Source organism: Rana temporaria, chromosome 2 (genome assembly GCF_905171775.1).
Source record: "Rana temporaria chromosome 2, aRanTem1.1, whole genome shotgun sequence".
Taxonomy (NCBI): Eukaryota; Metazoa; Chordata; class Amphibia; order Anura; family Ranidae; genus Rana; species Rana temporaria.
Window position 1 is genome coordinate 394,269,464 of NC_053490.1, and position 72,089 is coordinate 394,341,552.

General features: G+C 40.1%; 1 long non-coding RNA gene across 4 annotated transcripts; it reads left to right on the plus strand.

Moving 5' to 3' along the window:
- Window positions 1-8,989: 8,989 nt before the first annotated feature.
- Window positions 8,990-47,615, plus strand: LOC120927403. Of its 4 annotated transcripts, XR_005747076.1 has the most exons (5): window positions 8,990-9,249; window positions 18,429-18,500; window positions 43,374-43,443; window positions 43,629-43,788; window positions 47,500-47,615. It is a non-coding gene; the product is annotated as an uncharacterized LOC120927403 (long non-coding RNA). The 4 variants fall into 4 exon arrangements; XR_005747078.1 differs by lacking the exon at window positions 43,629-43,788; XR_005747077.1 differs by lacking the exons at window positions 43,374-43,443; window positions 43,629-43,788; window positions 47,500-47,615 and adding exons at window positions 12,234-12,349; window positions 34,218-35,081.
- Window positions 47,616-72,089: the final 24,474 nt, after the last annotated feature.

Here is a 72,089-nt window from a genome sequence, read left to right on the forward strand (position 1 = left end):
GGTGACCAGTGTCAAAACCTGCTTCCTGATTGGTCCAGGAGGAGGATCAGTGTTACAACAGCAAATATTAAATACCTGTTGTAACACACCTGGGTGGGCTGAGAATGCACTCTCTGTGACCCGAGCCCACCCTATATTGAAGCCTATTAGAGCTTCTGACTCTAATCGGTGCATCAAAAAAAATCCCCTCCCTGTTGGAATTCATGCGCCGGTGTCCTGAAAGGGGCTGGACACATGAATAGGGGAGGCGGCGATGGACATGGGGGACGGTGTCCATGCTCCCTTAATGGACGGGCCCTTAATGGACGTCCCTGCTTAAAGAGAACAAATTGACAGATGCATTTGACCTGCAGTTGATTTCCTTCTGACCTGCATATAACCTCCTTCAAATGGGTTTTTCCATAGCTCCCAACTGTCCCTGATTTGGAGCCTGTCCCTCTTTCATCCTCATTTGTCCCTAATTTTGCTGTGATCTAAATAGTTGTATATAAAATGCACTTTTTAAATTTCAAAAAGTGTTTTCCAGCGCTAAACCTTTCATCCATTTTCCAAATTGCTGCATTTGTAAATTTCAAAAGTCAAAATGAATAATAGCGGTAAAAAAAAGAACTTATGGGTTTCACAGATCATTTTTTTTGTACAATTCTCTGTTAAGGGGCGTGGCAGGGTGTGTGTTTTATGCCTACATACTTTTGCTAATAGGTAGCCCTCGTTCCCATTTAAAAACGTTGGGAGGTATGATTTTGCCTCCCCATTAACTTGCATATGAATGCAAAACATGTTTGGGGAAAACAAAAGCCTGTCAACACAGTTCATTACTCTGGTTAGTAATACTATATATCTGATGTAGATGTCCCTGCTATACTTGTAAGTTTATTTGGTTATTTACTGAATGACACTGTTGGATATTTATACTGTATTCTTAGCTAAAATGAATAATTTACTAACAGATTAGTTGCTCTTGATGGGCTTTTTTAATTGCTTTATCTTTATAGGCTAATATCCAATACAACTAATATATTGGCTGTACGTGTAGGCTAATATGCAATGTATTGTCTGTGTGAATACATTCTTTCTTTGTATCTGGTATAAATGGTGTCAAACAAGCAGAGCTGGTGCAAGGATTTTTAACATCCTAGGCGAAAGCTCATTTTGACGCCCTGCCCATGTATATCGTGGAGTTGACAGCACCTCTCCACCTATTTCTTCAGCCGTGGTCCGCAGGCCCACACCTGCGCCTCTGAACTCGGCCTGAAGACAAATAGTGATGACACTGGCTCGGTATATGGACAGGCTAGGATAGTATGCCTCCTCTGTCCCATTGTCCCAGTCTCTGTCTGCAGATAGATCTCTATGATGACCAGTGGATGGTACCTTTCATGCAAGTCTGTCTCCTTGATCCAGGGGTGATTTGGTCCTTCCAGCGGCTCCCTTGCAGCCTGTGCCTCCCGCCCGTCCTCTGGGGTGGGGTATTCTACGCCTGCTGCTTCTCACCTTTTCAGAAGGGGGAAGGGGGGCAAGGTCAAGGGGAAGGCAGGCCTATTTGCCCACTAAACACCCACTGTGTTGAGATGGATGCCTGGCCGCCCGCACCCTAAGGACACCGCTGTTTATTGCTGCCACCAAACCGAGACTCCCTGAACTCCTTGAACCCGCTTGTCCCCCCACACTATGCCACTGGCAACACCCCCGACTGATGTACACTCTAAGCCAGTGTCTACCTTACCTATAGGTAGCGCCGGCCCTGCAAACAAAACCTGTTTATATATTTGAGTTTCTTAGATAACGTTTGCAGATGTCACAGTATATAACTGAACAGTATTCATAACCACTGTATTGGAATTTCTGAATCTCATTATGTGGTCTGCTTGAAATGAGGACAATCCAATATTGTTTTTTCACAGGTGAGCAGAGGACTTCTTTAACATAAAATTGTCTTTCCATTTAATCTAAACATTTTACCAACCTGAAGTACTTGAGGTGATTGGAGTACTGCTTGGACCTTGAAGAAGGGGACACACCCAGGAAGCTCGCCCATGAATAATTAATTATATGTTAGTGCAAATAAAAAAAAGTATCACGGACAGTACTCAATTTTCTCCACCAACCTGAAGGAAAGTCAGGTTATGTCTCTCCTTCTGACTTGAGAGAGTCAGGATGTAATGCCAATACATGACTTGTCCCGTAGTTAGACTGCTGTTGAACCACCCCTGGCACAATGTGTCTATTGCCATATGCTGTAGGCGAGGAGTGTCCAGTGATGTCAGTCATCAGTATCCCCCTCTATCCTCGTCTTCAGCACTATTGTTCTATTTATAGAGAAAAATAGCTCCATAAATATGGGACATCAGCAAAAGCCACCAACCATAGTAAGTAATCTCCACCCCCACCCCTGAGTGGAGTATAAAACTATAAATAGTGGTCATATGACCGCTTATAAAAAAAAACAAAAACATTTTAGAATTTCTTCTTTTCATCATTTTTATTAATATGGTGTGCCTAATATTGGTATCTTAAAGTATATGGTTTAAAACTTTTTTTTTTTTTTTTTCAAACAAAGGTTTTACATATACAGTACTTTAAAGGCTAAGTTAACCTTTAGGAGCATGTTACATGTTACACCCTTGTTTAGGGTGTAACATGTAACATACTTATATGCAACAACGTCACACTACCAGCGCTCTCTGCTTTGTGACAGCAGATGGGGGATCCTCTACTTGCAACTGCTGTCACAATTTGATAGCCATTGCGGCTAGCAGCTTGTAGTTCTTAATGACCAGTGAGCACTGTTGTAGTCAAACTCTATTCATGCCATTCAGTAACTGCATGCCTGTATCAGAGGTACGGGCAGACAATGTATTGTGTGTCCACAGGATCCTGTCATTGCACTGCTATAAGGGCTGAAATGTACAAAAATAATTCATGCACATTGTTTTACATGAAAAAAAGATTTGCATTTGTTTTCTTTTTTGTTTTTACAAAAGGTGAGCTTATCCTTTGGCCCTCTCACTGCCAGAGTCCTTTTTGAATTTTTTGCACACATGTTTAAAAAATTATTTTAGGCCTGAAGATTGCATAAACCCTCACAACATTATATATTTTCTGAAGGCAGACACCCTAGAGAATAAAATAGGGGTAGGTCCAACATTTCAGTAAAAAAACACACTAAAGTTAATTTTAGGGCACACAAACTTTATAAATTACCAATTTTTGGGGGTAAAATTGCACTGCATTACATTCTTTCCTGACCATGCTGGCTGGGAAAACTGACAGTGGGACTCAGAAGTGATGTTTTACATGTCTCTCCAGGGTCAGCAACAAGAAAAGGAGGAGAGAGGACACATATCCACTCAGCTCCTTCTCCTCTACCTAGTGGCACCCACTATGCCAGTCCTGGGCCCAGGATACATGGGGGGGGGGCATTTGTGCGAAGGGATGCCAGTTACCAAGGGGTGTGTAAGCAATCTGGTGCCGGTCTGCTTCCATTTGACAGCCAGAAGTCGGCTTGTCAGATAGAGACACAATCCCGATCCCTGCAGCTACCGGGTGTGTGCAAACTAGAGTGACCACGTGTCCCGGATTGCCCAGGACAGTGCCGCATTTTCATTTCAGGACAATACAGTGTCCCGGAATACAGTAGGGACCTGAGCTGTCACTGGAAATGGAAACTATTATTTCCCTACACAATACATGTAATTGACACAGAGCAACCCAGGACACGCCCTCCGCTCACACCCCCACTCCGGCCGTAGCAGAGTTGCCGCCGCGCTTTATGAGACCTCACAGCCCACCACTCTTGTCTACGGCTCGCCAAGCTCTGGTGCCCTCCACCCCGGTGTGTGTGTGTGTGTGTCGGTGCAGCACAGCCGAACCCTGTGTTTCCACGGGGCTTCCTGAAACGGGCAGAGTGGCCCCCAATTTGCTACTGGAAATAAAATGGTGTAGCTAAACAGACAGATGTCACTTCAGATGGCAACAGAATTTAGGCAGGAACAGAGAATTACTGAACATTTCAAAACCTCCATTTCAGGCAGAATAGTGACACTGGAACTTGACTGGGATGTGACCCCCCCCCAAAAGTGAAGGACTACATGCCCCAGAAAAACCTCAGAGCTAAAGATGTGAACCCCCCTTAACTAGTGAAGAACTACAGGTCCCAGCATGAACACCTCAGAGCTGAAGATGTGACCCCCCAACTAGTGAAGAACTACAGGTCCCAGCATGAACCTGTGAAATCTATGGGGTCACGCCCTTAGATCTCAGGGGTTCATGCTGGGACTTGTAGGCCTCCAGTTTTGGGGGGGAGTCACATCATCAGATCTCAGGGGTTCATGCTGGGACTTATAGCCCATCACTTTTGAAGGGGAGTCACATCCTTAAAAAAACTCTACTTTTGTGACGACCCAAAAAAGTGAAGGACTACAGGTCCCTGCATGAACCCCTCAGAGTTGATGATGTAACATTCCCTCCCCAAAAAAATGCAAAATAAGGTATCCAAAAATCATCCTTTTTTTTTTGTGTGTGTGTGGGGGGGGGGGCTCCTGAATGGCAGTTTGGAAATGTGGTCGCCCTAGTGTTACCCCCCCCCCCCCCCCTGCTGTCATATGGACCTGGTAGCAAAATCAGAGGATGCATCTAGAAAATATGGTCTTGTTTTTCAAGTTAAATCTACAATATAGGATGAAGAATTAAAAAAAAAAAAAATCACTAACAGAAAAAATATATCAATGTAGGTAGTTTTCCAGGCTTGATGAATTACCATTATTGCAGTTCTTTGCAGATGACAAACTTGAAAGATACGCAAACAAAAACAAACTACCCAAATAAAAATATATCACTGCAACACACTCATACAAGGGATGCTATTTAAAGTGGGGTTTAACTTGGAACATAAATTCTGTTCATTCAGTTTACTTACAATGACCCCTCACCTACATTATACATGAATCACTAGAATCTATTCATTGTCCAGGAATGCTGGATTCATGCTGCTATAGTAAGTCATTTCAAATAAACAAATGTGTTCTTTCATCTTATAATAATCAATGCTAATCACATATGACAAACCGGCCACAGGATGCATTCAATTAAAATCATAAGCTATGTATAAAAAATGTACTGCCAATTTTACTCATAGTTACACTTAAATTTATATGCATGCTCTGGAAAAAACGCGAAACACTCATCCCAATGCCCTTTAATAGGGATTATAGAGTAAAATGAATAACATTTGTTAGAAGTTGGCAAAGTGTCCCTTTATTTGCTCTTTTCTGTTAAATATAACATTGAAAGAATGAAGGAAAAGGTGCACCATTTAAAGCGCTCCCCTCATATGCAGGAATCAGGTGTTGGCTGGGAGTCCATTGTTCCTTAAAACATGGCTCAGTATAATCCAAAAGAAAAGCCATACATTGATGTCTTCACAGGCAAAACATTAATCAGCCGACAGCACGTGGTCCCAATTCCAGGACCCTCTGGGGCACTCTGACATGTTTTAAAAGATTTAAAGCCTAAATTTAGTCAAATGTTTGTTTTGTGTTTTTTAAACCAGCACAAGGGATCATACTAACATTCAAAGCTCTTGGCTGGTCCAGTTCAAATCTGATCCCCGTTCCGCTGTCACAGTGGAAGGGGTGAGGGCAGTGGTAGCCTGTCAATTAGGGACGCCCGAGCGCCGCCCACTCTTTCTTCGCCACCTCCTATATGCAGTGGATAGATGCACCAGGCGCATACATTACAGCAGCCAGGTTTTTCGTTTTTTCAAGCACCTGAGCCAGAACCTCTAATATATTATTTACTATAGCCTTTTTCCACACTGTGGGACGGATCGAACTCTGGGGGCACCCCTGTGAGACAGTTGCGTGGGATATCTTGACTGTATCCTATCCCCTCTGCTAATGCTTTATTGAATCCTAATATTTCATTCTTACTATGCATTTGGATTAAAGATTTTTTGCCCTATAGGTAAGTGACTTTGCCCAGTGGCATGTGTGCGATGTATTTTCATGTATGTATGTATATGCATCCCCCATTTGTTGTGACAAATTGTTTTTTGTACCGTTTTTTGTAAAAACGATAACCTCATTATACTATACTTGTTTCAAGTATGCTTATTGTACATTGAGCTTATGTATTGACTATTATCTCAATGTTTGATTTCTCATACATGATTATTCCTTTTCTCTTCTATAGTATGCCTTGTACTAGCTCCTGACGAAGCCTTGCTCAGGGCGAAACATGTTGGGCACTCCATGTATAGGTCATCAATGTGGCTCTCTGTAGTCACGCATATCCTCTCAGGATCAAAATGTGGTTGTTTTAGCTTCCATTTTTTAATTATGTATGTTTAAATCGAATACAATTTGTATTTTTCTACTTGATATATTTTCTTTATTGACACCGTTCAAAGTCCCTGGGTTTGTTACCCTTCCCCCCCTTCTTGATTTAATTAATATATGGGATGTGGTGTCCAGATTTGATCTCCTATGCCTCACTTTTGTCTTCAGAACCTCTAATAGGCTTCAAAATAGGGTGGGCTCTGGTCGCAGAGGATGTGACCGGAGCCCACCCAGATGTGTTGCAACAGCGAATGAATAGTTGTTGCAACACTGATCCTCCTCCTCCTCGGAGAATCGAGAAGCAGGTATGAAGCCTATTTCCCGATTGGCCAAAACATCAGGTGATCCTATTGGAGGCCTAGCGCCGGGAGGAGCAGAGAGGAGATGCACCGTGAAAGCTGCTACAGGAGGGGACACCAGAACAGCTTTCCCTGAGCCTGTCTTGCTGGAAGATGGGCGCATCAGCTCTGACTGCTGCCTCACCGCCAGCATCCAGGGTGAGGACAGTGAGTGGTTGGGGTTTTGCTGGGGGTGTTCTCGCTCTGTAACGAGTGATCGTGGGTGCCCGGCGGTGATAGCGCCCGCAGGGCACGCGCGTCGTCACCAGGGGCGAGCAGGGGGCGCGTGCCCCTAATGGCTGGAATGCGAAATTACGTATATCTACGTGATTTCGCGCAGCCGGGCTGACCTGCTGCCGCATAATATATAGGTTTATAGCTAGGCAAAGACACTAAACATGAATCTGATGTTTAGAAGCACTGTGAATTCTGAAAGTCCTATTTTACTTTGACAGGTGTGTATCTTATTGCTTTGCGAGCGCCATGACCTGTATACTGCATATACAGAATGCTGCCTTTTGGAACAATGGGCTATTGCACAAAAACTTCCAGCTCAATCTATAGACTTTTTTTTTTCCTCCAGAGCAGTAATTCAAGGATATCTAGCACTCTATAGATAGCCTTACCTCTTGAAACCACACACACTGAGTGCCTGGCATTTAATGTCCATGGATACTTTTATATCTGATTCTATTTACAGAGAAGGTGAACCGCGATTACCTATTTTACAGTATTATTCTTTTGAATTTTCTCTGAGCGTCTGAGGAGCGACAATTTATTTTTCCTTTTGTTAATGGCCTGAAATGCATAACCATACACAACCCTTTGATCAGTACTTTTATGATTACTTAATCTTAATAGAAGCTATTACTATTTTTTTTAACAAGGGATAATTGCACAGCCTTTTGGTCAAAAAAATTGATTTTCTATTCATTCAGAAACAGTTGATATTAAAATGAACACTTTATGACTCACAAATGAATGGTTTTCGTGAAAAGTTTCTTTTGCCCGCCTGCATGTGTGCACTCTGTTTTCTTTTAAGCTAAATTACAGCACTTGTTGAAAGCATGCATCATTAGTATTACAGAAATAAAGGGTGCAGGCCGCACCTGAGACTTTTTATTAGGAGTAGAAAAAAGGCAAGAAACTGCGCTATGAAAAAAGTTATAGACGTAAAAAAAAAATACAAAATTATTCCCCAAAATTTTGTCGGAAGCTGCAATTCTCCTATATAACACTAACACAGTAAAGGTATATTGGAAGAAAAATAGAATTGTGCTAAGGACGCCCACTAACACACAGCTCCTTTCTCTATCTGCCACATAGAGAGTGTCCTGACTCTCTTGTAGTCCAAGGGAGGGGGCGAGCACGATACTCCACACCAGGGAGAAAGCCTTGCATTACTGTGTGGAGTTACAGACAGAAGAACAGGAAGTGAGGATTTCTCAGAAGAAATAAGGACATTTAAAAGCAAAATCGAAGGATGAGGTAAGTGAAGGAGGACTGCACTAAGGTAAAGGAAGCTATTTAGGAAAAAAAAATTGTACCTTTACAACCCCTTTAAAAAATGATTATAGAATTTTAATAATGGAGGTTGCTAAAATAAAAATGTTATGCTCACAATTTTTTCTCTCCTGTTGTGGCCATTGCCACCATGATTGTGGGCATGTGAAGCCGAATCGATAACTCTTACTGGATAAGCTTGAGAGGTGCATGCTGGGTGACCAGCATGCATCGCTCGATCTCAGCCATGCGCGATTCACCAGCGGCTGTAGCGCCGGTTGTTTCTAAAACTGCCATAACAATGGGTGGCGATGGAGGAAGGTCCCGCCCCGTTTATCTATGGCAACATAGATAAACAAATCTCGCCGCTGTGATCCGCCTAAAAATGGGGCATTTCCTGTCAGGAAATAACGCAATTTTTGATCACAGTACAACCCCTTTAATTTAATAATTAATTATGCTCAGATCAATTAAAAAAAAAATGTGGTGAAACTTCACTTTAAACCATGTTATCTGCAGTAACATACATTTTTTTTTTCCTTTTATAGTGTTACAAACAGTGTATTTGTTTGTACCGCACAAACATTACCCAGGTACGTTCATTAATTTGACTTAAAAAAACACAACCTTTCATTTTTTTTTCTAAACAGTTTATTTGCAGCAAACATTACTATTTTGGGCTTTTGGTGGTTGAAATATTTTGAAAAATAATTTTGTGGATGAGCAATCATGTTAAATAGGGACTTTTCTTATGTTTTACTGTTCTGTCTCCTTCTTCCAATGACTCATTTATAGAGAAGATCTGTGACTCACGTCCTGCATTCAAAACACTATTGCTCCTATATTACATCAGGCGCTCTTAAGATTTATTGATTTATTTTAAAAAAAAACAAAAAAAAAACATTCAGGACTCGGGCATCAGTCCGTCCCAATCTGTATTTGAAATCTTCTTTAAGCACAGTTGACAGGACAAGAATGCCAAGGCGATGGGACTCATTCGAGAACGTTCACCAGCAGCTGCTGTGATTCCACTGCAGAAAAACAGGACTCAGTGGGAAGCTTTAAAAAACGTGAGTTTGTACAGCCAAAAATGCCTCTGTGGGAAGCATCAAAGCGATATACGCAAGCCGCAGGTCCGGAGCATAAAGGGAAACAAAGTCTGGAGAAGAATTTAGCAAAATATACTGTGTGACAGTGTGTAGAAAAAAATAAAAATGGGTTGCTAAAATCGACCAAAGGGCAGATGCTGCTGGCGGGATGAAAGAAAAGAACAAAAATAATAAACTGAGTCGTATGTATATGTTATTGTCAGTAAGCAAAGTGGTGATGGGGCAACTCAATGATATAAAGAATTGTAGCATTGTGTGAGTTACCAGAATATGTCATTGTAATTAGCAAAAATTATTATAAAAAGCAATTGGAATAGCAGATTATTATTCCTTGTACACGCGATCGGAATTTCCGATGAAAAAAGGCAGACAGAATGTTTTCATCGGATATTCCGACCGTGTGTGGGCACCATCAGACTTTTTTCCGCCGGAATTTAGAAATAGAAAATTTAGAACATTTGTATCCTTTAACCATTTCGTTTTGTAAACCGCTGCACAAACTGTTGGTGCTATGAAAATCACTTTTGAAATATTAATAATAATATTAATAATATAATAACAAAAAATATAAAACAAATTTTTAAAGTACTATTAAAGGAGTTGTAAAGGTTTGTTTTATATTTTCTAAATAGATTCCTTTAACCACTTCAGCCCCGGACCATTTTGCGGGCCACTTTTTGCGATTCTGCACTGCGTCGCTTTAACTGACAATTGCGCGGTCGTGCGGCGTGGCTCCCAAACAAAATTGGCGTCCTTTTTTTCCACAAATAGAGCTTTATTTTGGTGGTATTTGATCACCTCTTCAGTTTTTATTTTTTCCGCTATAAATAAAAATAGAGCGACAATTTTTTTCAGCTGCCCCTGAACTCTCCTCTATGATATCTTATCAGTACATGGACACGGGGTCGTTTATAGTGATTTCTAGGCAGTTGGAAAGCAAAAAAAAATGCATTCAGGACGGATGTTCAGAGGCATTTGAAACGCCTGTAACAGCTTGTAAACGTAGTAACTTGTGTTTAGCTGTGTTCCGTTTGTAAACGTAGTAACTTGCGTTTAGCTGTGTTCCGTTTGTAAATGTAGTAACTTGCGTTTAGCTGTATTCCGTTTGTAAATGTAGTAACTTGCGTTTAGCTGTGTTCCATTTGTAAATGTAGTAACTTGCGCTTAGCTGTGTTCCGTTTGTAAACGTAGTAACTTGCATTTAGCTGTGTTCAGTTTGTAAACGTCGTAACTTGCATTTAGCTGTGTTCCATTTGTAAACGTAGTAACTTGCGTCTAGCTGTGTTCCGTTTGTAAATGTAGTAACTTGCGTTTAGCTGTGTTCCGTTTGTAAATGTAGTAACTTGCGTTTAGCTGTGTTCCGTTTGTAAATGTAGTAACTTGCGTTTAGCTGTGTTCCGTTTGTAAATGTCGTAACTTGCGTTTAGCTGTGTTCCATTTGTAAACGTAGTAACTTGCGTTTAGCTGTGTTCCGTTTGTAAACGGAGAAACTTGCGTTTAGCTGTGTTCCGTTTGTAAACGTAGTAACTTGCGTTTAGCTGTGTTCCGTTTGTAAACGTAGTAACTTGTGTTTAGCTGTGTTCTGTTTGTAAACGTAGTAACTTGCGTTTAGCTGTGTTCCATTTGTAAACGTCGTAACTTGCGCTTAGCTGTGTTCCGTTTGTAAACGTAGTAATTTGCGTTTAGCTGTGTTCCGTTTGTAAACGTAGTAACTTGCGTTTAGCTGTGTTCTGTTTGTAAACGTAATAACTTGCGTTTAGCTGTGTTCCGTTTGTAAACGTAGTAACTTGCGTTTAGCTGTGTTTCGTTTGTAAACGTAGTAACTTGCGTTTATCTGTGTTCCGTTTGTAAACGTAGTAACTTGCGTTTATCTGTGTTCCGTTTGTAAACGTAGTAACTTGCGTTTAGCTGTGTTCCGTTTGTAAACGTAGTAACTTGCGTTTATCTGTGTTCCGTTTGTAAACGTAGTAACTTGCGTTTAGCTGTGTTCCGTTTGTAAACGTAGTAACTTGCGTTTAGCTGTGTTCCGTTTGTAAACGTAGTAACTTGCGTTTAGCTGTGTTCCGTTTGTAAACGTAGTAACTTGCGTTTAGCTGTGTTCCGTTTACAGGAGTTTTTAATGGAGATCCATTTTTGACTGTTTGAAAAAAAAAAAAAAAAAAAAATGCTCCTAAACACAAACACGGCTAAATGCAGCATGTAAATGCGGGGAAACTGAAGATTTTAAACATCAGTTCAATAGTTCAGAAGAGGTTTCAAAACGTTCCGTGTATATTAACCTCCTTAGCGGTAATCCCGAAGGGGGAAGTTACTTACCTTGTCCCTGGATCCTGCGATGTGTCCCCGCTGTGTGTGCGGGCTCCTCCGCTGTGTCTCCTCGCTCGATTCACAGTGCCGCCGAGCTCCGTTCCCTGCGACGTTACGACGCACAGGGACGGAGTTCAGCGCCAAATTCAAAAAGCGAAAAACACAATACACATACAGTATACTGTAATCTTACAGATTACAGTACTGTATGAAATAAATACACCCCCCCCCCCCTTTGTCCCTAGTGGTCTGTCCAATGTTCTGCATGCAGTTTTATATAATAAGCAACCATAGCAACCAAAAAGTGTCCCTTTATGTCAAAAGTACTTTTAGAGCAGCTAGAAAACAGCGATAATAAATTAGAATCACTTGCAGAATTGAGCGATAGTGATTTGTGGGGAAATTCAGCATCAAACAATAAAAGTAATGACAGCGACAATTCTGCAACTGAGCAAATTTCAGTGTCTTTGATTTGATTACATTATTGAATAATTTTTATTATAATTACATTATTATTTGTTATAATTATTTATAGCTATTTATTATATTATAGTTTATGATTTTGTGTTTGTCAAATTAACACTACAAGAGACTGACAATGCTGCTGTCTATTGTGTCCCCTGTGCTCATTCATTCAGATTGAGAGAACCCTAATACAGGCGGTGTGTTATTGGGCAGATCACCAGGTGAAGACATAGGGGGATAAAAGAACCTAAAGATAGAAAACAAATGCAGCAACCGCATCTAATGTTTGGTAAGATGCAGCATATTACATTTTTGGTTTTAAGTTTAATATCGCTTTAATATTTTTTTTTTTCTCATTTTGAATAGTGTAGGGAATTAGAATGCCTGTCAGGTTTTTGGAGAGATTCCTGTCTGGTAAAAAGGTTGTCCCCAAGACTGGAATTAAGGGGAATATTTTTATAGTTAAGTAGTGACTTGCTAATACCTCTCTAGCAGAAATGCCTGAAACTTTCCCCATTGTATCCTGTTCACACCACATGCAGTCCAGTGCATTTTTTTCTCTGCATCAAAAGCTCATGGAAAGTAGGTTAAATGGTTTCCAATGGCATAGTACACACCAGTGTGGTCAGTTCCAAGGCTTTTCAGTTCCAGAAAAAAAAAGTAGAAAATGCTGAATTTTTCCTGTACTGGAATGCAGTAAAACGGATTTAAAACGCACTGGAATGCACTGGAACGCACCAAAAACACACTGAAAAAAAAACAGGAAAAAAAGCACCTGGAATACATCTGGAAACACATCAAAAACACACCCGAATGTGCCAAAAACTACCGTAGTTAAAAACTTGCATGCAGAAACATATCCGGAACAGGTCTGGAGTGCGTTTTTGTAGTGTGAACCAGCCCTAAAACTAAAAAAAGCCTTCGGTAGAGATACACTTAAAGTGACACTAATACACATCCACTACTTATTGACGCTGTAATCTATTTTTCATGAAAGTGTTTCTTACTGTGTTTTTCTGCCTCCTCTGTGAGCTCATACACCTCTCCCTTTCCCCCCTCACTACTATTAGTTTAAAATGAGCAACGCACGTTAATTGTACAGCTCTGAGCATGCAACGCATCCCATAATCCATAATCCATAGTCCATCTCAGGGGCGAGAAAAAGAGGGTTGCTATGCTCCTAATTACAGTGCGACCATGGAGAACGTATGTAGCCGCCCTCTAATAAAGAGTCAGATCACAGCAAAAAAAAAAAAAAAAAAACGTTCCTGGATTTGCACGAGGCTGAGAGCAATAGAAAGTATTTTTTTTCGCTTCATTTTTTTTAAAACCAAAGTTTAGTGTCAATTTAATTACTGTATATACAATATATATATATATATATATATATATATATATATATATATATATGAATATATATATATATATATATACACACATGTATATTTATATCTATCTATATATATATATATATATATATATAATATATATGCACATGTATATTTATATAGTTAGAAAGATAGATAGAAAGATAGATAGATAGATAGATAGATAGATAGATAGATAGATAGATAGATAGATAGATAGATAGATTTATATTAATAGATATATCGATCTATATATATATATAGATATATATAGATATATATAGATATATATATATATAGATATATATTTGAACTAATGCAAAAATATTACCACTGTAAAAACATTGGGCCAGATTCACGTAGAATCGCGGCGGCGTAACGTATCGTATATACGTTACACCGCCGCAAGTTTTCATCGCAAGTGCCTGATTCACCAAGCACTTGCGTGAAAACGTACGCCGGCGTAAGCCCGCGTAATTCAAAGGGGCGTGTGCCATTGAAATTAGGCGCGCTCCCGCGCCGGACCTACTGCGCATGCTCTGTTTTGAAATTCCCGCCGTCCTTTGCGCGAAGTGACATCATTTTTTCGAACGGCGACGTGCGTAGCGTACTTTCGTATTCCCGGACGTCTTACGCAAGAAAAAAAAAATTGAAATTCGATGCGGGAACGACGGCCATACTTTAACATGGGCTGTGTAAACTTAGGGCAGGTAAAACGACGACTAACTTTGCGACGGGAAACTAGACTAACAACGACGTAACGAACGCGAAAAAACGTTGTGGATCGCCGTAACTATTAATTTGCATACCCGACGCTGGTTTACGACGCAAACTCCCCCCAGCGGCGGCCGAAGTATTGCATCCTAAGATCCGACGGTGTAATTCAATTACACCTGTCGGATCTTAGGGCTATCTATGCGTAACTGATTCTATGAATCAGTCGCATAGTTAGGACGACCCTAAAACAGAGATACGACGGCGTATCAGGAGATACGCCGTCGTATCTCTTTTGTGAATCTGGCCCTTTATATCTATAGTTGTTATTCATAAATGTAAATTAAAGCATACACTTTTAAAATAACATATAACAATAAGTTAACAATAACAATAACAATAACTTCATTTTCAGGGTTGCATTTTTTACAACTTGCTGCTTTGGGCATGGTGTGTCCTTGAGTGTGAGCTCTGCACCACGTGTCATGTTTTTTTTTAGTATGTAGGTAATACCTAGTACACTGCTTATGCAGGTCTGCTTTTAACTATAGAGACCATCAAATCAGAGCAGGGAAATACATTTTTTTCATGTTTCTTGAACAATACAAAGAATTCTGACTCCACTCAAAATTCCCTGAGCCCACACAGGTCCAAAGGTGGATAGAAAGAGAGAATGATACAGTAAAATAAAAATAAAGACAAAATCATTTTGATTTGGAAATGCTGAGGCTTAGCAATGCACCTTTTAATCCTGCTGCTCAAGGCACTCTTCCACAAGTGGCATTATTTTCTTTAGAGCCCTGCCTATAGATGGGAAGACCTTTCAAAGCTATTTTTCGTTGTTGTTTTATTCTGTAAAAATTGTGGGGTGGGGGGGGGGGTTATATGTGCTTTCACAATGATTAGTAATATATCTCTGACATGGTATTTAAACTATATAACATAAGACCTTGATGATTTCTGATACTTTATGAAAAGTCTTAAATTATTGCAAGTTCCCTTAGCTGAAGACAAGCAAATCCTGGAATACAGTTCAAGTAACACTGTACTTCTCAATGCAGTTCTCAAATAAGAGAAGTATACATTTCTTCCACTAGAAAGCACTGCAGGGGAAAGGCTCCAGTTTTTTTTTCCTTGCGGGCTCCATCTTGTACCTCCTACAATTGGGTGATTGTTGGGATAGAGTAGATGATAGTTTCTGTCCTCGCAGTCCTTATTTGACAGGTAAGAGTGAAAGTTTGTCAGACATTTTAGATTATCTTTTATAAACTTTCAATGATTCCTATCAATGGTCTCCACCAACACCACTTTTATTTTTTTCCTATAGTGTTGTCAGTATATTGTTTTATGGACACAATAAGGGGCAGATCCACAAAAGGATTACGCCGGTGTATCTATTTATACGCCGGCGTAATTTTAAATGTCCCGCGTCGTATCTTTGTTTTGTATCTACAAAACAAGATACGACGGCATCGGGGGTCGATCCGACAGGCGTACGCCTTAGTACGCCGTCGGATCTTGGATGCAATTTTTCAGCGGCCGCTAGGTGGCGTTTCCGTCTAATTCCGCGTCGAGTATGTAAATTAGCTAGTTACGGCGATCCACGAACGTACGTCCGGCCGGCGCATTTTTTTACGTCGTTTGCGTTCAGGTTTTTCCGGCGTATAGTTAAAGCTGCTGTTATGAGGCGTACTCAATGTTAAGTATGGCCGGCATTCCCGCGTACAATTTTGAATTTTTTACGTCGTTTGCGTAAGTCGTTCGCGAATAGGGATTTGAGTAGAATGACGTCACCGTCGTGAGCATTGGCTTGTTCCAGGTTCATTTCGAGCATGCGCACCGAGATACCCCCACGGACGGCGCATGCGCAGTTAAAAAAAAACGTTGTTTACGTCGAGTCACGACGGATTAACATAAAACACGCCCCCATCACATCCATTTGAATTCCGCGCCCTTATGCCACCAAAGATACACTATGCCGCCGTAACTTACGGCGCAAATTCTTGTGGATTTAAAATAAAAAAAATAAGTTGCGGCGTCGTAGTGTATCTTAAACACGCTGCGCCCGGCGGATTCTTACGCGCAGGTACGTGGATCTGCCCCTATATGTTTATACATTTTTTTAAACATATTAAACATACATGAGGTTTTGTACTTCACATATAATCGCAAACGTTTTTACAGTACAACATGTATACATTAGATTGGACAATTTAATGCAAAATTAACATTTAGTAATAAAAGTATATTAATATTAATATGTAGCCAATTGACCTTAAGAAATTATAATCATAAAATATAACCATTTAAGATATAGAAACTAAAAAAAAAAATTGAAAAAATAAAGATCTGAGTTAAAAAAATAATAAAATAATAAAGATAACAATAAGCAATTTAGTGAAAACTCATAAAGGAAGATTTAAATAAGGGTTCGGACATATCTAATTGAGTGTACCCCTAAGGCCCTGTACACACGATCAGTCCAAACTGATAAAAACGGACTGAAGGTCCGTTTCATCGGTCCAAACCGACCGTGTGTGGGCGCCATCGGTCAGTTATCCTTCGGTCAAAAAAAATAGAACTTGCTTTAAAATTTGACCGATGGACGCCTAACCGATCGGTCAAAACCGATGGTTAGTACGCAAAAGCATCGGTTCCAAACACGCGCATGCTCAGAATCAAGTCGACGCATGCTTGGAAGCATTGAACTTCATTTTTCTCTGCACGTCGTTGTGTTTTACGTCACCGCGTTGCACTCGATCGGTTTTTGAACTGATGATGTGTAGGCACATCAGACCATCAGTCAGCTTCATCGGTTAACCCATGAAATGGACCTTCAGTCCATTTTCATCAGTTTTGACTGATCGTGTGTACAGGGCCTAAGTTGTAACCTGAGCAAACTCTGGTGAATTTCTGAAAATAACCCATGGTGACTATATGTTAAATTTCTCTATTAATCCATTACACGTTGCTACTAATACTTCAATGTTGTAAAGCTCATCAATTGTATTAATTCAATCTTTAATTGATGGAAAGCAGGTATATTTCCAATATCGTGGTATTAGGATTTTAGCTGCTATTAATAGGTATCTTATTAAAGATTTTTAAATTTTTTCATAGAGCAGTCAGAAATAGGAAGTAAGCAACAGGCTGGTGTCAATTTAATATTAGTATCAGTAATACTTTTTATCAATGCACTAAAGTTCTGCCAAAATGGGGTTATTATAGGGCATTTGCACCAAATGTGCCACAGAGAACCCATCTCTTGATTATAACGTCAACACAAATTAGTATATTGTTTTTTCTTTTCCTCCTCACAGTAAAATGGTGAGACCATCATCTAGAGTTTGGACACATTTCCACAGTGGAATTTCTGCTGAGTGCAAAGCTGCAATTTGCAAATATCGTAAGAAGAAATATTATTTTCCAAATGCTACAGGGATGACAAAACACATCCCTAATGCCAGAGGTGCCCTAAGGACACTAAAAATACTTTCTGGAATAAAATTATGAGGACCAGAATGAAGGTGCAAGTTCTCCTCCCAGAAACACTCTTTCTGCTGCTTCTGGATCATCACAAAGTGTTTCTTCACCAGCAGCATCTTCAAGTAAGGAAGTGTTGCAAATCACTGCCTCCCAACAATACACAATACCTTAATTTATAGATAAAATTACTCCAGAAAATCAGGAGAAAGTTGATGGCGCTCTTGCAAGAGCAATATATGCTTCTGGATCCACATTGTCAAAAACTAAAAATACATATTGGCAGAAAGCTTATACATTTTTATGAGGAAAATGGGGGTGGTTACCTGTTTGTATGTATAGTTGAAATGTTCTTAACATATAGAGTCCTTGTTATTCCATTTGTTAATAAAAAATACATGTAAAAAGCAAATTTAGTTTATTTATTGATTAAGCTGTACTTTTATTTCAAGCATAATACTTTTATATATATACTGCATTTCACCTTTCCAGTGCAATAAGATGACTTTCAGTTTATAAAACTACTCCACACTGTTTTTGTTTTCCACTAGTCGAAAAAATATATTTCCAGTAAAAAACATGGCTTTAAAATCTGTAAATTTGACATCTCTAACCCTTACTATAGTCAGTGATAGTAACATTGTTAGTAAGCTTACGTGGCTGATCTTAGCCTTTTTTTACACATATATATTTCTGCTAGTTGGCTGTCACTTCCTTTGCAATGTACTGTTAGTCAGATGGCTGGCAATGGATGCTTAAAACTTTCAGTAGTATATATAAAAAATATGTATCCTATTTTTCCAGGTTCAGATCGAAAAAAATGGTGGATTTTCTGACAGCCTGCCAATAAAAATGACACTTAGAAATCTGTACAAGGTAATCATCAAACTATAATACAACAAGTGCATATAATTGTAAATATTACATACAAATTATTAGGCAAATAGTAAAACGGCAACAAGAAGCACAACAAGAAAAACTAATTTACATCAAATATTATTTTTATATGTTTTCGGAAACTTTTACAGCAAGTGCACTTTATGTTACAGTGGAACCTCGGATTGCGAGTAACGCGGTTAACAAACGTTTCGCAAAACGAGCACTGTATTTTTAAAAATCGTAACTAGGTTTGCAAGTGTTGTCTCGCAAAACAAGCAGGATTCAGGCCAAAGCGGTGTGCAGTACCGCGTTTGGCCTGAGGTAGGGGAGCCGAACGTCGCTGATCGCAGCCGTTCGGCACCATTCGGAAATGCATGGAAAGGCCAGAGGACAGCACGGCTGACCTTGTCAAAACTCAGTCTTTCCGAGGTTTGCCGAGGTCAGCTGAAGTGTCCTTGGGCCTTTTCGTCCGTTTCCGAGGCTCTCCGGAGCCCCCCCCCCCCCCCCGCCTCTGGCCACAGGCGGTATTGCATGCCATTGAAGTCAATGCGGAACAATATATTTTCGTTTCTATTGACTTCAATGGGGAAACTCGCTTTGATATGCGAGTACTTTGGATTACCAGCATTCTCCTGGAACGGATTATGCTCGTAATCCAAGGTTCCACTCTACTGTAATAACTTTTTTCTTAAAGTGACACTAAATGATTTATATTTCTCTAAAAATAATCAATCCCTGGCCCTTTAATCTATTTTTCATGAAATAGTTTCTGTGTTTTTCTGCTTCCTTGTAATGTCCTCTGTGTGCTCCTGAACCTCTCCTTTCCCATTAGTTGCAGTCACGTGCACTGTTCTATGCATACTACAAATCTCAGAGTCCACCCTTCTGGGTTCTTCAGGGTGCCTTTAGAAATGCCCCAAATTGCCCAAAAATTGTCAACAAGCCAGAAAGTTGATCAAACCTGACTTTTTGTTCCACGAGATTTCATTGGGCAGCATTATAACCTTGGGCACTATGCGGACCAGCCATTAGCATCCTAACAACTGATCATGTCATTGGTTGATAAAGAGGGAGTCAGGCACCTGCATCCTTGTTAGCCCATCCCCTGCCTCTCTCCATCAGCACTGGGGTTACATTAGCAGAGTGAGGGAGAAAAACTGAGGGAGAAGAGAAATGCTGGAATACTGTTCAGTATTAGTGTGAAAAGGTGTGTATGCTTTGTAAGAATGAATCCCCTCTAACGTTGGGTGTTCTACATGTGTAGATGCCATTTTTAGTTTCATTGTTACATTTTAGAATGGGAGGAGATTGTGTAGAATATTAAAAAGTGCCTTGGCTAAAAAAGGGTTGAGAGACACTGCCATAGTCCATAGACCAAATAGTCCATAGTCAGGGCCGTCTTTAATGTTGATTGGACCCTGGGCAAAAAAAATCTTGGGGGGGGGCATGCAATTTTGCTCTCCACCTGCTCTGAGACATACAATAAATATCACCTAGACTTAAAATAATTTTACTGTATCAGATCAGGCAGTGATTGTGATTGGTTGCCAGAGGTTACAGCATATCCTTACCACTTACTGACTGGTTACGAGAGGTTACAGCTCACATTAAGGCTCACTGATTAGTTGCTAGAGGTTACAGCACATGATTTCTTCTTGTTGGTTGGTTGCTAGAGATTACTGTACAGTAATACTGCTCTCTGATTGGTTGCTAGAGGTTACAGCACATCATCTCTTCACTGCAGATGGGCATGATATGCATATGAATGCCGCCTTTATTTACATTTAAATGCAGCCGCCTCAGCTGTTTACATATGCATGCCGCCACTATTTACATATGAATGCTCCTATTATTTACATATGAATGACTGTTATTTACATATAAACACAGGGTCTGCAGGTGAGTCATCTGTATACAACAATAGGGCAGAGCTGGGCAACATTAGTAGCAGCACTTCACACTGAGTTATCAGGACACAGCAAAGGAGTAACACTTCCAGGGACAAGGAAATTTAAACTGGGATAGTTGGTAAGTATGAGGCAGCTGCTTTGGGCCCCACAACAATGACAGGGCCCAGGGTTAAAGAATATGTATGTTAACCCAACATTTCATATTCCTGGTTCGTGTCTGCGGTACCATGTAACTATATGAAAAAGGTGTTCACTTAGTATAGCTTCCTTTGTGTGAAATACCTGATGTTCCTCCTGTTATTAGCCTTCCTTCTATTTCAAACTGACCCGCTCAGGGTGGTTAGCCTTCTAGCTATACTGAGGTTCTCAGTGCTCCATATGCAGCTGAGAACAGAGGTACATGATCACATATAAAAAAGAACAAAAAAGGTATCTTTAATGTACATATACCTTATAATACCAAAAGTATTGTCGTTACACGCACATGAACACATGAACTTTAATGGCATCCCAGTCTTAGTCCATAGAGTTCAATATTGAGTTGGCCCACCCTTTGCGGCTATAACAGCTTCAACTCTTTTAGGAAGGCTGTCCACAAGGTTTAGGAATGTGTCTATGGGAATGTTTGAACATAATTCCAGAAGCGCATTTGTGAGGTCAGGCCACTCTGATTCATCCCAAAGGTGTTCTATCGGGTTGAGGTCAGGACCCTATGCAGGCCAGTCAATTCCCTCCCCCCCAAACTCGCTCATCCATGTCTCTATGGACCTTGTCTTAGGAGGGGGGATTAGGGTGTGGGGTTATTTTTCAGGTGTTGGGCTTGGCCCCTTAGTTCCAGTGAAGGAAACTCTTAGGCCTCGTACACATGACCGAACATGTCTGCCGAAACTGATCCGCGGACCAGTTTCCGCGGACATGTCCGACTGTGTGTACGGCCTAGCGGACCGGATTCCTGGGCTAGCGGACAGGTTTCCAGCGGACAAATGTTTTTTAGCATGCTAAGAAACATGTCTGCTGGAAGCCTGTCCGTCGGACATGTCCAATGGTCAGTATGACTCATCGGACATGTCCGCTGGCCCGAGAACCCACGCATGGCGTCGAAGTGATTAGACGCATGCGTGGAAGCATTGAACTTCCGTGTTCGCCCATTTCGCCGCATCATCGTCACCGCCACGTCGCCGCCACGTCACCGCGTTGTCACCGCGTATTCTGTCCGCAGGGATTTTGGTTTGATGGTGTGTACAACCATCAGACCAAAATCTGCTAGCAGACATGTCCGATGAAAACGGCTACACCGATGCTCCCCATCCAACCTGATAGAGCTTGTGAGGTCCAGCGAGGAAGAATGGGACGAACTTCCCAAAAATAGGTGTGCCAAGCTTGTAGCATCATACTCAAAAAGACTTGAGGCAGTGAATACTTATACACATGCATTTTTTTGTTTGTTTTACATTTTTAAGAAATTTGCAAAGATTTTAAACAAACTTCTTTCATGTTGTCATTATGGGGTATTGTTTGTAGAATTTTGAGGAAAATAATGAATTTATTCCATTTTGGAATAAGGCTGTAACAAAAAGTAAAAAAAGAAAAAAAGGGGTGTTGCCTGCGCGTATGTAAAGTAGGTATAAGGAAGGAAAAAAGTGAATAGCAGACTGCTGCCCCCCCTAAAACATGTTGTCCGAGGAAAACATAAAAAATATAAATACAAAAGATGGGGGTGGTGGCGCTGTCTGTTATAGTCCCCGTGTGACGAGGGTGTGAACCTGTGGACAATCCTACGCTAGATAGCGAGGGTCAGCAAAATAAACAAAGTAAATGACCAAACGAATTGCCTAGTAGTGTAGTAGTACTTTCTGTCCACTAGATGGCGGTATTAAAAATACCTAAATAAATGTGATGCCAAAAGTATTAAAATAAAAAATATATATATATAAGTGCAAGTGCACTCAAAGTGTGACCAGTTGGCTAGTGGCAAGCCGTAAGCAGTGGTGTATTAAGTGTATACATAAACCATTCAGTGAGGTAAAGATATGTTATACATAGTAAACATACTTCTATCATCCACACTGGTTGCAAACGTGTAATAAATCAATCAAATGTGCATAATCTGACATAAATTCAAATAAGGTAGGAAAAATAGTCCTTCCAACTTGCAGCTGTGAATTAATAAAAAGATATATATATATATATATAAAAATAAAATTAAAAATAGACGGTAGCAGGTATAAAGTTCATTCGGTGGGTGTCATCATGGTGACTTGCTGGGTGAACAGACAAATACTTTAGAGTGCAGTCGCTGTGGCTCCGGTGCTCCCCCTTATGTGTCCCCACTCACCAGAGTTGAACACCCCTGCAGGGGTAACAAGCGTGGGTAAGACTTTCCACCAGGCGCTCCTCAGCTTAGATCTCCAGGCACTCGATTATCCCAACGTTTTCTTTAAATTCCACAGCGGGGCAAACAGTAGAGTAGGCTGCTCTCCTTACACACCTTTTAAGTTGCATTAGTGAAATATTCAAATTTTTCGAGTATCACTTGTAAATCCTAAAGTAATTATTCGATTTTATCTGTAGTCTGACCAGTCTTTTGGTTTGGTAGGACACTTACTACCAAACCAAAAGACTGGTCAGACTACAGATAAAATCGAATAATTACTTTAGGATTTACAAGTGATACTCGAAAAATTTGAATATTTCACTAATGCAACTTAAAAGGTGTGTAAGGAGAGCAGCCTACTCTACTGTTTGCCCCGCTGTGGAATTTAAAGAAAACGTTGGGATAATCGAGTGCCTGGAGATCTAAGCTGAGGAGCGCCTGGTGGAAAGTCTTACCCACGCTTGTTACCCCTGCAGGGGTGTTCAACTCTGGTGAGTGGGGACACATAAGGGGGAGCACCGGAGCCACAGCGACTGCACTCTAAAGTATTTGTCTGTTCACCCAGCAAGTCACCATGATGACACCCACCGAATGAACTTTATACCTGCTACCGTCTATTTTTAATTTTATTTTTATATATATATATATATCTTTTTATTAATTCACAGCTGCAAGTTGGAAGGACTATTTTTCCTACCTTATTTGAATTTATGTCAGATTATGCACATTTGATTGATTTATTACACGTTTGCATCCAGTGTGGATGATAGAAGTATTTTTACTATGTATAACATATCTTTACCTCACTGAATGGTTTATGTATACACTTAATACACCACTGCTTACGGCTTGCCACTAGCCAACTGGTCACACTTTGAGTGCACTTGCACTTATATATATATATATTTTTTATTTTAATACTTTTGGCATCACATTTATTTAGGTATTTTTAATACCGCCATCTAGTGGACAGAAAGTACTACTACACTACTAGGCAATTCGTTTGGTCATTTACTTTGTTACCACGCAAACATCAGATTTTCTTCTGGTGAAAGGTTCTCAGCATACACTATGAAATGCTTCTGCCAGCAATGCCAAAATCAACAAAGCTGTATGGCCTGTTTTAAAAATGTAGCGCAGACTAGCATCCATAAATGCACCAGTCACAAGAGGGAATATGAATCATATATTCTTTATGTGCCAGTTGCGCTTACTGAGTGATAAGATTTAACCCATAAAGCCTAGGGCTGACAGAGCTACATTTTCAAGATTCAGTTAAAACTTTTTTTTGTCTCAATCACGAGACAATCCACACAGGTGTTGAGGGTTAAACATGCAGAGCATAAACTGTTTATTAAATACAAGACATACATTTTACACACAGTTAGGGACACTCCCCTTAGCTTTGTCATAGAGGGGAGAGGGTAGGGGACAAGGAACAACCAATGGGAACTGAACACTTGTACATTGAAACAGAAACTACAGATAAACATAAAGGGATTATGGTAAGCAGGCAACCTCTCAATACACATCCCCTGCGGAGAGATGTCTCCAGTCCAGACCATTGTCTATGTGCCATTTACCAACACAATTAGACACAGCAACAAGAGGGGGGGGGGGATGTAGCATTACATTACATTATCTCAATGCCAGCTTGTCCACAGGTCTCCAGTCTCTTCTGGGCCATAATCTGTGGGTAAGAGGCCAGCCCACAGTCCCTACCAAAACACACAGTGACAGTGGGTTCTGTCACAGAGATGTTTTAATGGTGGATCCTGGAGCGGAGTATATCTATTATCTGCCTGGTTTTAAAGCAAAAAAAAAAAAAATTGTTGTGTCTTTGAGAAAAAGTCAAAACAATACAAGTGGCAAATGTGCGTTTTACCACCTAATTGTTTGCTTCAAATATGTATACATCTATGGCAAGCTCATAATTATACTGTGTATCAAAAAATAATCATCTGTGACCATTTTAGTTAGTATGGTGTTATACCTCAAATGACCTTTAGACAGTATTATCTAATGTGCATCAGAGCAGTTTAAAGTTTGATATGGTATGATAGGGTTTGCTGTAAAAAAAGGAAAAAAACTAATTCACAAAACTGTTCACAAACTCAACCAAGGCAGCTTCACTTATCCCTAGTGTTACGTATGAACATAGTGTCATGTAAAATGGCAGAGATATGGTATAATTAAAGTGTATGTAAAGCTAAAACTTTTATTTTTTCAATTTTGGATAAAGTTGGGAAGGCTTGTAATAATAATAGTCAATTTTTAAAGTAGAACTAAAGGCAAAACTTTTTTTTTTCATTTTTGGTAGTTTTTAAGCCTACTACACACAATGAGATTATCGGACGAATGATCATCCTTTTTTTTTTTACATGTAAAGCCTCGTACACACGATAGGTTAACCAGAGGACAAGGGTCTGAAGGACCGTTGTCATAGGTTAACCAATGAAGCTGACTGATGGTCCGTCACGCCTACACACCATAGGTTAAATAAGTGATCGTGTCAGAACGTGGTGACGTAAAACACAACGACGTGCTGAAAAAAACAAAGTTCAATGCCTCCAAGCATGCGTCGACTTGATTCTGAGCATGCGTGGGTTTTTAACCGATGGTTGTGCCTACTAACGATCGGTTTTGACCTATCGGTTACCAATCCATCGGTTAAATTTTAAAGCAAGTTGGCTTTTTTTTAACCTATGGTTAAATAACCTATGGGGCCCACACACAATCGTTTTTGACCGATGAAAACGGTCCTTCAGACCGTTGTCCTCTGGTTAACCAATCGTGTGTACGAGGCCTTAGACTCCATATCGAAAACGAAGAGGTTACTAAAGTACGAAAATTCCTGTGATGTCTCTTGAAGTGATGTAATTTATTGTATTTTTGGCAGGGCTTTTTTAGGTAATTTTTTCAAGGCATTTTTTATCAGAGAATAGGTGTAGAAACCCCTCCTTTCTGAGTCACCCTTAACTTCGCCCCCTACCCACCTCCAAGCACTGTTCCTTGGTTCCACCTCCTACCCACCTCCCAGTATCACCCCTTTTAGAGAATACAGAACCAAGTATCATTTTATAGTGCTAAGTATTTTGTATTGAATTTGTTAATGATAACAAGAAAAGCAGTAAAAATGGATTTAGCAACAATGGATACCCCAGTGACAATACACTCCTCACAGCCAGCATCAATAGACCCTCCAGCAGCCAGCAATACTAGACCCCTCCCTCTAGCAATGATAGCTTCCTTTACCTTAGTGCAGTCCTCCTTCACTTACCTCATCCTTCGATTTTGCTTTTAAATGTCCTTATTTCATCTGAGAAATCCTCACTTCCTGTTCTTCTGTCCGTTACTCCACACAGTAATGCAAGGCTTTCTCCCTGGTGTGAAGAAAGCCTCTTGAGGGGGGAGGGGGTGAGCAGGCAACTCAAGACGCTCTCTACTTTGCAGATAGAGAAAGGAGCTGTGTGTTAGTGGGCGTCCTGACAATCCTGCTCGCCCCCTCCCCCCTCAAGAGGCTTTCTCCACACCAGGGAGAAAGCCTTGCATTACTGTGTGTAGTTACAGACAGAAGAACAGGAAGTGATAAGAAAGACGAAATAAGGACATTTAAAAGCAAAATCAAGGAATGAGGTAGGTAAAGGAAGCAATTTAGGGATTTTTTTTTTACCTTTACAACCCCTTTAACAGAGGGTTATAAACTCTGCCAGTTTTATTTTGACATCTGAACTTTATTGGGGAGATTTACTTTCACTTTCTCTCCCATAGCCAAAACAGGGAAGTAGGAGAAAATCTTTTCAAAGTGAGGGAATGTCTGGTTGTCACCAGGGTCACCAGAACTAGTGTCCCCATTGGAAGTGTTCCGCTCTATTATTGTTCTGGGGACAATCCAAAATTTCGGATTTGCTTTTACTTTAATTTTCAGTAAAAATGGTAAACATGAATGATGCTCATTACGAATAAATAAAAACATATTGTTTAAAAAAAAAAATATATATATATATATACTGTATATATATATATATATATATATATATATATATATATATATATATATATATATATATATATATATATATATATTAACATATGATAGCCCAGGATGGTGGCTAAGAAGTTCCTCTTGTAATATATTTTTCCCTCTTACCTTCAAGAACAAAAAAGAAAAAGAAAATAAACATGACAAATAGAGGGGATGATTCTCCCTAACGGCGACCCAGACAGCAATAATTCCTAATCTAAATAGATCTAATCGTTCTCCACTCGATCCAAAACGAATAAAATGTAGTCTGTGTCTCCTATGGGAAGATTGTCCTCTTTCTTAGTTCTGACAACCATTATCATTGAAACTGAAAGTGAAGGAAATCCAATACTTTGAGTTGTCATTGGATCAGCAATATAGGGTAAGTTTGCTAATGGGAACAGCTTTTTCCTTGACAAGTATCTAAAGTAAAATTTTCCTAATTTTACCCTAGGTTCACACTGACAGCCGGAATGAAAGTGTGGACAATTTCATTCCCACCTCAGTCCCAACTTCGGGGACGATTTCAGAGACATCTGTGCGGGTTTCCGCACAGATGTCTATTGAAATCGCTCCCCGAAGTCACCAAAAGTAGTACAGAAACTCTTTTGGGTTTCTAGACAGGGCCATTTCCGGCAATAGCCGCAGATTTGGAATGCGATTTGACATGTCAAACCGCATTCCAAATCACTGCAATGTGAACCAGGGCTTAGAGATATCTCCTCTCGCCTGTTGTGTCTGAGGACAGAAAGTCATAGAGAATATCTGCAATGGGAACTCGACAGACATTGTACTACTTTATAGAAAACAGAAAAATGGTTTTGCCTTTAGACCGCTTGCCAACCAGCCGCCACAGTTAAACTGTGGCAGGTTGGCTTGGCTGCGAATATTGCCGTAGGTGTACGTCCGTTGCTTTAATGGCTATTGCAGATGCGTGCACTGGAGCCGATGCCTGTGGCTGGTGGCCACCCGCAATAGCCCCACAGACAGCCAGAATGGGGATCCGTCAATGTAAAAAAATGGATCCACGTTCTGATAGGGGAGGAGAGAGAGAATATCTGTTCCTAGTAATTAGGAACAGCAATCTCTCTTCTCCTCCAGTTAGTACACCCCCCCATACAGTCAGAAACACCTTCCTAGTGAACACTTAACCTCTTGATCGCCCCCTAGTGTTAACCCCTTCCCTGCCACTGTCATTTATACAGTGATCAGTGACTATTTTTAGCTCGGATCACTGTAATAATGTCACTGGTCCAAAAAAAGTGTCAAAAGTGTCCAATCTGTCTGCCGCAATGTCGCAGTCCCGCTAAAAATCGCTGATCACCGTCATTACTAGTAAAAAAAATAAAAATAAAAATGACAAAACTATATCCTCTATTTTGTAGAGGCTATAACTTTTGCGCAAACCAATTAATTTACGCTTATTGCGATTTTGTTACCAAAAATATGTGTAAGAATACATATTGGCCTAAACTGATGAGGAAATTATTTCATTCAAATTTGTTGGGGTTATTTATTATAGCAAAAAGTAAAACATACTTTTTTTGTCTTTCTTCCACCAGAAAGCTCTATTTGTGAGAAAAAAAATAATGTCAATTTTGTTTGGGTACAGTGTTGCACACCCGCGCAATTGTCAGTTAAAGCGATGCAGTGCCGTATCGCAAAAAATTAAGTGGTTAAAGTTGAAGTTTAGGCAGATATAAAACATCAATTTAATTGCAGTTGCGTATTCCTTTTAAACATAATTAATTATATTTTTACATAGAACTAACATGAGTATTGGAGGCTGTCTTGAAGTTTGCTGTCATCCTTTGCACAGCCACATTCAGACTAGGACGGGAAAGGCAAAAGTAAAAGCTTGCCAGGTTCTGCAGTATACACATGTGTTGACAATGAATATGCTGACAGATGAAGAGAAGGGTAAGCAGGGGATGACTTCACTGGTGTGATGTGGCTGCTTCTTTTTCCAAATGGCCAAGCTGTGCTCTGTGTGAAGTATAGGTCCAGAATGTGGGTGTGGAGTATGATAGGACTCTCTGGATCACAAGATTTGTGCATAGAATCATAAATCCTTTGGTAGGTAAATTTTCTTTATCTGTAGTTCAACTGTATGTTTTTAGCTTCTTGTCTGGAGTTTCTTTCAAGCAGAACTAAAGTCCGTAGCTTTTATCTGCCCTTGCAATGTTTGCAAGCTCACTCGTCACCACTGAGGCCGCATACACACGGTCGATCCATCCGATGAGAATGGTCTGACGGACCGTTTTCATCGGTTCACCGCTGAAGTGGCCTGATGGTCTGATGTGCGTACACACCATCAGTTCAAAAACCGATCGGGTCAGAATGTGGTGACGTAAAACACACGACGTGCTGAAAAAAACGAAGTTCAATGCTTCCAAGCATGCGTCGACTTGATTCTGAGCATGCACGGGTTTTGAACCAATGCTTTTGTGTACTAACCATCGGTTTTAAAGCAAGTTCTATCATTTTTGTCCGAAGGACAACAGACCGATGGGCCGTACACACGGTCGGTTTGGACCGATGAAACTGGACTGGATCGACCGTGTGTACGCGGCCTCACATTTTCACCTGGTCTTCTTCCTGGCTCAGAGTCTTTGACCAACTTGATTGGCCAGCCTGAGATGACATAACTCCCACACGCACAGTTGCGCATGCACAGCTTTGTGTTAAAAAATGTTCCAGCAGGCAGGTAAGAAGGATTTATTGCAGAAGAGAAATATGGCTAGCCTTCCTAATAGCAATTTTTTTTTTGCCAATTGAGTTCAACTTTAAAGCTGAACGTTAAAAACAAAACAAAAAAATACCCTTGCAGTGGTGCACCCTCTACACTGGGTTAAAAGCTCAATTTGGCTAGGGGATACATACAAATAAATTAAAGAGTTCTGGCTACCAGGGAAGTGAATAATAACGTAAGTATCATTGCTTTTTCTTTTCACCTTAGACAAAACAAGCATTTAACCTTTTGCAGGGCAGGGTGCGGGTATGGGGGCTCATTGCAAGAGTGACTTTTTACATTTTTCCAGGCATTTAGCTTTAAGGCATAGTAAAAAAAATCTGCTGGATTTGTCAGTTTTGCTTGCTTATGTGAAAAGCAAGTGACACACTGGAAGTGGTTACCTCTTGATATTAAAGTACCATGAAGAAAGAGAATAAATGGCCACATACAAGCAAACCACAGTTTTTTTTTAAAAGTCAGCAGCTACTAACAGTGTAGCTGCTGACTTTTAATAAGGACACTTACCTGTCTCAGTCGCCCACGATGTCAATCCCCCAATGGCGATCGCTGGTGATTGCTAGGTCCTGGCGCCTCCATCCTTACTAAGCGAAACAGGAATTGAAGCCTTACGGCTTCACTGCCCGTTTCCCATTGCTCATGTGCGACTCGCACAACAATTTGTGAATGGGCGGCTGCCTCCAGTTCCCAGAAGGCAGCGCGTCTCATTAATAAGAAGACACAGTGACGTAGGAGGAGCCAGAAGATCCAGGCAGAAAAAGAGGCAGAAGAGCTACTTCCGCATAGCAACCGCCTTTTCAGGTGAGTATAAAAAAACATTTTTTTCATTTTTTTTTTATTTATTTGAAGATTTTTAGGGAAAAAATTTAAACTCTGCTCTTTAACTGAAAATACTAATATACATTTTTTTCCGAATTATTTAAGAAATTGAGTGCATCAGAGACAACTCATATAATTTTCTTCTATTGAAACTACTTATTTGCTTATCAGTGTTAATTTTGTTGATGAAAATATTTTCATCATAGTTTTCGTCAGCGGCATGTTTTCATTGATGATAACGAAATGAAATTCAAGTCAAATTTTCATCAACGAACGGAAATGTAATGAAAATATAAGGGAGGGACGTTGACCCACTTGAACTTCCACCTTCTTCGGAGCTCAGCCTATCTGTTAAAGCCCCAGCCGCCTGACAAGCTGTATTGGCTGAAATATGCAGGCTCCCTCTGTCTGCCCGCTGCCTGGGAGTTCCAGAACAATGCCCTGCAAACAACCACATGGTGAATGCACCCCCCCCCCCCCAGCAAGTTAGTACTGTGTAAAATAAAAGCCTTTCCAGACCAGTTCTCTGCCCTGTGCACTCCCTCATTCCCATTTACTTCCCCTTCCCCCCATGTTATTAGATTTTTATATAGTATATAATTAGTTTGGAAATTTTAGCACAATGCTTAAATAATGCTTTAGAATTTAACTATATCCATTTGATTTTAACAGAGATTTTAGTCAACTGAAATTAAAGTAGAGGTTCACCCTAAAACAATTATATAACATTACATCCAGCATACTAACGATGTGTACAGTATGCTGGTATATTTTTTTTCGGCGTACATACCGCTTAATTGTTATTTTCCACCCGGCTTCCGGGTTCTGATTCCCGTGGGAATAGGCGTTCCTATTGAGAGCTTAGATGATTGACGTCTGGTGAAAAACTTCCCATGGCGCATAAGGCGCGTCACCAGTTTTCCGTAAATAGCCGACCTGCGAGTCAGCGCTATACGGCGCATGCGCCCATCATGTAGAGCTGACTGTGCAGGCGCCATATAGAGCCGACTCGCAGGTCGGCTATTTACTGAATATTGGTGACGTGCTTTATGGGCCATGGGAAGTTTTTCACCAGACGTCAATCATCTAAGCTCTCAATAGGAACGCCCAGTCCCGCGGGAATCAGAACCCGGAAGCCGGGGGAAAATAACAATTAAACGGTGTGTACGGTGAAAAAAAAATACCAGCATACTGTACATGTCGTTAGTATGCTAGATATAATGTTATATAATTGTTTTAGGGTGAACCTCCACTTTAAGACTAAAACAATCCAGATGACTAAAATACAACTAAAATGGCATTTTAGTCAAAAGACTATGACAAAAACCAAATCGAGTTTTGACGTTCAAATTAACACTTATGCTTACTCAAATGAATGAAGTTAATGAAATGGGGGAGAACCTCTGGGTGAATCTAGGATGGAAAAGGACCTGTGGTCCTAGTAGATGATAGGTTCATCAATGACATGCAATGCCAAGTTGCTGCTAACAAAGCAAACAGAATATTGGCATGCATTAAAAAGAGGATCAACTCCAGAGATAAAGTGATAATTCTCCCACTCTGAAAGACACTGGTCTGGCCTCACCTAGAGTATGATGCCCAGTTCTGGGCACCAGTCCTCAGGAAGGATGTACTGGAAATGGAACAAGTACAAAGAAGGGCAACAAAGCTAATAAAGGGTCTGGAGGATATTAGATATGAAGAAAGGTTGCGAGCTCTGAACATATTCTCTCTAGAGAAGAGACGCTTGAGAGGGGATATGATTTCAATTTACAAATACCATATTGGTGACCCCACAATAGGAATAAAACTTTTTTGCGGAAAGGGAGTTTAACAAGACATGTGGCCACTCATCCCTTCCACAGGCATTGGTTTCAGTGGAGGGGCATTGCCAGCTTCAAAAAACTATTAGATAAGCACCTGATCGACTACAACATACATGGATATACAATGTAATACTGACATATAATCACACACATAGGTTGGACTTGATAGACTTGTGTTTTTTTTCAACCTTACCTAATTAGTAACTATGTAACTATGTAAATCATGGGTCTTCAAACTATGGCCCTCCAGTTGTTCAGGAACTACAATTCCCATCATGCCTAGTCATGTCTGTGAATGTCAGTGTGTTACAATGCCTCATGGGATGTGTAGTTCTACAACAGCTGGAGGGCTGTAGTTTGAGGATCCCTGATGTAAATGAATACAAGATAATGATAAAAAAGGGGTTTTACATCAGCAGAAAAGGTTTAATAGAATAAGACCCCCTGTCACACCTATGGATATATAGTATTGAGCAACAAATACACACAGGGCAGTCGATTCAAGTGAATACATTTCCCTAAGTGCAAAGTGCGGAAATATGTGTTAATCGCTCAAAATAAATCACGAGCAGGAATGCATGTTCCCGCTATGCAAGTTATGAACGGGGGCCTATAATGCACAAAACAGCATCATAAAATATTTTTTTGCATTTACTATTCTTTTTAATTGCCATTTTTGACTAACACACAAAAATGCTACATGTCCTGTTTTTTTAAATGACTAGGCTGCAGCATGCAGATGCTATCTAGCCATAGGAATTAACTTATTTTTATTTTACATTTATTTTCTCACATTGCCTTTTACTGCAGGTAAGCAGACAAGTATAATAGGGCCCTAAGTACTTGTATACAAAAATGTCGAACTTTGAATCATACTGTTTATAGGGATAGTTTTAGGCAAAATGGTAACTGGGAAAAAATCTTTGGGAGGCCTATGCCTGGAATACTTTGATAGCATTATAACATCATGCCATTAGTATACTACAAGCCATACTCCCAGAGACATCAGTGACAAGCAAATCAATTTATAAATCATATGACTCTACAAATTGCCATTTTTGTAATCCTCCTAAATTGATGAATATAGATTTGTCTAGTCTGCACAGAATTTAAAAAATTCAGGATAATCATTTCATGTTTTTTTTTTTTTACAGCAAAACTTTAGAGGAAGAAAAAAGTGATAAATCGCAGTCTCTTAATTCAGGGGGAGGAGGCAAACGAACGTAGCTTCCTCTTTTGGGTGGAGCTCTGCTTTAAAGTCTTCTGTAGATAGCCGCAGGTTTTACACCTTCGTTCACAAGGTACTTCATCATTACATGCTGTTCCATGCATGCAGTAACACTGTTGTCTGCCATCTTGATTAACGGTCTCTGGACTGTCCCGCGACATGTGCGCCGCCTATCAGTAATAGGACACTCTTGCCACTTATCACTGCATGTAGTACTGCCATGCTAGCAACTTTTTTTATACCTGTAAAATTAAAAGTCCCGGTTTGACTTGAAAGCCCCTCATATTTTTTATTTTACAAGTTTATTATTTGACACATCCTTCAATTACAGTGTTGTCAGATAATTTTCTCTTGATGTTGTATGGCTTTAAAAAGAGGACACCATAGTAATAAATAGAAGACTAAGGATCAAGTGGCTTTTAGTAAATTGGAGTTGTACTTGATTATAAGGTATGTCAAAAATCATTTGACCACAAAAGCCACTTCAGCTTTGCATAAATTAGCCAGAGGGTACTTCCTTCCTTTACCACACATTTTTTTACTCACAAGCTAGTATTACTGAAAAGACAGACAGCTCACTTAGGTGTTGGTGCCTACTAATGGGAAACTGGGGGTAGGGCATGCATCATCTTAGCGGTACTACTGTGAAAGCCAGTGGGTGTTCAGTGCAGGGAAGATGACAAGTAAACATGATCATTTATACAGCTCAACATTACTGCTATAAAGGAAAGAAGACCCAGAAAAGTTTGTGATTACCGGCATTTGTCTAATTGTTTTCCAGATCCAGCCCTGACTCTTCATTTAACAGAGTAAGAACAAGAAAAGCTATTTCATATAAGCAGAAACAGTGTGTGCACTCATTGCTTCCGAGAAGGTGGCAGTGTGGACATCTAGGCCTAGACGCTCTGTAGTGGAATTAAATAAATGTTTTGTAATTCTACATTTTAATTCACTTGCCTGGGAAATTTGCAATTCATTTAATGCAATTAAACTCTTGGTAAATGTCTGATAAATTTACACTACATCAAAGTTTAATAAAATGTGCTATTTGTGTTCAAAATGTAAACAGTTTGCATCTGTAAGTAGATCTTATCCCTGCGCTACTATGATCTAAAAAAGCTACCCCAAATAAAAACAACCAAGCTAAAGAAAGCATCTACCACCCAAATGAGTTACATCACTACACTGTTTATAAATATGTAAAAAAATATCTAATAATGAAGCGCTTTCAATTAAAAAAAAAACTCTATGAAGTGACAAGTGCAATAAATAGTTAAAAAAAAAACAATCCCCATAAAAAAATGTTGTGTCATATAAATAATATACAACTCATATACAAATGTGCATTGCAAAAACATATCATACAATAAACATGTGCAAAAAATGTGCAGTCCAGATAAAAGTCCCAAACACCATACAATATCTGTGCAATCAATGGACAACTCCCAAAATCTTGTTATAATCCGTTAACTTCCTCCAACGTGAGAAAAAACACCACAGTGCCCTTTACCAACCCTTATGGGTATCCTCTCACTTGGTACTGTGGACCCCAATAATATGAGTTTAAATGCGATCTGTTCATATATATGTGCTGAGTAGGGATGAGCTTCGAGTTCGAGTCAAACTCATGTTCGACTCGAACATTGCCTGTTCGCCGAACAGCGAACAATTTGGGGTGTTTGCGGGAAATTCGAAAAGCCGCAGAACACTCTGGTAAAGTCTATGGGAGAAATATAAAGTGCTAATTTTAAAGGCTTATATGCAAGTTATTGTCATAAAAAGTTTTTGGGGACCTGGGTCCTGCCCCAGGGAACATGTATCAATGCAAAAAAAGTTTAAAAAAAACGGCAGTTTTTTTCGGGAGCAGTGATTTTAATAATGCTTAAAGTGAAACAATAAAAGTGAAATATTCCTTTAAATTTGGTACCTAGGGGGTGTATAGTATGCCTGTAAAGCAGCACTTGTTTCCCGTGCTTAGAACTGTCCCTGCACAAAGTGTAATTTCTGAAGGATAAAAAGTCATAAAATCACTGCTCCCGAAAAAACTGCAGTTTTTAAAACTTTTTTTTTGCATTGATACATGTCCCCAGGGGCAGGACCCGGGTCCCCAAACACTTTTTAGGATAATAACTTGCATATTAGCCTTTAAAATTAGCACTTTAGATTTCAAACGTTCGAGTCCCATAGACTTTAATGGGGTTCTAGATTTCACTCGAACCGAACGGTGCTAACCGAACGGGGGGGTGTTCCGCTCATCCCTAGTGCTGAGAATCACTTGCAATCAACCTCTCAGGAGTAGATAAATCAAAAAGGAAGCACAGATACCAAATAGTGCAGACCGCTTATTCCATTTTAATTAAGAAACGTAATTATTGCACTTAAATGGAATCAAAGATCAGCGAACACCACTCTCTAAGATGGCATCTAAACTCCGCCCAGCGTGATGACGTCACTGTCAAACTGATGCGTTGCGCTCAGATTGGCTTTCCTAAAGGATGAAGACAGTCGTTGGCATCATACTCTAAATATTTTTCCTCAAATTAAGTTGTTATAGCAATCAACATGTATCAGCCACCATTTTACCAGAGACCCATGCTATACTTAGAAGCTGATATCATTCGCAAACATGGAACCAATTCAGTTTCAGGAGCGCTGTAAACACGTGACTTTTTCCATCGTAAATTTCTGATCGTGTGTACGGGGCATTAGACTATATTGGTGTCATGGATATCTGGTAACCTACAATTATACTTGTCCTTGGTTACTGTTTTTGTGGCTGAATTAGAAACAATTCATTTAATCACTGCTGTAGCAATACTGGCAAATATACAGAGATGATCAGATTGTTGTAAAATCATTGCTTGCAGGCAACTCTTTCAATTCTTCTTGAGATGGTTAATCTGCCAGACTCATTCATAATTAAATGTGTCTGCTTTGCACAGTTTATAATATAAGACAACTTTTATTATTTCCCTCCATCAATATTAATTATGTTGATTGGAGTTGATGAGTTTTCACTTCCCATTAGTAGATGTTATTCATTAGCAGTCTGTTGTAGCTTTTTGGCAATTGTTATATAATTACGGACACTTAAGTTATAAAAAAAAGAATTTGTTGAACAGTGAACATGTATATGCTTTAAAGAATAATGCAAATCGAATAAAAAAAGAAAAGTATAATTTTTATTTGAAAAGCTGTTGAATTGACTAACTATAACCAGTTAAAAGGAAACAATAATAATGGACAGTTTTATTAATTTATGTTAATACTGTATTAAACTCTTTTTTACTGTTTATGTAAAGCATTTTCTTTGCAAATAAACAATTAATACACATGCACCCATGCAACAGGATTTACAGAACCTTATCATTTAAAAAAAAAAAAAAAAACTAAGCAAAAACGGTTCACTTTCACACTTCCACATCTACCGGTATCTTTAATTTAAATGCCACCTAGCTCTGTAAACTATATGAACAGAGCAGGCTAGGAGACAGAGTGAGTGGGATCAAGACACTCCTGTGTTTTATGTGTAAATTTGAGCTTGAACTTGAAGCTCCACCTACTGGCTGAAATGTGAAATATTTAAATGCAATATATACTTATTTACTGTAGATTTATCAGATTTCAATATATTTATATGCAATAATTACATATATAAAGTTACCTGACTCTAAAAAATGTAAGTTGTAAACATTAAAGAAAATACATTGCTGGTAACACTTTAACCTTGCAAAAAGGGAGTACATCTCCATATTTATTATAATGATTGACAGTGCAGCATTATATGTAATGGCCCACTGCATCACAGAAGCAGAGTTTTTTTTTTCTTCTTATGATTCAGATCTGTTCAGTTATTACCTGTTGAAGAAAAGGACAAATTCTCCTTATGTGTCTAATTACTATAGGCATGTGATTTTACATATCTATTTGTTCACCTATTTACCGTATTTATCGGCATATAACACGCACAGGCGTATAACACGCACCCTAACTTTAAGAGGGAATTTTCAGGAAAAAAGCTTTCCACAGCCCCCCTGTGTATTACACGCAGGCACAGTTTGCCCACTATTTTCAGGGTAAAAAAGTGAGTGTTATACGCCAATAAATACAGTATTTATTTTATTCAAGTTTCTTTTACAAAACATGATTGCTGCTTTATAACTAGATGCAAATAATGCTTAGCAGATTTTTTATTTTTTTTAACTATATATATATATATATATATATATATATATATATATATATATATATATATATATTAGTGCTGTCAAACGATTCAAATTTTTAATTGCGATTAATCGCATTAATGTCATAGTTAACTCACGATTAATCTATCTAATTTATGACGAATTTCCCCACAAATATCGCACAATTCTGCAAGTGATTATAATTTATTATCGCTGTTTTCTAGCTGATCTAAATCCATTTTTGACATAAAGGGACACTTTTGGACAATCTACAGTTTTTCAGGCAGAAAGAATAGTTTTTTTATATAAAAGTACATGTAGGACACTGGGCAGACCACTAGGGACAAGGGGGGTGTGTATTTTTTACATACAGTACTGTAATCTATAAGATTACAGTATACTGTGTGTATTGTGTTTGTTTACTTTTTTGAATTTGGCGCCGTTCTCCGCTCCCGTGCGTCGTAACGTCGCAGGGAACGGAGCTCGGCGGCACACAGGCACTGTGAATCGAGCGAGGACCCGCCAAGCGAGGAGGACCCGCCAAGCAAGGAGGACCCGCCAAGCAAGGAGGACCCGCTCGATCACACAGCGGGGTGGCATCGCTGGATCCAGGGACAAGGTGAGTAACTTGCCTGTGAATCCAGCGAGAAGGTAAGCCGCGCCGCGCCGCTGCACACTCTGCATGTCCACCCCGAGGGCTCCTGCGTTAATCGCGCGATAAAAATATTGACGGCGTTAACATGGGTTTGCGTTAACGCCGTTAATATCGCGTTTAACGCACAGCCCTAATATATATATATATATATATATATATATATATATTATACAAAATGTAAAAAAGTATAAACTGCGCTATTTGTGTGAGTGAATTGAGCTGCTAAGAAACACCAAAAAAATATTAAAAAAAGAAAAGCTGCACTATATAAATGAACCTGTGCTGCACTGACCAACCGTGCTAATATGAAAGCTCTCACAGTTAAAAGGTATAGTGAAAAATGTATATAAATAATGTGGACAAACGTGTGTAAACAAGAAAATATGTTTTTTTACCCACCAACGTGAAAAATCAGTATTGATAAATATACATAACCTAATTATATAAATATGCTGTCAATGTGAAAATAATAACAAGTGACATACACAATACCATAGAGCTTTGTGAAATTGATACTCAAAAAATAATACTCAATATCAGTGGATAATTAAAAACATATATCAGTCCATAAAAATAAAAATAAAATAAAAAAAAGGGATGAGGGAAGAAATGGCAACCCTCAGTGATCAAAATAGCAGACACAATGATGGTGACTGTAATCTCCAAATAAGTCCATGCAAAGTTGACATTAAAACCTCCACGGTGACAGGTAATCCAAAACACCCAAGGAAAAGTGTGGATAGGAAAGTGCCTCCACCTGAGTACACACTGACGCTTACCGGATAAATGTGATCTCTTAATTATAGGAGATCAGTGAGCGCTTGTGGTTTATAACCCAACCTGGGGGTCTTTAAAGCCTTGCACTGGACGTCTCAGCTTCGATGTTAGTGTTCCCATAGGATTGTGACAAGTTCAGTAAATCCCCATATAGAAACAAAAAGGTTGTTATAGTGTAAAACCTTTAACATTTACTGAAGTAATCCCGTATCCCGTGACCACGTCCCTCTAGTGACGAAACGTTGGGAGGAACGACATTCTGACTTCACCGCATGCGTGTCAGACCCGAAAGTATATGGGCTGTGATCGAGAGACGGCCAGCTCGATTCCTTTTATGCTGTTTTTATCTAAACTGTAAGTGTCCATTCCTCTTGATTACTTCATTAAATGTTAAAGGTTTTACACTATACCAGCCTTTTTGTTTCTATATGGGGATTTACTGAACTTGTCAACTTTGCATGGACTTATTTGGAGATTACAGTCACCATCATTGTGTCTGCTAGTTTGATCACTGAGGGTTGCCATTTCTTTCCTCCATCCCTTTTTTGTAATGGACTGATTCATGTTTTTTTATTATCTGATATTGAGTATCATTTTTTGAGTATCAATTTCATAAAGCTCTATGGTCTTGTGTATGTCACATGTTATTATTTTCACATTGACAGCATATTTATATAATTAGGTTATGTATATTTATTTATACAGATTTTTCACGTTGGTGGGTAAAAAAACAGATTTTCTTGTGTTCACACGTTTGTCCACATTATTTATATAAATTTTTCACTATACATTTTTAACTGAGAGCTTTCATATTAGCGCGGTTGGTCAGTGAAGCAGAGGTTCATTTATATAGCGCAGCTTTTCTTTTTTAATATATATTATACAGCTTAATTTTTGAAGTAAAGCTATGCCCAATCAGACCAGTATTTTTTAAGCCTAAATCATCAGATGTGAATCAAGTAATGTTCCTATATGTGACAGTGGGAAGAGCTGTAGGAATTACAGGTTTTATTTTTAGTATATTTTAAAGCCTGAACCATGTGTTTTTTTTATAATTATTATCCATATCAAAAATATTAGATGAGCATCTTTCTTTCTTTTCTTTTTTTTTAACATACATACTGTACATGACATGCACATCCTGTTTTAAGATTATTCATAGTGTTTGCTATTATACATAAGTGAATGGACAATAAGAATTTTCCATGGTTATTTTTTATAACAAAATACATAATTGTTTTAAACCAGTAACTTGTGATGGAGGTTTCCTAAACTGTATGTATACGTTCCAATTTATTTGGAATAGAAGAATACTATTTTATTTTTGAGTTTATATTTTTTCATACATAAATTGGGTATCCAATCTTTGAAGGAGCCATTGGGTTGATTTACCAAAGCTGGAGTATGCAAAAGCTGGTGCAGCTGTGCATTGTAGCCAATCAGCTTTTAACATCAGTTTGTTCAATTATGCTTCAAAATAAAAAAATAAATGGAAGCTGAATGGTTTCTCTGCACCATATTGTGCACTCTCCAGATATAGTAAATGTGTTTTAATGATACATGCTGGAAGATTGAAAAATTACTTGGTTACCACTTGAAAAAATGAACAGCCCCACAACAAGAACATTTTTAAAACATAATTGCATGGGTAAGGAAATCCTAAAAGAAATTAACTACAATTCTTGTCATGATAAAACTGTAATTTGTTTCTCTACATAGTTTATGCTTATGACCCTAAGTATCAGAAACAATATTGAAATCATATATCCCCAAAAAAATACTATATTCCCAGGGTACAAGATGTTAAAAAAAAGCGATATCAAGTTATTGTTTACAGTAGCTTTAACTTTTTAGAAACATATAGTATTATTTAATGTTTTTTAATATTTTTGAGATATTGTTTGACCCCCCCTTTCCAACAAGTTCTGTTGGTGCTGAGGACTCGATGTAGGCTAATTTGTAAAGTTTCGTCTTGGCCATATAACTGCACACATAAAATCTACAATTGTAATTCTCCAAAAAAATTCATAAACATAATTTGTGAAAAACTGCATCATATAAATGGCTTCAAATTTAAATATTAAAGACTGTAGATGTTTGCAGAATGTAAAGCCTTACCCCAAAAATCTGTTGAAAATTAGATTAAATATTTTGCTTACTAAGTCAAGGTGTACCCTGAGTATAACTTCACGGAAAGTATTATTTGTTTGATCAAAAGCATTATTGTCTTTTGGGTTTGTTTTTGGAAAAATGCACTATATGTGCTTTTTAAAAAAAATAATAATAATGAAGGATACCAGCTCCTAGCACTGATGTATTGTCAACTGACAACTGGCAACCGTTGACTCCAATCATCAGAAAATAGCCATCTACTTCCTGAAGGAGTGAAATACAGTCTGTCAGGTCATGTCATAGCTAAATATTAAAAAAAATAAGTAGCACTGAATTTTTTACTTGTATGTAAAGTTTTTTTCTAAACTATTCTGAAGTGTACTACTTCAGGTGAGACTAATATGGTGTCTTAAAATCGAGAATATTTTGATTTGAACAAGATTAAGTTCTCTGATTCCCTATTTTCCTTATACAAAGTTGAAGTTATAACCTATTTTTTGATACATAAGTGTTGCTAATATGTAATGTTTTAAAAAGTGTTCCTACTTTTCACCCTGTGCAGGTAACCAAAATTAGTTGAAACAGATTTAAACAGGATGACTGGTGTTTTTGTTTATACCTTTTTGGTTTATTACAGTCAGGGCTAAAAATATCACTTAATATTTAGTTCTCTTTTTTAGACAGGTCAATTTTAAATATTTCATAATCATAATTTATATTTTCATATACAGTCAGCAGATGGAACTTTTGTCTCATCTATTTTTTTCAGATTCATTTATGTATCTCTTTTCCTTCATTGTTTGCAGAGCTCAGTAGCTCAATCAAAAAATTTAAACATACAAGTGAATGAGTCAGAGCATACATCCCTCACCTCTAACCTAATTCTTTTAAAGTCTCAATTAGATAAGATAGAGATAGATAAGAGTTTTTGAAAAGACAACTTCAGCAATGCCCTCCTTTTGGGAAACCAACAGTGCTATATATACAATATATATATATTCTTATTCTAAAAAATATACACTTAAAAATGTATAAAAAATGGAAAAATAAACTCAACCTCAAACCATTACAGTTTTCTATTAAGTGTGATGAGCAGCACTCCAAGAATGGTAACTGTAGCCATAAAGTATTATGTAATTCTTTTAAATTATATTTTAGAATCACAGCACAAGAGAGGGCAAAAACAATATTCGTTGTTCAGCTGCAACTGGTATACCAAAAGACTAGTAATTAGTGGGCTTATTGAGCAGACTCTAAATAGATCCAAGTGTCCCCTATTGGGGAGATGAAAGTTTGCTGAATGTTGTACATGTACAATGTTGCTTCTACCTAATCCTGTGATTTTGAGGTACTTTCATATTGCACAGGCACAGATTTCACCTTCATGACAACGTCTCCCTTGTCTTCACAGGATTTAAAAACATCTTAATTAGCTCATTGTTACTATGTGCATATGTCAAAAATGTATGCTGATTGTATATCTATGTTTTTTCTTTTATTCTGCAGCTCCCTCCAAATTATATACATTTGCAGTTCTGTATACTTTGAAATGAAGAAATAAAGATTATACGATTTTTTTTTTATTGTTGATAACCTTTTTTATAATAGTTTCTCCCCTAAGGCCTCGTACACACGATAGGTAAACAGAGGACAACGGTCTGATGGACCATTTTCATCAGTCAAAACCGATCGTGTGTGGCCCCCATAGGTTATTTAACCATCTGTTAAAAAAAGGCCAACTTGCTTTAAATTTAACCGATGGATTCCTAACCGATAGGTCAAAACCGATCGTTAGTAGGCACAACCATCGATTAAAAAACCACGCATGTTTAGAATCAAGTCGACGCATGCGTGGAAGCATTAAACTTCGTTTTTTTTCAGCATGTCGTTGTGTTTTATGTCACCGCGTTCTGACACGATAGTTTTTTTAACCGATGGTGTGTAGGCGCGACGGACCATCAGTCAGCTTCATCGGTTAACCAATGAAAACGGTCCATCAGACCGTTCTCATCGGATAGACTGATCATGTGTATGCGGCTTTAGACTACTCTGCACACACAACTATAAATATCTCAGATTTCATTGTTTGCATTTGATGGGCATCATATGCTATTTTCTGGGTATTGCCATAGATGAAGATATTTATGGACTGCCATAATTACACGGGAACATTGTGTCCCACTGTTTATTTTCCTCCTACTTACAGAAAACAGATTCAGCAGTTTAGGAGGAAGTGCCAAAGACAGGCTGCCCAGAAGAACAATACAGTTGGACAGGTGAGAACAATAGTTTGTCCATTGCTATGGTCTGTCAGGAAGAACTAAACAATACTCATGGGTTTTTAGTTAAATGATTGAAACTGTTCTGCACTGGCATGTTTGCTTGAATATAATAAATGTACCTATCTTTTGCTCAAAGTGACCAAATAAGGCTAAATAAAGATTTGTTTTTCTGTCCATAGCTTTAAAGTCTCGTTTTCCTGTTCTTAGTACTCTATGGAAACATTAAAGTGAAAAAAACTGATTGGTGAAGAAGAACAGTTCTTCCAACAAACCATTTTGATTCTGTGCCATACTCATGGGAATTGTGGAAATACTAATGACTATCATAGAGACTACAAAGTCAGTAGCACCATCATTCTATTGGTCCTGTCCATGTTTTGTGTGTATATTTCAAAGTCCGAATGCTGTAATGAAAAATTCTAAACAGGGGAAAAAAAAATCCAAAAATGGTCTGGACACCTGAGATGAAAAATGAAGAGCAGGCTTGAGAGAAAAAGGGTTAAGGCAGTATGCTGTAAAGGCTTATAAAAAATGCTCATAAAAATATTTCACTTTACAGGTTAAGTTTCACTTGTACAGGTTAAAAAGACATAAAACATTTTTTTTTATTCAGGGGGAGATTGAATAAGTTGTAAAATATTCAACCATTTAGATAAGGCTGATAAAAAAACTTTGCCTTGGGTAAAATGTTATCTTTACAGGAACTATATATGATTGGAATTTGCATCATTCTGCCAAGAAAATATTTGCTTTTTATATCTTTAATTACAAGTATTTGATAAAACTTGGGAATATACACTACAGGTAAATATAATTTTGACAAAAAGTGAAATGATTACAACAGCAAAAAGAACTGTTAAGCGTTTCTAAATCATGTCCTCATAGGACCCCAACAAAATCTCATCTGAATTAAGAAGAACGCACACAGTGTCAGGGATAATCAGGCTAGTGTCTTTACCACAGTCTGTTCCTTTTTATAAGATAAAATACGAGTATTTATAAAGCAGTCGTAAGGAATGTTTTACCAAGGTCCCTGGGCAATGATATAAGATGGTAATTATAGTATTTTTTTTTAAGTTTTGAAAGTTAAAAGCATAGGGTGCTTTAGCAGTCCATGTGTTGCTGTATATGTAAAAACAGAATTTTTGACCAGGAAAAAATCAAGTAATCAGGTACAATACAATCTGTGAACACATATATAAACACAGTGCCACCAAATCGGACAAGATCATAATATATGTAAAGCCGAGCCCGATTATTATTATTATTATAATTAGGGTTGTCCCGATACCACTTTTTTAGGACCGAGTACAAGTACCGATACTTTTTTTCAAGTACTCGCCGATACCGAATACCGATACTTTTTTTTAAATGTGTCCCCAAATGCAGCCATGTCCCCCACGAATGCAGCCATGTCCCCCCACATATGCAGCCATGTCCCCCACATATGCAGCCATGTCCCGCACATATGCAACCATGTCCCCCACATATGCAGCCATGTTCCCCCACATATGCAGCCATGTCCCCCATATATGCAGCCATGTCCCCCATATATGCAGCAATGTCCCCCATATATCCAGCCATGTCCCCCATATATGCAGCCATGTTCCCCATATATATTGCCATGTCCCCCCTATATCCAGCCATGTCCCCCCTATATCCAGCCATGTCCCCCCTATATCCAGCCATGTCCCCCATATATCCAGCCATGTCCCCCATATATCCAGCCATGTCCCCCATATATGCAGCCATGTCCTCATATATCCAGCCATGTATCCCCCCATAACTAGATAACGCCGCATGGTTAAACAGAGTGCGGGGAACATCACAGCTTTCATTTTAATAGCTGTAGTGTTCCCCGCTGTGCCGCGTATAGACACTCCCCCTTTTTTGGGATTGGACAGATCACCCGTCCAATCCCGAGCAAGGGGGAGTGTCTATACTCGGCGCGGCGGGAAACACTACAGCTATTCAAATGAAAGCTGTAATCTTCCCGGCACGCTGTTTAACCAGGCGGCGGCGTTGTTTCTGTATGCCGCATTCGTTGTGTTGGCGGCGTGTGGCGGCAGCAGTGGCGGCGGGGGGGCGAGTATCGGATGAGGCATCGGGGACATTTGCGGGAGTACAAGTACTCCCGCAAATACTCGGTATCGGTCCTGATACCGATACTGGTATCGGTATCGGGACAACCCTAATTATAATACAGGATTTTATAGCACCAACAGTTTGTTTACAAAAAAAGGGAATCAGCACAGTTAGAATACAATAAAATACAGGAGGATTAAGAGGACCCTGCTCACAACAGCTTACAGACTAATAGGGTGGGGAAAGTGACACAAAAGGTATTAACTGCGAGGGATGAACTGATGCCAGAATGGGAGTTAGCCGGACAGACTGAGATAGAGACTTCCAGTGGATGAAAGAGGCTCTGGAGATGAGCATGGGAGGAGGAGACAAGGGAACTAGAGAGCAGGAGCTCTTGGGAGGAAATGACAGTTTGGATGATATTTTGAGACAACATTGGTGATGTATAGAAAAAAAGCAGTCCAACTGAAGGGTGGGCAACACAGAAACAAATTTTCTAATGGGCCCACATAACAAAGGCATCCAAACTTCAAGAACGTGGTCACATACAACACTACAACAACACTAGGACGAGCTGAGAAAAATTAAGTTCAATGGTTCCGAGCATGCGTCAAATTGATTCCAAACATGCATAGGAATTGCATACAGACGATCGGAATTTCTGACAAGAACTTTTGTTGTCGGAAAAATTGAGAACCAGCTCTCAAACATTTGTTGTCGGAAATTCCGACAGCAAATGTCTGATGGAGCCTACACACGGTCGGAATATTCAACCAAAAGCTCACATCGAACATTTGTTGTCGGAAATTCCAACCGTGTGTACGTGGCATTAGAGAGCAGCTTGTAGCACATTACACAGAAAACTGGCATCAGAGGAGACCTCAACATCCACCTAGTAGAGTGTAACAAATATGTGATCAGAAGCCCAGATGGCAACCTTGCAAATTTGAGAAATAACAATGGAAATTGTGAGGCAAACAAAGGTTAATGCACCATAGAGAAATGTGAAGATATGCTTGTGTAGCATAGGTAGTTCATAAAATATTCATAGAAAGTTCACAAAAATCACATGGGGGGGGGGGGTGTTGTACTTCAGTAGGCAGCTCCACCTGAGACAGGAACAAATCTCTGAAAATACAAAAAAATGTAATTACAAAAAAGGAACACAAGGGGCACCAGCTCAAACCATGGTTTGAGAATAGGAACCAATAGGAGTTCTGAAACACATCACCATAGCAACCAGCCCACCCCAGGTGTGACATCAGATCCTGCCTTGTGTCCCACAGTGGCTCTTCTCACCTGACCTGCTGTCACAAGCAGCTCTTCTGGATGACTGATTTCATCCAATGTGGCATGACTGCAGATAAGCTCTTTGATTTTATATTTCTGTGAGTTTGCATTTGGCTTTTTAATCATAATAAACCCATTGATGCTGCACTTAGTGCCCCCTTGTGTTCCTTTTTTGCAAATTTGAGAAACAGATGCCTGATGCCATAAAGCACTAACAGAAGTGGTAAAGTGTTCCCTAACAGGAAAGAAAGAAAACCTAGCCTTCAAACCCTAACCTTGGGTGATAACTTGTCTGCTTCACCTAACAATGGTGGAGCAAGAAGCAGGGAGACCCCTGCAGGAGCCCTTTATAAAGTTATCAGCTAGATGCTGATTTATACTGAAGAAAGTTCAGAATACGTACAATAGTGTACTCTCTGGGATGAAACTTCCTTGCCTTTCACCAAGCACAATAGATCTTCCAGGTGCAATGGTAGACTTTTGCAAGTGGTTGATTTTCTAACCTTCAAGAGTGTAGCCTAAGTCTGATAGGACTTTGTCTCTTTGGACCGTGGCACCAACAACCACTTCCCCTGAATCAACTGTGGGTATAATATAGTGCATATGGAGGTTGTCTATTTGTGTGTGTTTTTTCTATGTTGGCTGAACTGGATGGTCATGTCTTTTTTCAACCAGATTAACTATTAGAGATGGGCAGAACTTTAAGCATGACAATTGCATGACAATGATCCCAAACACACTGCCTTGGCAACAAAAGAGTGGCTTTGTAAGAAGCATTTCAAGGTCGTGGAGTGGCCTAGCCAGTCTCCAGATCTCAACCCCATAGAAAACCTTTGGAGGGAGTTGAAAGTCTGTGTTGCCCAGCGACAGCCCCAAAACATCACTGCTCTAGAGGAGATCTGCATGGAGGAATGGGCCAACATACCAGCAACAGTGTGTGACAACCTTATGAAGACTTACAGAAAACATTTGACCTCTGTCATTGCCAACAAAGGATATATAACAAAGTATTGAGATGAACTTTTGATATTGACCAAATACTTATTTTCCACCTTAATTTGCAAATAAATTCTTTCCAAATCAGACAATGTGATTGTTTGGATTTGTTTCCACATTTTGTCTCTCATAGTTGAGGTATACCTATGATGACAATTACAGGCCTCTCTCATCTTTTTAAGTGGGAGAACTTGCACAATTGGTGGCTGACTAAATACTTTTTTGCCCCACTGTATGTCACACATTACAAAACCTTCAAGCTTTTAGGCTCCATGTACACTGGGCTTAGAAAAACATCTGTTCTCTTTGGAGTAAAAAACATCCATATAGAGCACCTTTTGTACAAAGTTTAGATGAGTTTAGGAGAGTTTTAAGGTTTTTTTTCTGCCAGTGAGCTCCAATCAGAAACGCGAATAAGAATGTTTTTTCACCTGCCTCTAAACTTTGGTCTCAAAATATGCCTGTAAACGTCCTAATGTGTATGGACACATAGGATAACATTGAGTTGCTTCTACAAGCAGAACAAAAAACTCCTGTAGAAGCAACGTTTTTTTACGCCAGTGTGCACAGAGCCTTAAAGGGCGTTATTTCCTCATTAGACTATGTTGGCATTGCAGGGCTCTGAAACTGTGATAGGTAGTGAGGAAGTGACATGAGGAAATACACCCTTTGAAAGCCTAAAGCCGTGTACACACGATCAGTTCGTCTGATTAAAACGGTCTGATGGACCGTTTTCATCAGACGAACCGATCGTGTGTGGGACCCATCGGAACTTGTTTTAAAATTATCTGATGGTTACAAAACCGATAGAAAAAAAACGATCGTCGGTGAAAAATCCATGCATGCTCAGAATCAAGTCGACGCATGCTTGGAAGCATTGAACTTAATTTTTCTCAGCACGTCGTCGTGTTTTATATCACCGCATTCTGACACGATCGTTTTTTTAACTGATGGTGTGTAGGCACGTGTAGGCACGACAGCTTCATCGGATATCTGATGAAAAAATCCATCAGTCCGTTTTCATCGGATGAAACGATCATGTGTACAGGGCATAAAGGTGGTCATTGGATTTTGGAGCCCGTACTTAGCTTGGCTGCCAAAAAGTCTCTCAAATGTGATATCACCACACTTGGGAGAAGTAGCAGAATGTAGTTCCACATATACACATGGCATGTGTGAGAAATATCTTATTAAAGTGACAACTTTGAGTAAAAAAAAAATAATAATTTTCCAAAAACTTGTGGCAAAATATTTAAATCTTCCATGCTTCTCAGCAAATACCTTGGGGTGTCTACTTTTCAAAAGGGAAGTAATTTGCAGGGGGTTTTGTTCTGAAATGAAAGGATAGGATAGGAAACATGAAGGTGGTCATTTCTTTTCGGCACCTGTACGCAGCTAGGCTCCCAAAAAAAAGTCTCACATGTGGTATCCCCATATTTAGAAAATTGACAGGCGGTCTGTTTTAACCAGATTTCCCCATAGAGGAGAGCAAGACTGTGTTTGTCTCCGCTCAGCACAGTGAACAGAGACGAACCTGCCCAGCATGGATCAGCGAAGCAATCCCCTGCTTAGCAAGGAGATTTCGTTCCACAAGGCATCTGTGTGAAAGAGGCCCAAGGGCTCGTTTACAACATACGTGCATAAAAACTGATGGGAAAACCATGCAGATTTCACTTGCAGACACACGAGTTTACATCAGTTTTCATGCGCATTTCAGTAAGTTTTTATGCACACACCAATGTTGATTTCATGTCAGTTTTTTTTCCATGCAGAAAACTTCAAAAAAATCTGCAGGTCGTGGTGGGAACAGGGTGCATAGAGAACACGTCTCTGCACCATGGTGTTAATGATGCTTAAAGCCCTGTACACATGTTCGGTTTTCACGGTCCGCCATGAAAACCGAGGGGAAAGCCAAGAACCCAGCAGGAAAACTGCCATGGAGCTTTGGCCGGTAATCCCGGCCGTGTGCATGCTCCATGGGCACTGCCTTGCAGTGTTTCCCATAGAGTATTAGTAAATCTGGCGGAAAAAAAGCCGCTGGGAATCCCGATGGGAAAATAGATTCTCTATTTTCCCGTCGGGATTCCCATCTGTTTTCCTGACAGAAAAACTGCGAGGAAGCATACACACATCCGGTTTTCCCAGCCAAAAGCTCTGCTGGCAGTTTTCCCGGTCGTGAGTACGAGGCTTAAGGCTTGGTAACAGCATCTAACAGGACAAAATGACAGAATAAATCTCTCCAACAGGAACCCAGACAGCATTAAAATTTAACATGGGGTTCTAACCCCGGGCCCTCACCAGATCTATCCAGAAAATGTTTTGGCTTTAGATACATTTTTATTCTAGTATGACGCAGTGTTTGTGTAGAAACCTCATCAGTGTTCAGGTGTGCATGTGTGATTAGATTTTTTATTTCTCTCCTGTCTCTCCCTCACTTTTATCTAAAAACATTGAGAAAGAAAAAGCCAAGAAGATGTCCATGTGCGTGAAATCTAATGGCTAGTACACACGAGAGGATCGATCCGCGGAAACGGAGGTCCGTTTCCGCGGATAAATCCTCTGGCGGATTTTGATCTCATGGTTGTACTAACCATGAAATCAAAATCCGCGCGTAATTCTCTCCGCGGTCACATGTCGCGCCGTCGCCGCGATGATGACGCGGCGACGTGCGCGACGCTGTGATATAAGGACCTCCACGCATTCGTCAAATCATTACGACGCATGCGAGGGATGGATTCGGACGGATTGATCCGGTGAGTCTGTACAGACCAGCGGATCAATCCGTTGGACTGGATTCCAGCGGATCGATTTCTTAGCATGTTAAGACATTTTGATCCGCTGGAAATCCATCGGCCCGAAAAATATCTGCGGATAAATATCCACTGGATCGTACACACCAGGGGATCTATCCGCTGAAACCGGTCCGCGGATAAATTCCAGCGGATAGATCCTCTCGTGTGTACGGGGCCTAAGGCCCCATACACACGATAGAATCCATCCGCTGAAAAATCCCAGCAAATGGGTTTCAGCGGATAGATCCTATGGTGTGTACACTCCAGCGGATCTGTTTCCGCAGATATTTCTCCCCTGGGATGGATTCCAGCAGATCGAATATTTGCTGATATGCCAAACAAATCTATCTGCTGGAATCCATCCCAACGGATGGATCCGCTGGTCTGTATAGACTCACCGGATCCATCCGTCCGAAGGGATCCCCCGCATGCGTCGTAATGATTCGACGCATGCGTGGAATTCCTTATATGACAGCGTCGCGCACGTTGCCGCGTCATAATCGCGGCGCCGGCGCGACACGTCATCGCCAGAGGATTTCGGCGCGGATTTCAATGCGATGGTGAGTACACTCCATCGCATAGAAATCCGTGGAAATCCTCGAGAGGATTTATCCGTGGAAACGGTCCGCTGGACCATATCCGCGGATAAATCCTCCCGTGTGTATGGGGCCTAAGAAGGCAAAACAGGCTCACCAAGAGCAAGAAACAATTGGAGTAAACAAATGAAGGAACTTCACTGCAGAAGATCTTTACAAATAGCTATAACAAAAGCCTGGTGCTCTAAAGCATATGTCCAGCCAACATTTTTTGGAGTGAGATGGGGAGGTAATACACCTGCTGGGTTTTACTGCTCTCCAGGACTCCATTAAGCCCGGGTTCACACATATGCAAATCGGGTGTGGGTTTCTCTGCATCCAATTCGCATGACAGGCAAGTGTGACACCACTCAATGGAGCCGGTTCAAACATGTCGGGGGCAGCTGCAGTCTGGATTAAAAAAAGGGTCCGATGCGTGTTTCGGTTGAGTCCGGCTCAGGTGTGAATTCACGCACAGGTTCAGGTGCGAGACACACACCGGATCCCAGGCAAGAACCCACTACCGTACATATTTGAACCCGGCCTAAAGAGATTTCCCATCACCACCTGTTCTGCAAACAACAACTTTACCAGACAGCAGTGGGGGTAAATCTCCAATAGCAACACAAAAATAATTAAAAGCAAAATAAGGGAGGACCAGAACCCATGTTACATTTTTAATGATGTCAGCTACCCTAGTTTCCTGAAAGTGCTGTCAGCAGAAGAGGGTCCACAGAAAGCAGTAAAAAGCTTACAAGGTTTCCTACACTTCTCCAGTCAGTCTAAAAACTAGAAAACAAAAGTTTTTATTATACATACACTTTGGCCCGGATTCACAGACAGCGGCGCACATTTAATGCCGCCGTAGCGTATCTCCTTTACGCTATGCCGATGCAGCGCAGAGAGGAAAGCATTGAATTCACAAAGCCAATGCTGCCAAAACTGTGCTAGGTTTCCAATGCATAATTCGCCGTAAGTGGAAGTGGGCGTGAGCCATGCTAATGAGGCGTGACCCCATGCAAATGATGGGCCGAGCGCCAGACAGATACATATGACCAACTGCGCATGCGCCGTCCCGTGGACGCATCCCAGTGCGCATACTCAGAATCACGTCGGAGCGACTCCCTAAGATACATTGGATCACTGGCTACGGCGTGAATGTATCCCAGCCATATTCACGTACAATGTAAACTACGTAAAATACGCCGGCTTGTGTTCCCTGGTGCAGCCCTTTGCATGGATGCTGCTGAGTTACACCTCCTTTATGGGGCATAACTTTACGCCGGACGTAGAACTTTACGCGCACTGCGTCGGGCGCACGTACGTTCGTGAATCGCCGTATCTCCCTCATTTGCATATTTGAATCGAAAATCAATGGGAGCGCCAAATGCGTCCAGCGTAAATATGCGCCCACTCTACGCCGGCATAGGCAAGTTAAGTCGGTGGCATGAAGCCTGTTTTTAGGCGTATCTTAGTTTTGCACTTACGCGGCGTATCTCGAGATACGTTGGCGCAAGTGCTTTGTGAATCCAGGCCTTTAAGTCTCCACCCAAATCTCAGTTAAGTGAAATTTTCTTTTACGTGTTCCAGTATCTTCTGTAAGGTTCTACATGGGTAAATTATTACAGTTATTATTGTATCATTAGGTTTTATTTTATTTTATATCCAAAATAGAATGATTACAATGATTTAATATTAAATAGCACAACAATATTAGAGTTAATTAGTTTGTTTCTTCATGCAGGTGCAAATGATTAAAGTCAGGCTGTCTTAATTTTCCATACCTATAATTTAGCTCACTACAATCAAACTGTGACAATATAGCCTTCTCGTACAGCAGTTAGAGCACTTACATGTACAAATACTGTCTATGTCACAATGATGCATTTCAAATGGTGAGACCCAAACAAAATGTGTCTAAACCTTTTTTGTTCAAAATCTTATTTTTAGAAACCTGCTGTAAACTATGACTTAAAATATAGGGGTAATAAAAAATAAAAAAGATTATAGCTCTAAGTGTAGCCAAACAATTCTCATTGACAGCTGCTTGTGCACAGACAGCAGATTAATATATAAAAACAAAATTCTAATTGTGTTAGTGACTCTGAATCAGTTGTTAGAAGTAGTGATGAGCCGAACGCCCCCCCGGTTCGGTTCACACCAGAACTTGCGAACAGTCCAAAAATTTGCGCGAACACCGTTAAAGTCTATGGGACGCAAACATGAAAAATCAAAAGTGCTCATTTTAAAGACTTGTATGCAAGTTATTATCATAAAAACTGTTTGTGGACCTGGGTCCTTCCCCAGGGGACATGTGTCAATGCAAATATATTTTTTCAAAATTGCAGTTTTTTCAGGAGCAGTGATTTTAATAATGCTTAAAGTGAAACAATAAAAATGAAATATTCCTTTAAATATTGTGCCTGGGGGTGTCATTAGTATGCCTGTAAAGTAACGTTTCTGTGTTTAGAACAGTACCACTTCAAAATTACATTTCTAAAGGAAAAAAAATAATTTAAAACTGCTCGCGGCTGCAATGAATTGTCAGATCCCGGCAATTTAAAAAAAAAGTAGCGTAGGGCCCCCCAAAATTTATACCAGGCCCTTCAGGTCAGGTATGGATTTTAAGGGGAATCCCAAGCCAAAATGTATACCAGACCCTTATCCAAGCAGGCAACCCGGCAGGCCTCAGGAAAAGGGGGGGGGGGGGCGAGAGAGCACCCCCCCTCCTGAACCGTAACAGGCCACATGCCCTCAACATTGGGAGGATGTTTTGGGGTCATGATGGGGACAATGGAAAAATACACACCTGCAGCTCCAGGTGAGACCAGAAAGCCTAATGATCCAGTAGGTGCTCGCCTTGGCTCGCCTCCGCACACAATGAGAATAGAAGAAATGGCCACACACCACTGTAGATCCAAATCCTTTTTCTTTGGACATCCCAAAAACTACAGGAATCAGAATGCTGGGTAGACGTGTTTCGCACACTTCACGTGCGCTTAGTCATTACATAGATATGTAAGCAAAACAGTTCTTATATAGTCCCACCTATAACAGGTATCACCAGGTAATAATTGCAGACTTCCTGTTACATAGACCAGCCCTCCACTCGCTTGCTCTCATTTTGCGAGTGGAATTTAGTCCAGGGCGAGTGAGGAGCGGGGGTGAACCAGGCTGACAGTTTCCTGGCTCAAGCGATCAGTCCTTATACTCTGAAACAATTAACCAATAGATAACAGTATCCTCTCCCACCCTGATATAAACAACAATCAATACATATAAGCACATACATATCAATGGTAGGGTGGATCTCCCAACATAGGAACGGGAAAAAACAAACAGCACAAGATACAAAGAGACAGAAAAGATAATTGACACAAAAATATAATGTATATTGCAAAACCCATTCATGTACGATGCGGCTCCCATCTGTGAAAGACAGATGGGGCACCAGCCACCAGCGCATATAGCACACGACAAGAACGGGCAATGGAGATGGGCACAAATTTGGGTAAAAAAACCTGGTGGACCACAATTTTACAGCCGGGATATCTGTCCCTTTATTTATAACCCTATGGCTAGTAAATGTCCAAATGGGTCAGGAATAAATGGAGGAAGGATGTGTATCGAAATGCATGTGTTCATTTGTAACACATATAAGAAAAATCAACGTCACAGCTGAATTCTTTTAAAGCATATACATTCTCACACTTTAATCCCAGCCTGCAATGATTATACTGTACCTTCAACTTCCCAAATTACTACTCCCACACATAACATAATGCATTTTATTCAATCTGTATTATCTCCAATAATAAATCATTTTGCTGAAATGACCTCTACTCACATTCTAATACTTGATCCGGATTTAACTAAACAACAATATATACAGTATAAATGCTTAAGGTTCATTGGTGCAAGTCCAAGTTTGAAGAAAATTTATTTGCTTGAAGAATGTAGGCAAGTACAGTATCTGAAAAACACTCACATTAAATAAATTTAGATTCATTAACCACTTCCATACAGGGCATTTTCACCACCTTCCTGCCCAGACCAATTTTTAGTTTTCAGCGCTGTTGCATTTTGAATGACAATTGCGCAGTCATGCAACACTGTACCCAAATTAAATCTTTATGTTTTTTCCTCCACATATAGAGCTTTATTTTGGTGGTATTTTATCATCTCTGCGGTTTTTATTTTTTGCGCTATAAACAAAAGAAGAGGACAATTTTGAAAAAAATACAATATTTTTTACTTTTTGATTTAATAAATATCACAATTTTTTTTAAAACAATTTTTTTTCCTCAGTTTAGACCAATATGTATTCTTCTACATACTGTATGTTTGGAAAAAAAAATCGCAATAAGCGTATATTGATTGGTTTGCGCAAAAGTTATAGCGTCTACAAAATAGGGGATAGATTTATGGCATGTTTCTAATTTTTTTTTTTACTAGTAATGGGGGCGATCTGCGATTTATATTGTGACCGTGACATTGCGGCGGACATATTGGACACTTTTGACACGTTTTTGGGACCATTCACATTTATAGAGCTATTAGTGCTATACAACTGCACTGATTACTGTATAAATGTGACTGGCAGGGAAGGGGTTAACACTAGGGGGCACTGAAGGGGTTAATATTTTCCTATTGAGTGATTCTAACTGTAGGGGGAGGGGACTCACAAGGGGAGGAGACCGATGTGTGTTCCTCTGTACTGGGAACACACATTGGTCTCCTCACCTCTGACACACAGATCCACACTCCTGCCATGATCGCCAGCAATCACGGGTGCCCGGCGGACATCGCGGCTGCCGGGCATGCGCACCGGGTCACGAGCGATGCGGCGCGCATGCTCCCTAGACGGTCGGGAAGAAAGGACATCATATGACGCACACCCGGAGGGAGGGAGGGTTCCTGCCGGCGTCATATTATTATGGCCCGTAAGGAAGTGGTTAAGGAATGAAAAGGAAAGTGAAAGCAAACATTCATAAACCATAACTAGCATTCCCAGCACAAAATGATAGTTTTGTAGATGAAAGTCAGCACATGTTTGCAAAATGCAGCTTAGCATTTTTCTAAACCACAAAAAAGTACATGCAAGGCCTGCATACACTAGACAAGTGTATTCAGTAAAGTCCCTAAAGCCCATCTCAAAACAAAACCAAAAGCCAATACATCGCTACCATCCATTCATCATTTAAAAAAAATGATTTACTTACGAGAACCTACTGTCAGAGGACCCTTCGCAGAACCTATTTGGCTGATTAAGAAACGGTGATAAAGTGCGACAATCCAACCCAGCCACTGACCAATCTTTATGCAAGTCCTCGCTTTGTTGTTTTTAGAATAATGTGAAGACCCCCATCGATGGACAGCCAATTGCCTGAATGCCTGAGGTGATCGGCATTGTTGCAGGAGCGATCCGTCCTGAGGGGGAGGCCACTGATTCATGGCCATCCCTCACGATCGCTCCTGATGAATGAATATCTTCCTCTGCTTCTGTAACTGTAAACAGAAGCAGAGGAAGTGATGTCACTCTCCTCGTGTGTCTTTTCGTCCGACGCCGAGGAGAGAAGACATCTCACAGTGATTTGCACCAATAGACCACTGACACCATTACACGTAGGCACACAAATCACCCCCCAGTCACTCCTGGATCACCCCCTGCACCCCCAGTCACAGTGTCACCGATTGCAGTGTTAATTTCTTTACTGATCACTGCATTTGGTGTCATTTGTGACTGTAAAAGGTGTTAGGGCAGTTAGTGGTGGGCCCCTTTAGGTCTAGGGTACCCCTAACCCACCATAATAAAGGTTTACCCCCTTGATCACGCCCAGTTAACCCTTTCACCCCCTGTCGCTAGTGTCACCAAGCGATCTTTTTTCTGATCGTCGTATTAGTGTTGCGGGTGACGCTAGTTAGCCTGTTGATTATTTAGGTTCACCGTCAGGTTTTTATAGCATCAGGTACCCCTATATACTACCTAAAAAAGGTTTTAACCCCCTGATTGCCCCCTTGATAACTCTTTCACCCCGTCACCAGTGATCACCGTATAAGTGTCACTGGTGACGCTAGTTACCTAGTTAGCTATTTAGGTTTACCGTCAGGTTTTTATAGCATCAGGTACCCCCATGTATTAACTAATAAAGGTTTTCAATCCCTGATTGCCAGCTAGTTAGGGTCTGTGTCGCCCCAGACAGCGTCATATTAGTGCCAGTAGTGCTAACACCCACATACGCAGCATACACCTCTTTTAGTGGTATAGTATCTAAACGGATTAATATCGGATCTGATCAGATCTATACTAGTGTCCCCAGCAGTTTAGGGTTCCCAAAAACACAGCGTTAGTGGGATCAGCCCAGATATCTGCTAGCACCTGCATTTTGCCCCTCCGCCCAGCCCAGCCCAGCCCACCCAAGTGCAGTATCGATCGATCACTGTGACTTACAAAACACTAAACACAAAACTGCAGCGTTTGCAGAGTCAGGCCTGATCCCTGCGATAGCTAACAGTTTTTTTGGTAGCGCTTGATACAGTTGCTGACAGCCTACAAGCTTTTTTCCTGTGAATCTTACTACTGTACCAGCAAATTCAAAGGTACAGTAGTGAAGAGGCCTACACGTTTCTGAGCATGACAGATAGTAAAGATGAAGTCACTCATCTGCCAGAGTCAGGCTCAGAATACGATCCTGTAGACAACAGCGGCTCCATGACAGATAGCTCTGATGACAGACGTGTGGTCCCTGCCAAGGTCAGGCGTACCCGACCACATTCTTCTTCTGCTGTTGATGAGGCGCAAGCACTGGAGGGCTCTCGTATGGAACAGAAAAGTACTAGTGCTGCTCATCCTTCTGGTGAACTGGCAAGCACCAGCAACCTAGTACACCCTGGTAATACATCCATCACTGCAGTATCAGGTAGTGATGTGGCAAGTACCATAAGTGCAGTTCAAGCTGGCGAAGTGGCAAGCACAAGTAGTGTCCCGCTGCCACCAAGAAGACAAAGACAGGCCCGTCGTGCCCATAGTGTCCTTCCTGCAGAATTTGTCAATCCTAATTGGAAGCCCACCAATTCTGCAGCACCCGTACTTCCCCCATTCACTGGCCAACCCGGAATTCAGGTGGAAACAGTTGATTTTACGTCACTTGATTTTTATTCGCTAATTTTCACGGAAGACCTCTATAGATATATTGTGGACCAAAGTAATTTGTATGCTGGTCAATTCATCGCTGCTAATCCCCAGCCCACCCTGGCCAGAGAATGGAAACCAATTACGGTTTCCGAAATCCCTCGACATGGGCATAGTTAAAATGAGTACGTTGCGGTCATATTGGTCCATTGATCCAATTTACCATATGCCCCTGTTCTCTGCCTCTATGGCCAGGGCATTATACAAGCAGATTTTGCGGTTCATGTACATCAACGACAATGAACTCTGTCGTCCTTGTGGAGACTCTGGATACGATCGGTTCTACAAAATTCGGCCCCTTGTAAACCACTTCAACAAACGTTTTTCAGCCTTGTTTACTCCCGATCAAGTTGTCTGCATTGATGAGTCCCTGATTACATTTTATGGCGGCTTGTCTTTGAAACATTACCTTCCCAGCAAGCGTGCCAGATATGGAGTCAAGATGTATAAGCTCTGTGACAGGGCAACAGGCTATACATGTAGTTTTATGGTTTACAAGGGAAGAGATAGTCGTGTAGAGCCGGAAAACTGCCCAGATTACATACAGACAAATCTTTCACCGCTCCAGGTGAGCCTCATGTATCATTAAGGGCTGTTGAACCACCAGGGTGCTGGCGATGCTGATTGTAGCAAATGGACGAAAAAAACTCTGGACGGCCGCACTCCAAAATGACTAAAACAAAGTTGGTCTTTATTTTCAAATGCACATGCATTCACCGCAAGCAACAGGTACAGTATAGGCCGACGCGTTTCACGCTGTACTTCAGCGCTTAGTCATGGCTAACATGGGTTCATACTAACACAACATAAATATCAAAACCACCGTCATGTGAAAAAGACATCCGCCAATGGCAGAGTAAAATCAATCAAATAATTAAGCAGACAATTAATTGCAAACACGTTCAATTTGGATCATGTGAAGCAGGTGAGAAGACCTCCCTCAGAATCAATGAATTGAAAAAGTGCCTGGAATAATGTGAAAATCATATAAAAATGTACATGCAAAATTGTTAAAACTCTAAAAGAATCACACATAATATATATAGAGCATATATATAAAATACACATACACATACATAATGACAAAACACCTATGTATGTCCCTACAGAGCTCCAAGATTATAAAATTATGAAGTCACACTTTTAACCCGTGTATAGCTATACTAAAATAAATGGAATTAACCACTTACCCCCCGGACCATATTGCTGCCCAAAGACCAGAGTACTTTTTGCGATTCGGGACTGCGTCGCTTTAACAGACAATTGCGCGGTCGTGCGACGTGGCTCCCAAACAAAATTGGCGTCCTTTTTTTCCCACAAATAGAGCTTTCTTTTGGTGGTATTTGATCACCTCTGCGGTTTTTATTTTTTGCGCTATAAACAAAAATAGAACGACAATTTTGAAAAAAATGAATATTTTTTACTTTTTGCTGTAATAAATATCCCCCAAAAATATATAAAAAAACATTTTTTTTCCTCAGTTTAGGCCGATACGTATTCTTCTACATATTTTTCGTAAAAAAAAATCGCAATAAGCGTTTATTGATTGGTTTGCGCAAAAGTTATAGCGTTTACAAAATAGGGGGTATTTTTATGGCATTTTTATTAATATTTTTTTTACTAGTAATGGCGGCGATCAGCGATTTTTTTTTTGGTATTGCGACATTATGGCGGACACTTCGGACATTTTTGACACATTTTTGGGACCATTGGCATTTTTATAGCGATCAGTGCTATAAAAATGCATTAGATTACTATAAAAATGCCACTGGCAGTGAAGGGGTTAACACTAGGGGGCGGGGAAGGGGTTAAGTATGCCTGGGTGTGTTCTTACTGTGGGGGGGGGGGGGGTGGCCTCACTAGGGGAAACACTGATCCTCGGTTCATACAGTGTATGAACCGAAGAAAAGCATTTCCCCTGCTGACAGGAACGAGAGCTGTGTGTTTACACACACAGCTCCCGTTCCCCGCTCTGTACCGAGCGATCGCGTGTGCCCGGCGGCGATCGCGCCCGCCGGGCACACGCACGGGAGTCGGGGGCGAGCGGGGGGCGCGTGCGCGCGCCTCCGGCGGCGCGCGTGCGCCCCTAGTGGCGGCTAAAAGGTAGGACGTCATAATACGTGATCTCGCCTAGGAGAGCCACCTTGTGGACGTATTATGACGGTGCGGCGACGGCAAGTGGTTAATAAAGTATGTGCATGTACTGTGACCATTAGAAAAAACAAACAAAACACAATGTTATTGTGTATTTAAAGAGTGAACATCCAATATTTATTTGTGAACACTTCTGTGTAGTATTAATGTGAACAACCTCATTTGTATGAGTTGAAGGAATAAACATTAAAGTGCTTCTAAATTCTAATTTTTCGTTTTTGTTTTCTATATGAGTATATATTTTTATTCATATTATTTTTGTTTTTTAAAGAAATAAAGATTCTCATTTCTATATTTTGTATTTATTACTTTTTATTTGTTGTTTTATATTGTTAATTTATTTATGGTGTATTGTGCGTCTAGTGTCTATACAAAATATTTAGAATAAATGAAAACGTGGGGTAACCGACTAATAATTAGTGAAAGTGCAAACGTATATGCCAAGTGTAAAGAAATGTGAATAAAATGATGATCTAATACAAAACTTTATTACGAACACGGGAATGGTGTGGCGACATAATGTAAATAGCCATTCAGACACTGCAGCGTATGCAGGGTCGTGACCATCAAAGTAAAAAATATGTGATAGTGATCTAGTGCGACAGTCTGTTTTCGGAAACTCGATCATGACTCTCCAAAAGGCCAGATGGTAAATGTAGCCACTGACCCGTTGGGCATACATCCAGATATATGTAGAACATGCTCAAGGGCTTGCCGAAAACATATATTGAAATAACAGTTTGTACTGCAACTATGGCAGCTATTCGTGTCCCAAGGAGTGAGCGAGCTGCCGAGCCCAGCTGTCAAGTGATGTTAACAGTTTAAGTGTTTGATGGCTATAATTGGATGAAGATGAAAATCTAGTATAAAGGTGTATCATAAAACACAAAGTGTGTAATTGAACACCATACCTGTGAAGATCTAAACAATACAGTACACACAGTGCTGAAAGCAGCAGCTATGATGTCTATATAGAGTGAATGTAAGATCAGCCCGAAACATGTGCTGAGATCGTGTATTACGAGTTAATGGTATGGACAGCCAGAGTGGCCGATGTGAACAGTTATATACAGGTCCAGAGTCAGAGGCCAGATAATAAAGGCCCGTTCATGACTCTCCAAAAGGCCAGTATAGTGTACATATGATGAAACCATTAACCCTGTATATGCTCCTGCAGATGTGTGTGTGACAGGCAAGGAGTAATATCTAGATAAGCGGGAGGTGTAGCTAAAATCTATGCGATGGGAGAAAGCTAATTGCTCCTATAAATGCGTAAAAGGTGGTAAATGTTGTGTTCCATAATCTGGACTTCCGTAGAAATCCATTGGAACCAAAGGGAAGTGGTGTGGGTCAGGAAACCATACTAGGAAGGATTATATCCAAGACATGTGAGATATGCCAATCAAAAAAATATACATATTTGAAAGTCAGTTAACAAGTTGGGCAAAATTATGTCGAAGCCCCAGTGATAGATTTTTTTATATGATTTTCACATTATTCCAGGCACTTTTTCAATTCATTGATTCTGAGGGAGGTCTTCTCACCTTCTTCACATGATCCAAATTGAACGTGTTTGCAATTAATTGTCTGCTTAATTATTTGATTGATTTTACTCTGCCATTGGCGGATGTCTTTTTCACATGACGGTGGTTTTGATATTTATGTTGTGTTAGTATGAACCCATGTTAGCCATGACTAAGCGCTGAAGTACAGCGTGAAACGCGTCGGCCTATACTGTACCTGTTGCTTGCGGTGAATACATGTGCATTTGAAAATAAAGACCAACTTTGTTTTAGTCATTTTGGAGTGCGGCCGTCCAGAGTTTTTTTCGTCCATTTGCTGCCCAGATTACATAGGGAGCGCCCTCATTCGGAAAGGGGATACCACTTGTAAGTGGACAATTATTACACAAGCGTGCCACTTTTTAGTCAGTTGTTTGATCATCACATTGGCACAGGTGGCACCGTGCGACCTAATCACTGGGGCTTACCCCAGAGGCTTGTAGGCTGGGGGAGAGAGCCTGATTCAAGTGTAATAATTTGCTCGCTGTGAAATGGAGGGATAATAATAATGTTTTTGTTCTGTCCTCCCTTCACGCAGACAAGAAGGTCCAAATTCCTACGGCAACTGGTGTTGTGGAGAAACCCCTCTGTGTCCACGAATATAACCAAAATATGGGAGGGGTGGAACTCAACGACCAGTTGTTGGCACCGTACCTAGTTGCCCATAAGGCCAGATGCTGGTACAAAAAAAGTGTCTGTATACTTATTTCAATTGGCTTTGCTGAACACTCATGTGCTATACAGAGCTTCAGGACGGAATGGATCCTTCCTTGAATTCCAGGAAAAGATTGTCAGAGCCCTTCTGTTTCCAGACAGTGCTTCACCTCACCATCCCAATCCAAATGCAGTAAGCCGGCTGCATGAGATTCACACCCAATGAGCCCCCCAAAGAAGATGTCGTGTCTGTAGCAAGTGCGGATTTAGGCATGACACCTGCTATTATTGTCCCTCCTGTCCTGACAATCCTGGCCTTTGCATTGGTGAATGTTACACTTACAAATAAAAGTGTAAAAAAAATAGTTGTTGTTTTATTGTTCTGTCTCTCTCTATTCTCTCTCTATTGTTCTGCTCTTTTTTACTGTATTCTATTCTGCAATTGCTCCCACGATACATAAATGACTTAGCGCTGTAGGAGGTGATTTCACCACCACAGTTAAAAAAAAGAGCATATATGTCGAAGCATGGGGGCAGCAGGGGTGGACGAGCGATTTGCTCCTAACCTTTGGGGCGGATGCCCCCATGCTTCTCCATATACAGTACAGACCAAAAGTTTGGACACACCTTCTTATTCAAAGATTTTTCTTTATTTTTATGACTATGAAAATTGTAGATTCACACTGAAGGCATCAAAACTATGAATTAACACATGTGGAATTATACATAACAAAAAAGTGTGAAACAACTGAAAATATATTTCATATTCTAGGTTCTTCAAAGTAGCCACCTTTTGCAGCAGACACATCTCTAGAACTGTTAAGAGGAGACTGTGTGAATCAGGCCTTCATGGTAGAATATCTGCTAGGAAACCACTGCTAAAGAAAGGCAACAAGCAGAAGAGACTTGTTTGGGCTAAAAAACACAAGGAATGGACATTAGACCAGTGGAAATCTGTGCTTTGGTCTGATGAGTCCAAACTTGAGAGCAGACAAGGTGAACGGATGGACTCTACATGCCTGGCTCCCACCGTGAAGCATGGAGGAGGAGGAGGTGTGATGGTGTCGGGGTGCTTTGCTGGTGACACTGTTGGGGATTTATTTAAAATTTAAGGCATACTGAACCAGCATGGCTACCACAGCATCTTGCAGCTGCATGCTATTCCATCCGGTTTGCGTTTAGTTGGACCATCATTTATTTTTCAACAGGACAATGACCCCAAACACACCTCCAGGCTGTGTAAGGGCTATTTGACCAAGAAGGAGAGTGATGGGGTGCTGCACCAGGTGACTACCTCTTGAAGCTCATCAAGAGAATGCCAAGAGTGTGCAAAGCAGTAATCAAAGCAAAAGGTGGCTACTTTGAAAAACCTAGAATATGAAATATATTTTCAGTTGTTTCACACTTTTTTGTTATGTATAATTCCACATGTGTTAATTCATATTTTTGATGCCTTCAGTGTGAATCTACAATTTTCATAGTCATGAAAATAAAGAAAACTCTTTGAATGAGAAGGTGTGTCCAAACTTTTGGTCTGTACTGTATATATTTTAGGCACAGATTGCATTAAAAAAAAAAATTGTTTTACTTTTTTTTTTGTATTTGCTTTGCAGCTATAGTCTTACTGTTAAACTGTAATGTTACTTTGTTTTATTGTTAACCATCATTTGCTTAGCAGGTACGCTGTTCAGTTGCAGTGCAGATTTACTTATCTTGACAGCAACAGCGTTTGCTCCTGAGATACGTAAATCAGCAACTCCAGCGCTGTAGGAGGTGATTTCACCACTACAGTTAAAGTGGGGGTTCACCCTAAAACATCAATAGACCGTTACATCCAGCATACTGCTGACATCTAGAGGAATGCTGGATTTTTTTTTATCTGCTGTACTTACGGTCTTATAGTTGTTTTCACCGGGCTTCCGGGTTCTGGCTCCCCCGGGGAGTAGGCGTTCCTAAGACTAGGCATAGATGATTGACGTGTGGGTAAAGCGCGTCATCGTCTTCCAAAAATATCCGAGGGGGACTCGGCACTTTATGGCGCCTGCGCAGTCAGCTCTACACGGCAGGCGCCATATAGCGCCGTAAATAGCCGAGTCCCCGTCAGATATTTTCGGAAGGCGATGACGCGCTTTACCCGCACGTCAATCGTCTCCTGGTGAGGCTGCATTGCTGGGCACTGGTGAGGCTGCATTGATGGTCACTGATGAGGCTGCATTGCTGGGAACTGGTGAGGCTGCATCAATGGGCACTGATGAGGCCACATTGCTGGGCACTGGTGAGGCTACATTGCTTGGCAATGGTAATGCTACATTTCTGGGCACTAGTGAGGCTGCATTGCTGGGGAAAATATGCTTATTAAATAATTTACCAATAAAAAATAATGTCCCCAGATTTCATTTTTAAAATCTGGTCACCTTAGTCTACAGGCATTTAGAGACAGGAGCGTTTAGAGGCAAAAAACTAAACAAATTCCAGCACCTGCACATCCAGGAGAGGAGAGATTGAGCAGGAAATTCCCTGACGTGCCTACATGCATTTACATGCGCCTAAACACAAGACTGATGCAATTCATGGGGGCATCTCCACTGCACAGATATCTATCCCACTTAACATACCCTGTATAAAACCACCCTCAACACTCTCCTCTTTTACATAGTTACATAGTTAGTAAGGTTGAAAACCTGTTGTGTGTGTAAATGTTTATGTCAATAGTACATCATATACCCCTGTATGTTGTGGTCGCTGAGGTGCCAATCTAATAGTTTTTTGAAACTATCGACTCTCCCTGCTGATACCACTGCTTGTGGAAGAGAATTCCACATCCCTACCACTCTGTCAGTAAAGATCTACGGGTCCCAGGAACACAGATCATCAGAGGAATCGGGACAGGGAAGCAAGAACCAGACGGACACCATGGAGGTCTCTAAAAATCCGACCTGGAAGAAACGGAAATCAAACAGAGGCTGCAGGGCGGGAACAAAGAAACAGAAGAAGAAGAGACTAATAGGAGAGGGGGTCATTAACATCAGCGGAGTTGAACTTACAAAAGAGGAAATCAAGGTACTAGATAAAGGCCTAAAATTTGCCCCAAAGAAAAATCTCAATAAATGTAATGCTTATATTGACATAAACAAATTTGCAAGAAGTCATATCAAAAAATATATGATGAACAAACCGGGGGAAGGCCTAACAAGAAATTTGACTGTGGAAAGTGAAGTCCAATTTAGTACCTTAAAAAATAAGTCTTTATTTAACCCGCCAGTAGGCAATGAAGGACATATGGAGGTATTTAGAAGAATGGTGCTGAAGGATCTGCAAGATTTAAAGATAAAGAAGTTTCATGACCCTGGAGATATCAAGAATGGGATAAGAAAACTGGAAGAAAGGAAGGATGTAGTTGTAAGGCAGGCAGATAAGGGGGGGCCATTGTCATTCAGTCAAAACGCCAATTGAGTGACGGTGCCACATACTTAAAATTGCCTGGAAACCCCATAATCCGCTATAAAGATGACCTAGCAAGCCTGATAAAAACTGGAAGAACAAAAGGCCTTCTAAATAAAAAAGAAGGAATATACTTACAACCGACAGGATGTAAAATTCCTGTCATATATACTCTTCCTAAAATTCATAAGTCTAAAGAAGATCCACCAGGAAGGCCTATTGTAAACGGAATTGGTTCTGTAGGGGCAAGAATTGGAGAGTATATTGACTGGTTCCTTCAACCCTTAGTGAGAAAAACTCAGTCTTATCTCAGGGACACTAAGCATCTGATTCAATTACTGGATGCCATAAACTTGGATGATCGTACAGTGTATTTGGCCACAGCTGACATTTCGTCACTATACACAATTATTAATCACAATGAAGCCATACAAGCAACGAATTGGGCATTGAATGGTTTGAGTGACTTAAAAAACGCACAAAAGAAGTTCATTGCTAATTGCCTGGAATACAGTCTAGATAATTATTACAAACAAATCTGTGGCATAGCAATGGGCGCGAAGTATGCACCAAGTGTGGCCAACCTGTATATGGCAGAATGGGAAGATGATGTATTGTACAACAGAAAACCTCAACAACTGCTTTTATACAAACATTTTATAGATAATATTTTCATTATTTGGGCGGGGGATAGGGAGAGCCTTATTGATTTTGGTTTTTATCTAAACACTAATGATAAAAACATTAAACTTACCTGGAAAATAAGCAATGAAAAAATCAATTTTCTCGACCTAGTGATTATCAGGGAAGGAGATACTCTGATAACACAGACGCATTTTAAAACGGTCGATATAAATAGTTATCTACCACTATGTCACCATACCCCCTGGTTGGACAATATACCAAAAGGTAAATTTTTATAACTGAGAAGAAATTGTCAATGTTTGCCTTGTATTAATGCCTTCTCTTAGCATAATATACTGTAATGCCTATACATTACCCCTCTATGTCTGCCCCTCCCCTGAATGAAGATTTACCTGGAATTTGTATTGCAATGTTATAAAACTATAGGTGTATCTCCCTATATGTAATTTGATACAAATTTGAATAACTTTATATGCTTATTATACTTTCTAAGTTTTTTTCTTTGTAATTTCAACATTGCATCCTGTCAGCCCAGCGCTCCTGGTCATGTGATCGGGCTGGCTACGGCTCCTCCCCCCTCATTTTTCACTGGCGCACGTTGGTCCATCCAGATCCCGAGCTCCAAACCGAGCTCGGGATTTGCAACCCTTGACCTGGCGTTATGCCATTGGGTTTTAGGGCTGCACGCCTGCGCACTAAACTAGTGCGCAGGTTGTTTGGATGGAGAGCCGCGTCTGCGTCACTATCACGTGACATACAGCGCGGTTTGGGATGTCCCATTTAAACGGCTTCATGAGCTGTTTGTATGAGACGCACGGAGCTCTCCCTGGGGACGCTGCACTAGACGACTGAATCCGGTAAGACTTTTGATCAATGCAGATTCTGCATTTGTCTACCTGTTCCTTGCTTAATTTTATATACACTGCTTTGGATTGTGACCCTCAAATCCTATTGTTGGTCTGATATTCCCTTCAGCTTGGCTAACTTGCCTTTGTAAACAATCCTGGACTCAGTGCCTTTTACCGGACTCTTCCAAAAGCCGTCTGTCCTCCGCCCCAGTATTATTTAATTAAATCTTATAATCGTTTTGGTAAGAGCCAACTTTATTTAAACCTTGGTGCTACGGGTTCACCTAGTGTCACTTCCTCGTTTTTCTGCACTTTCAGTCACCATCACTTCCTGGTTTTATCCACCTTCCTTCACCCATCGCCCTGGTTTCCAATCACTCCATTTTTTTCCCCACCCCCCCTCCCCCTTTCTCCTTCCGTTTCCTCCCCTCTCCCTTCCTTCCCCTGTTCTTTCCCCTTGTTTTCCCTTTTATTTTATTTTATTTCATTTTATTTTATTTTAGTTTATTTTTATTATCTTTATCTTTATTTCTTTTTTTTTCTCCCATTCCCATTTCCCATTCCTTCTTTCCCACCCTTTCTATCCTTCCTCCCTTCCTTTGTTTTTTACCTCCTTTTTCTTTTTCTTTCCCTTCTCTGTTGTTTCCCTCCCCTTCTTTTTCTTCTTCTCTTCTTGTTCCCCTCACTTCTTTCTCCTCCTCTTCCTCCCCTTTTTCTTTCCTCTTTCCACCGCTCTTTTCCTTTCCTCTAGTTAACAATTTCTTTTCTTCTTTTTGGTTTCTTTTTTGGACCCGCCCCCCCCCCTTTTTCAACTTTGTCACTCACCCCCGCCCCCTTTCATCCTTGTCACTCACTTATCCCAACCATTCACCCACTAGTCCTTTCCTTGCACCCGGTGTTTCACTCTACCAATAATAACCATTATAATCAATCAATTAACCTTACCCTATAGAGCCCGTCTGCATTATCCCCCACGTGCGCCACAGGGGGACTGCCCGACCCAGCACGTGATCGCTTTGGCCAGTAAAGGTGAGCAAGTTTTCTTGACTTTCCTGCAGAATGCAATGCTGATTATTATATATTTTTCTTCATGTTTAACTTTATTGTATATATTGCTTGTCTTTTATTGTATATCTTACCTGTATTTTCTAGAACTCTCCTGAAGAAGCGGTTTTATACCGCAAAACCGGTCTAAATCAATGGCTCCACCGATTAGATAACAATGGTCTTGCTACCCATCTGATTTGTGGGGTTTGTCCCAAATGTCTTTTACCTTTGTATTTTTGTATATTGTCAAATAAATATTCATATATTTTTATAAACCTTGTTTCCTATCAGTGCCTCGAAAATCCCAATCCCATTCTCTTTTCTCTTTTGATCTGTGATATGAATTATCAATCGGCCTTAAGCAGCCCTTTTTGATCCTACCCACTAGGTCTCACTATTTACAAATAACCGGGATGCTGGCACATCTGATTGATTTTACCAATAGCCTAATAGAGGTAATACTCTCCCTTTTCAACTATTGGTGGATTAGATTGAACAAATACTTATACAAATCAGGGTTTTATCTTGGTGTCCAGTATACCTATACCTCGGTATACTATCTTATGTTGACTCCCATCTATGTGATTTGTTGCTTCAAGATATTGCTCTGACCATCCGGCCGTTTTTTTAAAACTATATTTACAATATATGTTTTTAAATATTTTAAACGTTTTTATCTATTATGGACATATGTGTATTATATGGGTTTTATTTGCGAATGATGGCAGTTTGCGAGGAATCCCTTCTTTCATTGTCCCCTATATAGAGAATACACCATATTTTATTGTCATACAGGTTTTTGGCCACATGATGGAGTATCCGTCCATTAGCAAATTATGTTGAGGTGTCTTCTAATTATTCACCACATGAGGGAGCTCCTGATGGTTTTGAATATTTAAATGTTAAAGTTTTTTATTCTAGTACTTATACATGTTCATATTGGCCCCCTGTTGATAGATGGCAACATTCGCTAATAAACTTATTAGGTATGTACCTGTTACACAGAGCCCGCCAACATGTTGACAATCGTCTCCATGACGACGCGGCGCGCTATATCAGTCACCGCCTTCACCTACGGCTCATGATCCTGTGATTAAGTGGTGTGAGTTGCCACGTAACACGTGAGGAACAGCTGAGCCGTCGGTGACGTCATCTCTGCTCTCGGCCGGGAGCGGTGATATCCATACGTTCTTCTGATGTTCTTGAATTGGAACTTTTAAATGTGAGTTTACTGTGTTTTAAATAAAAGCTTGTTATTGCGATTTCACACTATTGTGAGTGTTTCCTCCTTTATATACACCCTATGAGAGCCATTGGTTTGAGGAAGGAGGGATTACTGTTTAAACGCTGCTGTTTGGTGTGGAACTACAAGTGACTAGTGTTGAGCGGAATACGCCATATTCGATTTAGCGATATATCACAAATATATAGACGAACATTCGTGAAATATTCGTTAAAATCGAATATTCGTGATATTTTATCAAAAAAATTTTTTTTGCGAAATTTCACGAATGCGAAATTGATTGCAAAATTCTCGTCCGCGCATGCGCGCTTAGAACACACGAGAACGGAGATAATTTCCTGGATCTTTGCCAGTCGATTTTCGGATCGCTATTTTGTGCTGCCCAGCGAAGCGAAGATGGTGGGGAGTAACTTTTCATCCAGTGAGGAAAAACTGCTGATTAGTGTAAGTAATTTCACCACTGTTATTTCATTATCTTTAACTGCATTTTAGACTAGTTTAAAAGTTAGGATATAAGATCAGATATTAGTATTTCCCAAACAGTGTGTCTCCAGCTGTTGCAAAACTACAACTCCCAGCATGCCTGGACAGCTTGCTCATGTGGGGGGGTAAACTTTATTGGGGGGGGGGAAATGTGAGAAAGAAGTGTTTTTTGTTTTTTTAGCAAGACAGGCACGCAGACAAAGACGCAGACAAAGACGCAGACAAAGACGTAGACAGCTACTAAACTAGAATAAAACTACTACACCTAAAACTTTTTATTTTTTTTACACGGACAAAGACGTAGACTACGACACGGACAGCTACTAAACAGGAACTAAAATACTACACCTAAAACTTTTTTTTTGTTTTTTTTTTGTTTTTTTTACACGGACAAAGACGTAGACTATGACACGGACAGCTACTAAACAGGAACTAAAATACTACAGCTAAAACTTTTTTTTTTTGTTAGACTGAAGGACGCAGACAAGGACGAGGACTACAAATACTAAACTAATATGCACTAAACACTAACTCTACTTACACAAACTTATATGACTAAACTAAAGCTAAATTTTTATTTTTTTTTTTACACTGACTGACAAGGATAAAGACGAGGACTACAAATAATAAACTAATATGCACTAAACACTAACTCTACTTACACAAACTTATATGACTAAACTAAAGCTAATTTTTTTTTTTTATACACAAAACACAGAGACTAAACACACACTAAACTAAGCTACCTTAAAGAAATGTACACTTACACTAACTACACAGAAATCTATCTAACACTAAGCTACACTAACCTGGACAAAACAACACAAATCTGAGCTTTTAGAAAAGCTGTTGGGTCTTTTGCTTTGAAAAAAACAGTTGGTTATAGAAGCAGGAAACTCAGAACTGAAAGCACTATAGGAAGCACAATGCTCTAAGCTCTAAGATCGCAATACACTGGAAAAACGCACAGAAACACTCCACTCTCTCTAGCCACCTTGTGAATCTGCACTGAAATACTGCTGGGAGTGATCTTATATACTGGTCGTGCAGGCAGGTTCCTATTGGTTGCTATGGAGGTTGCTAACCTCTGACAACTGTGGTAGGAGAACTCTGATTGGCTCTGATGCAAAAGAAGGGCGGAGAAAGTATTCGCGAATATTCATAAAACGAATATTGGCGAAAGCGAATATTCGTCAACATAAAAGGATCGTCTCAGCTACTCGGCCCAGGGTCTCTAATCATACCAGCAATGCTTTTAGATGTCGATGGAGATCACTAGGATGTGATCTGTTTTAAAAATAAATTTGAAAAAATACGAATATTCGTAATAGCGAATTTTGACCGCGATATTCGAGTTATTCGCGAATACTCGAATATGCAATATTCGTAACGAATATTCGCAATACGAATATTCTTGAGCAACACTACAAGTGACCTGCACATGGAATAGGGAAGAGAAGCTGCGGCCATTGTGATCATAATTAAGGCTTATTGTAAGCCTCCTAGAGGTGAGAGGCTAGCACTACTGGTGACTTTGAGTGGAGCACGTTTTTTTGGATTTGTTTTCCCTGAGCACTGCACTTTGGAAATTATCGTGTGGACATTAATTACCTTTGGGCTGCATGTTTGGGAT